Source organism: Miscanthus floridulus, chromosome 7 (assembly GCF_019320115.1).
Source record: "Miscanthus floridulus cultivar M001 chromosome 7, ASM1932011v1, whole genome shotgun sequence".
NCBI lineage: Eukaryota > Viridiplantae > Streptophyta > Magnoliopsida > Poales > Poaceae > Miscanthus > Miscanthus floridulus.
This window is the reverse complement of record NC_089586.1, coordinates 56,428,083-56,499,166: the sequence shown is the minus strand read 5'-3', so window position 1 is coordinate 56,499,166 and position 71,084 is coordinate 56,428,083. Positions and strand designations below refer to the sequence as shown.

At 44.3% G+C, this 71,084-nt stretch overlaps 1 long non-coding RNA gene and 1 pseudogene across 2 annotated transcripts; both read right to left on the bottom strand.

Moving 5' to 3' along the window:
* Positions 1–15,161: 15,161 nt before the first annotated feature.
* Positions 15,162–46,585, bottom strand: LOC136463278 (uncharacterized). 2 transcript variants are annotated; one of them, XR_010760965.1, is made up of 4 exons: positions 46,289–46,585; positions 44,837–44,924; positions 34,615–34,761; positions 24,596–24,681 (listed from the first exon to the last, which is right to left on the bottom strand). It is a non-coding gene; the product is annotated as an uncharacterized lncRNA (long non-coding RNA). The 2 variants fall into 2 exon arrangements; XR_010760964.1 differs by lacking the exons at positions 24,596–24,681; positions 34,615–34,761 and adding an exon at positions 15,162–15,305 and having other exon boundaries at positions 45,854–46,585.
* Positions 46,586–48,843: 2,258 nt separating this feature from the next.
* On the bottom strand, positions 48,844–54,039 carry LOC136463277 (uncharacterized; annotated as a pseudogene).
* Positions 54,040–71,084: the final 17,045 nt, after the last annotated feature.

Below are 71,084 nucleotides of genomic sequence, written 5' to 3'. Positions count from 1 at the left end.
ATCAAGGATCATGCCATTCACCCGTTCGACCTGGCTATTGGCTCTAGGATGGGCAACAGAGATGTATTTGACAGAGATGCACCGATCTTCGCAGAAGTCCCAAAAGTGATGGCCGGTAAATGTAGTTCTGAGGCCAGTGATGATTGTTCGAGAGACCGAATCTGTTGATGATGTCTTCGAATAGCTCGACTGTTTTCTTTGCAGTAGCCGAGACAAGCGGTTTATACTCGATCCACTTGGAGAACTTATTAATGGCGACGTATATGTACCGTAAGCCACCTAACGCTGGCTTAAAAGGACCAATCATGTCTAGTCCCTAGCATGCAAAGGGCTAGGAAGTTGGAATGGTTTGCAGCTCTTGTGTCGGCACGTGTATTTGCTTGGCAAAAAATTAGCATCCTTCACAATGTTGGATGAGGTCTTCTGCATCGGAGATGGCCATGGGCCAGAAAAAACTAGCTCAAAAAGCTTTGCCGACCAGTGTTCTTGAGGCCATATGGTTTCTGCAGGAACCAGAGTGAATTTCAAGAAGTAGCTTCACTCTGTCTTCTTGGGTGATGCATTTTTATAGAATCCCTTCCTTGGCACTTTTCCTCATCAAGTTGCCATCCACCAGCACATAATGTTTGCTTCGATGGATTAGGCATTCGGTTTCAGTCTTATCGGCGAGTACTTCAGTGCTGGAGAGGTACTTGATGAACTGTTCCCTCCAATCGGCAGCCGACAAAGGTACCATAAGTACTAGCTGCTCGGTGGGGGAAACTTCCTGAATTTCCTTTTCTTCCTTAATTGATGGCGCCAAAAGATCTTGAACGAAGACCCCTAGTGGAATCGTGACACGGGAGGAGCCTAACTTGGACAAGTGATCGGCGAACTGATTTTGATCGCATACCACATGGCGGTACTCAATACCACAGAACTTCCCTTCAAGCTTCCTGATTTCGGCACAATACGCATCCATCTTCTCGCTAGAGTAGGACTAGTCTTTGTTGAGCTGGTTGATGACCAGCGTAGAGTCCCCGTATACCATGAGGCATTTGACACCAAGCTCAATGGCTATATGGAGTCTGTGGAGACATGCTTCATATTCGGCGGCGTTGTTGGAGGCTAGAAAGTGTATTCGGAGAATGTATCAGAGTTTATCCTTGGTCGGCGTAATGAACAGGATGCCCACACTAGCAACGTTGATGTTAAGGGCACCGTCGAATTACATCACCCAGTGCTCGGGGTAGGTGGCAGCGATGGGCTCTTGGATCTTGGTCCATTCGGCGATGAAATCAGTGAGCGCCTGAGACTTGATGGTAGGCCTGCTTCTGAATTCAATGGAGTAAGTGCCGAGCTTGATAGGCCACATGATGATATGGTCGTTGGCCTCTTTGTTGCGGAGGATGTCCCCCAGAGGGAACTCAGTGACCATGGTGATCTTGTAATACTAGAAGTAGTGATGGAGCTTGCGCGACATGATCAGGACAGCGTATAGCAGCTTCTAGACCTGAGGATAACGAGTATTGGGCTCGTTAAGAACCTCGCTGATGAAATATACCGGACGTTGCACCTTATAGGCGTGCCCGGCCTCCTCGCGTTCGACCAAAATGGCTGTGCTGACGACACGAGAAGTAGCGGTGATGTAGATCAGGAGGGTTTCATCTGGCCATGGTGCCGTCATGATCGGAGGCTTTGTTAGGAACAACTTGAGTTGCTCGAAAGCTATGTCTGCCTCATCCGACTAGGAAAAGTGCTCGAAGGCCTTGAGGAGTTTGAAGAAAGGTAGCCCTTTTTCGCCGAGGCACGAAATGAAGCGGCTTAAGGCATCCATGCAGCCTATAAGCTTCTATATATCCTTGACGCATGTTGGTCGTTTCATGTTGGTGATGGCAGAGATCTTGTTAGGATTGGGCTCAATGCCTCGTGCATTGACAATGTAGCCTAGGAGTATACCGGATGGAACTCCAAAGATGCACTTTGAAGGGTTCAGCTTCCATCGGTACCTTTTTAGGTTGGCGAATGTTTCTTTGAGGTCGGCGATAAGATCATCGGTGGTCTTGGACTTTGCGACCACATCGTCAATGTAAGTTTCGATGTTGTGGCCAATCTGTTGATCGAGGCACATCTAGATAGCCCTTTGATAAGTCACCCCGGTGTTCTTGAGTCCGAAGGACATGGTGGTGTAGCAATACGCACCGAAGGGCATGATGAACAATGTCTTTATCTGGTCTTTTTCCTTAAGGGAGATCTGGTGATAGCCAGAGTAACAGTCAAGGAAGGAGAGCAGTTCGCAGCCGGCGGTGGAGTCTACAACCTTGTCTATCCGAGGCAAACCGAAGGGGTCTTTAGGGCAGTGTTTGTTAAGATCAGTGTAATCAACGCACAGTCTCCATTCTTTATTCTTTTTTCAATGAGAATAAGGTTTGCTAACCACTCAAGATGATACACTTCTTTTATAAATCTGGCAGCTAAGAGCTGTTTTATTTCTACCCTAATAGCCTCCTTCTTGTCTGGCGTGAATCGGTGGAGTTTCTGCTTGATCGGTTTGGCGGTTGGTGAGACATTCAAGGAGTGCTCGATCTTCTCCCATGGTACCCCCAGCATGTTTGCAGGTTTACAAGCAAACATGTCGGTGTTGACACATAGGAAGGAGACGAGCGTGCTTTCCTATTTGGGGTCAAGGTGAGCCCCAATCTTCATGGTCTTGGAGGGGTCGTTGAGGCCGAGGCTGACCTCCTTTATTTCCTTGGACTTGGCGGAGGCACAGGGAGGCTCTAGCTCTAGGATCTCCATGTCGTCAGTAGGCAACATCTTGACTTTGGTGACCATGCTGGCCATCTAGATGGAGAGGTCGGTGGCTTCGGTGAGGGCGAGACTCTCTGTCTTGTAGGCATAGGCGATGGAGAGGTTGGCCCATAGGGCCAGAACTCCTGTAGGCGAAGGCATTTTCAGCACCAGATACGCATAGTGTGGTACAACCATGAACTTGGCTAGAGCTGGCCGACCAAGTATGGCGTGGTAAGCGATGTTGAAATCGGTGACATAGAAGTTGATGTGCGCGATGCGGTAGTTGCTTGCTATGCCGAACTATACTAGTAGGGTGATCTCTCCAAGCGGTTTGGAGGCCCTTCTAGGTACCACACCCCAAAAGGAGGAGTCGAAGGGTGTGAGATCTGCTAATCTAAGGCCTAGCTCCTTTAGGGCTCTAGCAAAGAGGAGATTTAGAGCACTCCCACCATCGACGAGCACTTTTCTGAAAAGCACCTTCTAGACGGTTGCGTCGAGGACGAGGGGAAACACCCTATGTAGGGAATGTCTGCTCACTGGTCGGCCCTGCTGAAGGTGATGGGGACCTCAGACCATGGGTGATAGCTAGGGTTGGTGGCGACATCCTCTGTAGTGATGGTGAGCACCCAACGTGCGGCGAGCTTCCATTCTCTTCTGCTCTTAGTGGAGGTGAGGCCCCCAAAAGATGGTGGCAACCATCTTGTCGTGGTTCTAGAAAGCATTGTTATTGCCCCTAGGTGGTCGGCGACCTCTAGCTCCATCGTTGGTGTCGTCGTCCAGCTTTTTGTCCTAAAACTCCTTAGCCAAACTAAGGCAGCTCTTCATCTTATGCTTGGCGTTCTTATGGAGAGGGCATGGGCCATCGAGGATCTTTTTGTACTGCTCGTCATAGTTGCGCTTGGCGTGAGGTTCATTGACGGCAGCGATGATGTGGTCTGGCCAGCGGCGGTGATTTTGACTAGTCCTAGGTCCTTCTGGCCGATCACAGCCGCTGTCATGATGGTAACTACGGTCGTCATGGCAGCGGTCGTTGTGGCCACGGTCGTCGGGGCGGTCGTCGTAGCGATGTGTTGGGCGATGAGTACCCGCATCCTCATTAAAGCACACCTTGGCTTCCTCGGCGTTGGCATACTGGTTGGTGGTTGTGATCATCTCACCAATCCCAGTGGGTGGCTTGTGGTTGAACTTGGAGCGAAGCTCGCGGTGATGGAGTCCTTGGATGAAGGCGGTGATGACCTCGGCTTCCATGATGTTGGGAATAGAATTCCTCATCTCGGAAAAGTGTCAGATGTAGCTATGGAGGAGCTTGGATGGCTTTTGGTTGATGCGTTTGAGATCATGCTTGGTTCCTAGTCGCGTACACGTAGCCATATAATTGTCGGTGAAAGACTTTTTTTAGCTCTTCCAAGGATCCGATGGAGTCTGGGGCAAGGAGAGTGAACCAGTTCATGACGGTTGGCGTGAGCATGATAGGAACATAGTTCACCATGACACTGGTGTCTCCTCCAGTGGCACAAACAGCAGTAGCGTAAGACTGTAACCACTGTGTTGGATTCATCCTCCCCTCGTACGGCTCGACCCCAGTGATTTTGAAACCATGGGGCCACTGAAGTGTTTGGAGCACCCTTGTGAATGCCGAGGGCCCCTCGGGGTTGTCAGCGCCGTTGTCTGTAGCATTGCCGCTAGCGAGTGGCTCGAGAGCTGAGTCTGGGTTACTGTACTCTTGCTCATACTCCTATCGGTAGCGTACTTCACCTTCATGGTGACCGAAACAGCGTTCGTCGATACATCGTTGTGCATCTCAGAGATTATTGAGGTGCACCCGGACATCCTAGTCGACCTCCTGGTCGTGTTGGCGGTGATATTTGGTGTGGTTGCCCCAGCTCTACCCTAGAGGGGTTACCTGTCATCGCGGTACTGGTCGCTAAAGCGACTTTGGTAGCGATCGGTTCTTGTGGCGACTGATCGGTGAATCAAAGTGGTGGAGTATGAAGGTCTCTAATCCTGACAAATCTCATTGACCTAGCAGTGCACCGCTTTAAGCATGGCAGCAACCTTGGTGAGCTCGGGCGTCTATGGGAGGTGGGTGAGCTCATTGGCGGCCACTGCCAGATTAGCACTTGGAGTCTTGAAGATGTCGTGGCCGTCAACATGGAGAAACTCTTCGTCGAGGTTGCATTGGAGTGGTACTCCGTGTGAGTCAAGCTGCTGCTCGACCCTCGCAAGGACATTCTTGTTTGCTCGACATTGTGTGTGGTTGATGTTTCGGTTCTCACGAGCGGTGCGTTCCTCCTTGGTCTCGCCGTTTCGAGGGGGCTATCAACGCTGACGTTGAAGATCGCGCCACCCCAAAAAGGAGGGAGAGGAAGTTGCTCGGTGAAGGTTTCAGTGAGGGTCTCTATAGAGCCTTGGTACTTAGAGTCTAGATTCTCCTCCGGGATGGTCTAGAGGGACGCTCTAGAGCGTCGGCTGATGTGGAGCATGTTGACGGCCGGTGGAGGCTGGTGGGCGATCTGGTCGGCGAGAGGATGGATGTCTCCCACCTGGTCAGCGAATTTACCCCTTAGGGCGTCTTGGAAGGTGGCGGCGGCGTTAGCGAGCCCGAAGGGTAGAGCCGCAACTCTTGGAGTCTAGCCTCCGGTAGATCTAGATCGATGGGTGGTCCACATTGGACTAGAGTGTCCAGAGCCAATTTGGTGATGGAGAGGCAATCGACGAGCTTTAGACCAACCCGATCGATAGATGCGATCAGATCATCATTGTTAATCTGCCTCCTCTGGTAGCGAGGAAGCGAGTGGTGAGTCATCGATGAAGGCGACCTCAGAGGTGGTTCTGAGATTGGATCTGCTATCGTAGGTGCAGGGGTGATCGGCGTAGAATTGATCTATGTCGGCTCAAGGAGCTCCCTAACTCCATCGGCGTTGATGATCCATGAGATCGATCCAACCATGAAGATCTGACCCAGCTACAGGAGGGACAAAGAGCCTATGGAAAAAGCCATCTTGTTCGACAGGGAAACAGCACACAAAACCCTACCTAGCACGCCAACCGTCGATAGAATATCATCGGCAGTCCTCCGAGGGGTATCCCACGAAGGTAGATTGATCGGTAGAGGAGCATGAGACCAAGAACAAGAAGGCAATAGAGACACATGAGTTAGATAGGTTTAGGTCATTAGTATGACGTAATACCCTACTCCTGTGGTCTGTTGGTTTTTATTAGCTATCATATGATATTGCGTGAGTTTGGATGGGGTCCCTGCCTGCCTTATATAGTCCGGGGAGCAGGGTTACAAGTCGGTTAGATCTGAGAGATAACCAGAAAGTAATAACTAATTACAGGAATCTTGGAATCATACATATCCTAACAGATCTCATAGTATCTTCAGGATATCTTCCAGATGTCTTGCGAGAGGCTTCGAGCAGAGTCGTGCCCTGCAAGGCTTCGTCTTGTGGTCTAGGCCGCCCTTGGGGGCGCAGCCCATGTGGTCTGCCATGGGTATCTAGGGTCGTACCCCCATGCCTAGGGGTGCCAAAACACACGTTATGTGCTCCCACCAAGCGGGCTATGGAGTCCAAATATAGTCCAACAAGACCAGGCAAAACTTATCCAAGCAACCAAATATCCCATGAAAGACTGGCGCAAGCTAGTCCAATTTGTGCCATGGCTAAATCCTACATGGCTAGGAAATAGCCAGGCAACCAATCACTACCTTAGTCATGGTCAATTGGTCACACTAAAATATGGTCCTTAGTTGCGAATAGAGTTGAGCTAGTAAAATTCGGGCATGAAAGGATCCAAATGGCTAGAGGGGATGCATAGCCTTATTAAAATTTCTACAAAGCACTAGAACAAATTGGTTAGATAATAAGATGGCAAATTTGCAATTTTCTCTAGCTCTACAACACAACAAGGAAGCCAACTACACAATGCTAGTTGCTATGATCTCTAAGGTTGTTTAGCACACAAACAATCAATCTAGCAACTAACAACTAACAACAACTAAGCAAGAGCTAATGAACAAGAATAACAACTAGAACTATCTCAATGCTACACTAGGCTACACAATCAACTACCACTCACCAAGATATGAATGTAAGTACATGAGACTGATAGAGAGGCAAACCGAACTGGGCAAGAGACAATTAGAATACCAATTGACACAAGATTTGTCCCCATGGTTCGGTTGCTTGCCAGCAACCTAGCAACGTCCACGTTGTGGCGAGACACTCACTTGGTGGCTCACATGCTAATAGGCATCACACGCCTAGCCCACCACTTGGGTGCCCTAGGAACCAACACAAGAGAGGCTCCACAAGCCATGATTCCACTAGAGTTGCCTTCGCGAATCTCCCACGGGGAATAGGCACAAGAACCGCTCACAAAGCTTGATCAGAGCCGGCAACAATCACCAATAGCTGCTCAATGATCTACCGCTGCTCCAAGTCGTCTAGGTGGCAGCAACCACCAAAAGTAAGAAGAAAACCCACAAAAAATTGGATCACTAGTGCCACTACATGCCTCAACTCGCAAATGCACTTAGGATCACTCCCAACTCACTTTAGATGATCAACACACGAACTAGATGAGTGGGAGAAGCTTGGTTATGCTCACAAGGTGTATCAATATCTCAGGGAGCCAAGAGAGCTGGCCATGGGGTGAGCAACACATATTTATAGCCCCCAAAGCCAAGCACTAGTTGTTGCCCACTCATTGGGCTTGTTGTGGGGGCATCGGACGCAAACCAGGCTACATCAGACAAAACCCTTATCGTCCGATGCCATAGGAATGTGACATGTGTCACTAGCCTTTTGAAAAAGAGCCGTTGGCGCCCAATGTTCATCTCCTATGTTGTAGTGTCCAATGCACACCAAACAAAAGTGCCTTCATCGTACGATGTAGTCCAGAGAGCTCCTAGACCCATCGGACACATTTGATGCTCCACATTAGAGAAATTCCTCTGTCTAATGCAACGTTGACCACCTAGTCTCCAAGTGAACATTACGAATGTTTGATCCAATGTGCATTTTCTTCAACATCCGATGCAAGTCTGTAGCCAACCCGAGACTTGCCATTTTGCATTGGACACAAACGCATTTGTTCGATGCACTTGCCATCTCCATCTGATGTAGTTGTTGAGCCTTTTGTGTGCGTAGTGTTTGACATCGACATCAGACACTAAGTCCATTTTTCTGATGCCTACATCTCTTGCATCTAATGCAAATAGAGCTGCTTCATCACTTTCTTTCTTCATCCCTTATGCAAAAGTGCTAGCTCTAAAGTATGTCAAATACTTGTGTATGTGAGTTAGAATTTTTCAAACCAATTTTCAAAGGATGTTAACACTCGCTAGGTCCTAATGCACATGCATGGAGTCAATTCACCTAGTGGCACTTAGATAATTGCAATTACCATGAGCATTCCCCTATTAATAGTATGACTATCTATCCTAAACCTGATCATGCACTCTATTGTGTCTTACCGGCAAAACAAAATTCCCTAGCATGTACCTTTGCCTTGAGCCATTGCATTTTATTTTTCTCTTTTTTCTTTTCCAAATGTGGAGCATTTGATCATCACTTGTGGCCAACTCCATCACCTTGAGTGCCATCTTGCTCCACCATGGATGTGAACCAAGCTATATATCTCAACCAAAGCACTTAGAGTAGAAGGTTAGTCCACTTGGTTGTCTCAATTAGCCAAAACCAAACTAGGACTTTCAGGGCCCTATGCCAAACTCTTAAATAGGACCTACCTCTTTAGAAAAGCATAACTATAATAGAGTATATGAATACCTAAATGGAATGTGAACTCATATTCATGTCACGAACTCAGGATTGCCTCTTGTTTGAATAAGTAATTTAGCTAAATTGTCTTTTATTGACTTCACTTAACTAAACTCCTCAACTTGAGCGGTCATCATGGTATACTACCCATATAGCACACAACTATCCAACCTTCATCTAGGATCATTGTACGATAGGTTACACATTTTTAGTCACACTAAGTTCACATCACATTTGAAAGTACTTAAGTTTACAACAAGTTGTTCAATCGTTAGTCATAAACCATACATTAAGAGTCTAGTGGAATTATTGACATAACACAACATAGTTTTTGATACACATTCATGGGCGTGCTAGTTCGATGAACCAACACCACGTAGGGCAATTCTCTACCACTCCTGTCTGCTGAGGACTCAGGGGCATAGAAAAAGCGATATGCTAGGACTACCTCACCTAAAAAACTCAACAAGCAGACACATGAATGCATGATTGTACTCAATAACCCATATAGTAACAAGGATTACGCAATTAAGTTGTAGCAAGGAATGTAGTTGGTTTTGCATAAAGACATTTCATCCATGAAATTAATAAACGTGCCTGTTCAACTAAGAAAGCATAGCATGGTTGACATGTTCAAGCAATTAGCTAGGTGGAGCTTGATCTTCCATGAGTCCTTTTGTCGGTGTTTTGTCACCTGATGAGTGAATCTATACATGTGTCATGTTGCTCTAGGAAGACAATGATAGCATCCAAAGACACAAGGAATTATACTGGTTTATGCCAGAGCCCTACGTCCAGTCTTAGAGAAAGATCGAGTGCATGTTCCTCGATTGAATGCTCTAAAGTTCTTACAATGGGGGTATGCAAAAAGAGTGAAAGAGGTAGGATAGTGGAGAGGGACTATCCAAATGGAGTCTTGAGAGTCCATCCCCTTGGACGGGTGCCCTGGCTATGCTTATATAGAGTCTAGGGATAGGCCACGTACAAAGAGTTAGGTTCTCCCGACAGCGAGGTCGTGGGCCTGAGGGAGGGAGAAATCTAGTAAACTTGGTCTGCAAAGAAGGCTGTCTTGTCCTAGCACTGGTGCATGTCCTAGCGTTGCTATCATCATGGTCTTGTGCCCATGTCACAGCATGGAGCGGCTTGATGCTACAATGTCGGCCGTGACGAGACTATTAGCATGGTGTTGGTTTGCCAGCTGTCCTGTGTGGCATGGGCTTGCCATGGCCTTCATCTCTGACATTGGCTATGACCTCCCATAGTTTACCACAAGGCGCAAGGGTCTCAGGCTGTACAGTCCTGCCTTGGGCCTTTAAATAGAGGCCTTTCTTCCATTTGAACTACTCATAACCACGCCGTCGAACTATTCTTAGACTTTTTTGAAGGGCTAAGTCTGAGAGAAAGAGTGTTCCTAAGTAGATAGTGAAGTTTTGAGCATGCATCCTGCTAGGAGTCAGTTGCGTTGGTCAGAGGCTGGCATTGCTTCCTCTAGCAACTAGGGCTAGAAGGAGACTTGCGTGCAAAGGGACAGGAGACGGTATGGTTGCTGAGTTTGGTCATACGTGACCTTGGGCCACTATCCTATCACCGCTTCTTGCTCCAAACTTTAGCAGCTTAGGTGCTCGAAGTGGATGGTGGCTAGGGACATCTTCAGCTTCCTTCTGAGCTCTAAAGGCAGACCAGCGGTGTGTCATGATCTCGATACGAGATCACTCGATAGTCGCTGGGGGGTTGCCTAAGGAACAGGAAGAGGATAAAGTACCACTGCCTTGTCATGCTACTTGCGTCGAGTGGGTCATGGGTGTGACATGGCTGCACTTCTATAGCAGGTCGGTCTCCCTTTTTTGCTATTAGGATGGTGGTGGTTCCCATCAGTGCTGGGCAACTCCACGTTTTGTAGGGGTGCTACCTAGAAGTCTCCCGGTGCACGTGGAGGTCCTCACAGAGCTGTTGGGGCTTCCGTCTCTATCCCTTTGTGTTTTGACCATGGAGTCATGATGCCTATAGGAAGATTTATGATGTACTCCTCGACCTCACCTTCCCTGTTTGTGTGGCACTGACCCTCTGGCTTTTAGCGGTATCACCATTGAGGTGATACTAGATTTTTGCTCTTCTTAAGTGGCATGACCACTCTTGTACCTATTGATTTCAAAGAGCAAAGAATTTATTCCCTAAATATTTCGGCTACCATTATGGTCATGGCGAGCCCCTGAGCCTTTGGGTCTAGGTCATGCCACCAGCACAAGGTCACTAGGCTGGAAGGGTCGGCTCACCTTTAATGGTGCAAGGAGTCACTTTCTTGACTCCTCTTGTTCGGTCATGAGGTTTCCTGTGATCAGGCTCTGGCTCATGGGTTTAGGGTCCTTTTCGAATTGCGTGTGACCGAGCCATGATCATGTTTTGTTTGGGTTGCACATTGCTTTACGAGGATGATGCCGTTGCATAACCCTAGCTGTCTACTCTGTCGATCTCTCCTAGAGGGGTCGTTGACCTCTATCAGTTTATGAGACTCCAGAGCTAGCCTTAGGTCATGGACCTGGGACACATGGAGGAGTTGGTCGTGGCTTGGCCTTGACCTCTAGCGGGGTCATAGGGACCCATCTCCTTTCTTCCCTGGTGTCCTTCATGACCCCAAGGGGTCATGTTGTCTTGTTATAGGCAAGTTTGGTTTCACCCCACGCAGGGAGAGGCTATCCACTGTAACCACATGGTAGGAGCAGTGCACCTTGTTGAGGTTGATGGGTAATTCGAGTAGGACCCGATATCCTTCAACAATCGACATGAAGTTCAACTATGCCTCATCGAGAGATGTCCCATAAATCATTGGCCGTCAATCCCATTGATCCCCGATCACCTCCATAGTGGCCAGAAGGCAAGATGCCTACCCCTAGAGGGGGTCAACCCAAGCGACTTTGAAGCTAACGACTCAAACATAGGGATAGATGGTCGAGAGGTTCTGCACCACTGATAAGAACCACTAGGGCCCATCTCGCCCTACCCCTATCCCTTTGTGGCCTCGAGCCCATCTAAGGGCTGGCCTAAGAGGAGATTTCCTAAGTATGATGTGGGGTCATGGACGCGGTGGGTCGCTCTACGCATGGATCCAGGGCGCGGTTGCCCCCCCCCCCCGGTCGCATCATGCCTTAATGGCACCCACTCATGGGTAGTCGTGCACCACAGAACATGGGTGCGTGGATCAAAAAATATGAACAGTGGGAGAGCGTGTAGCTTACTTGGTTTCTACCATCGCATGTGTGGCCACCGCTCCACCTTCCCTTCAATTGCTCCACCTGCTTTGCAAGATTTCCCAAGCGATTAATAAATGAAAGTAAGCATGCGTGCACCTGAGGCATCCATAGTGGTTATAAATACGTGGGGGTGGTACGGTAGAGAAGGCATTAGCTCTAGATCGCTTGCTCTACCACTTTATCCTTCTTGTTCTTGTGCGCTTGTGGCCTCTTCTCTCACCTGAGTCAATGAATCGTGGCAAGCGCCCAGGAGAGGAGTCACCAGAGGCCAGTGGGCCACCACCACGTCTTTGAGCCTACTTGCATGGTCAGGGGTAAGTGGCTTAATTATTTTTGAGATTGAGGTTGGACCTGAGCTGATCGTTGGTGCTTCTAGGACCATATCCCACGCCATGGTGGCAACTAGAGGATCCACCAATGTCGCTCGTGTTGTGACCCTGCCAACATCAGGGTCAAGCTCATCTTCTTTGTTGTCGTCTTCCTTGGATGACTGATGAGAGTTCTGTGAGCTCATTCGAGCGGTGGATGAGTCCCGTCGGTTGTAGTCCAACGCCACCCATGAGGTGGGCTGGCTGGAACTCTACCTCAACACCATTAGGTTAGCCCTCTCTACCTCGAAGAGGGAGACCACCACGGCACAGGCGGTGACCGCCAATGCCTAGGCCCTCATCATGGGTAAGGGTTCCCTTTGTCTTGATGTCTTGACTGGTATCTGTAGCTTCTGACCTTTGCGTTGTATTGTTGCTAGCGTTGGAGGAGCAGCTGGCGGCCTCCCACCATGAGGCGAAGGTGGCTTGCCTTTGGGAAATCCTCGTGATGGAGGGCCATGAGTGCATGATGGTTGCTAGGATTTAGCATTGCCCTTGCCACCGCGTAGCTATGGCTCGGCTAGGATCTCTATCGGGTGGCGCCCAGGTTCCTAGGCTACGCTGGGCAGGAGAGCAGGCAGAGCTGGTTGGCGACTTCACCCCCACTGTGGCTGCCACCATGCTGGCCGTGAACGTGGAGGACATCCTTCATGGTAGTGGCCAGGGGCCTTGGGTTGTACCTAGTGTCCTTAAATGAAATAAAGAAACTTTGTTTTGTTGTGTCTGATTTCTATTTTTTCTTTTGATTAAATTATCATGACTGCAGGCCGTTCAGTTTGTTTTAGGATGTCACTGGTGTGTGACCTCACCTGGGGGATTGACCCATGAGGCTTAGCCTGCTTGTGATTCACTAACGTGACCAAAATGCGCCAGGACAAGTTTTGGTAGCATTGAGCTTATTCTTGACCTCTGGTGCGCGCTGGCGTAAGATGTGCCATAATGTAGTCCCGCCAGTGAGCCGTGTCGACTTGCTTGCGCCGGTCAAGGTGGGTCACTTGGGAAGCGAGCTCATTGCCAGAGCATTGTGCTTCACATGCGTTCTCTGGTGCGCCTTGACAGTCACACCGAGAGCCTTGGACATGGGGAAGGATTTCTTGAGTGGATATGCACAAAATTCAGCCAAGGAAATTTCTTAGGGCAGCCTCAAAATGAACATAGGGCGCTCATGCCGCTGATGTGGGCTTTAGTGTCCATGGTATTTGGCTCAGTGTTGGCGGTGCTTAACTCACTTTTCTAATTGCCAACTTTCATATAAAACTGCTAAAATAACACCAAGCTTAGACATAGGGCTTTGGAACTAATAATTTCCATAAGTTTTGGTTTTTAACCATCTGTAGGAGGACATATCGGGATTACACAAAAATGAGCCTAAAGTATACAAGAAATACAACATTATAGACGTTCGACGCGAGCCCAAGGGGGAGGCGGCCCATAACTATGCAAAACATGACATAGAAGAGAGGAGAATATGGACAAAGCCAAATCAAATCACCTCGTCTCTACAGAATACCTAAAAACCCCCACTCTAGAAGCCCAAAGGACGTCCTCATTGGCTAATTTGGCCCTAGCCAGGGGTTGGCCAACCCCTAAGGGTGGATGACCCCCTAGCTCCGTTTAGCCCGAACTTTGGTTGGTTGGTTCCCACCGCCTCACCAACGTTGGTTGCATGGGTATTCATGAAGGATTTGGTCCTAAGGATGGTGGTTTGCTCAAGATAGAAATGCATACAAGGAAGCACAACTCCACTCTATCTCCACCATCCATCTTATGATGGTTTGATCCAAGGGCTATGGTGGAGAGGCACGCAGATTGCTGACATGGTGCATTGAGTGGCCTCCATTCCTCCTCTCAACCTATAAATACTCCCTCACTCCCTCTCATTCAAGACACAACACAACACCTCAAGGCAAAGAGCTACACCATAAGAGCATCACTCCAAAGGGCTTAGGACCTAGCTAGCTAGTAGACTTGGATAGGGAGAGATGTGAGGGAGAGTTCGGGGAAGCACTAGACTTGTTGGTGTCTCCCCACCTTGTACCTCAATGAACACCTATGCTATACTTTGTCAGGTTCTCCCGCTAAGTGAGTGTCCATGATTCTTTTGATTATAAAGTCTTTTGATTAGTTAAGCTTTACTTTTACTTGTTTGCAGGTTCATTATCCATCCCCATGGCGGATACTCTAGTAGAGGGCCCTGATAAAGACGGATAACCCTACGCACGCTAGAGTAGTAATTGATAGCATAGATGTGGTGTCTAGGTTGGATGTTACCTTCGTTTGCCTTGTACTCCACGGTTGAGGGGTAGGCGGTAGGTGGTGACAGCCTTGTTCATCCCTTGTAGTCCCCCACATCCAGGTACGACATAGAACTATAGGCCGGCATCACCTGGTAGACCAAGTGCCACCCGGCGCCCGAACTAAGCAAGTGAAAGTAAAGTTTATCTTCTCATAGACCCATTAGCCATAGGAATCCATCTCTACCCTTTCCAACTTTAACCTTGTGTTGTCCTTGGACAAAATAGCTAGAAGAGGTACCTCCATTCCCTATGGAAAATATGATACCCTGAATACTTCCGAGTGAAATGATACAATGGTAATTCTGTGTGCTTGCGAATCATTTCTATTTGCATTAAGAAATACCAACACTCCGTGAGCCCCCGAATGCATGGTTCGGTGAACCCAAAAGCACGATATGTCATGTGGCAGAACCTCCTAAATTATAGGGCCCACATGCACCTATCACTGTCCAATGACCTCTGATGACTATGCATATGTTCTCGGTAACTTAAGAAGACTATCGGGTGTCCTCGGAGAACCCTAAATCATCCACGATTTTTCCAAGCAGGATCCATTAGAGAGTCATTGCAGTATTACAACAGTTTATTCATTAATATACATCAGAGTAAAATAGCAAAAGTCTTACAATAACTTAGTTTACAAAACAGTTGTTTCAAATCTTACAAACTAAGTATGATTATTATTACAAACCTTAGTAGTGGAGTGGCATTAGTAACATAAACATAACACACAAAGAAAGTACCCTGCCCAAAGGTCACACATTTACTTATCATCATCGATTTGAACAACAGTCATGTAGCACAGTCCAAAGCAAACCTGCTCATGAGACTCACCTGCAACAAGGGTTAACGAACCCTGAGTACAAAAGTACTCAACAAGACTTAACTGAAATAAAAACTGATAAGACTTAGGAATGCAGGCTCAGGGATTCAAGGTAAGGCTTTAGCAATAAACAAGGTTCTTTTGTGTAAAAGCTCTTTAAAAAGATTCTTTCTTTTAACATTTAATCCTTATCAAAATCATATATGAATCTGCCATGATCCGTATTGAGATCATGACCTTCATATCAAACTTTTTCTCAAAACTTCCTCAAGTTTCATTTATTAACTACGATGATAAACAGTGAGTTGAGTCTCCATAACCGAGGAGCAACAACGATTCAAACCGATTATATCCCAGCTGGGGATTCCCAACCACACGACATATGCAGGTCCCTGACCTACATATACCAACCCACCCTCAGATCCTCTAAAACAAAAACGGGTCCACGCCACCCGAGAATATAGTACTCCACCAATCCAGCCCATTGCCACGTGGGTACACGCTACTCCCGCCATCTCTCCACTCCTAGTGCGCGAGTAGCCATTCTCGTGATAGAATAGCTGGGTTAAGGCTTACCGGAGCATGTGGCCAGTACTACAAAGTCTCACCTCATGCAATTCAACAATGGACGGTTCTTAATTGATACAGGCGGAAAGAACCCGCTCACAAGACATCCATGTCTTGTGGCTCTCATACACCGTGTCCACCCGGTCTAGATTTATTACTCCACATGCTCATATCTCATGATAACATAAATAACCAGTTGTATCCAAGAAACCATTTATATCTCACAGGTGACCGGTAATCACCCGACTTTTATCGTTCTAAGCATGGCTAAGCATAATTAAGCATTCTCGGATTGAAACGGGTAACAAGGTTGATATGGAAAAACAAGGTTGGTAATGCACCAATTAGGTTTTCACTCAACTCCTAATCACTTAATGCAGTATTTAAAAGCAAAAGCGATACAAATTTATAAAACACAAGGTAGGTTTAAATGCATCCGGGGCTTTCCTTGATTGTCAGAAAAATCAGGTTCCGGAGATATTCCACAGATATCAAACCCGACCTCAACAGGTGGATTAACTTCCTCAACAACTTGGTTGACTACCACATTCTTACTTTCGTTCACTACACGTAGCAACAATGCCATGTTTAATATGATGCGCGATATAAAACATGATGCTTGACGATGGATGAAAAAGTTAGTAACTTGAATACAACTTTCCTTTGCGGTACAATTGCAAACCTACAACTAACTAAACCTTTTCATAAACTCAAACACTTACTTTAAGCACCAAGGATCATTATATGCTAATGACCCAAGGTCATCACCCAATCCAAAAATTCAAACAAAACCTAAGTCATTAGGGTTTACTATTTGTTTTTATTAATTAATGACTAATTAATAATTATGAAATAAATCAACTTTCTCCAAATGGGCTCAAACTTTTTGTGTAGACTCATCACATGATAACTAAGTAGCAAAACAATTTTCATAATTTTTGGATAATTATTTATGCCTAGAAAAATCATACAAACCCCTTTTTTAATAAATTTAAGCAATTTTTATCACATTCAAAATATACTGACAAATTACATTTAATATTTTTCCTAAATAGCTTACATCTCAGAGAGGTCACACAAAAATTTTCATAAGTTTTGGAGCTCTATTTAATTCTACACAAAATAAACAAATCATAGCACTATTTAAACAATTCTGCAAAATAGAAAAATCCCTTTTTCAATTACATAGTCACTGACATCAGGGTCTCACTCGTCAGTCCTCGCTGACCACGGCGGTGAGTCCTCTGACCGGCGATTTCTCACCGACGGTGAGGTCTCGGATGATGGCTAGGGTACCAACGTGATCACCACGGCAAGGAGCACCAATTAGTGGCATTGATTGCACCAGTCACTGCTCAAACCAAGCTCGACGCCGGCCATGGTGGACACGGCGGTGTGGCTGCGCTACACCGGTGAAGTGAGACTGGTAGCAGTTAAATAAAATGCATGAGAAGACTCAGCAGCTCACCCCAAACATGCTCGAGCTGATGGCTGAACCGGAGGAGCAACAGGAAGGCTTGTCGGCGATCACCGTAGACATGGCAGAGCAACCTATCGTCGACGGCGGCATTTCGGCGGCTGTAGTGGATGAAAAGGTCATCCAACAAGACACAGAGCATCATGGCAACATGGTGAAGCTAGAGCTATGCTTAGCAAGGGCAGAGACGTACCATAGAGTGCTAGCCACTATGAAGCGAACTCGACGGCGATGCTGCCGGCCGTGAGGAAGAAAGACGACGAGCTACGTAACTCAGCGAAGTCAGGCTGCTAGAACTGGTTGGCTAGGTTTGCAATGAGTAGGTGGAGTTGTGGCATGCTTTGCTGAGACTGGGAGAGGTCTATGGCGATGGCGCGAGCTCGTCGGAGCTGGGCGGTGACGACGGGAAAAATAGAGGAGAAGAAACGGAGAAGAACGGCGACGATGCAGACTTTATAGCGCGGCCAAGAAGCAAGGAGAAGCCACGCAGCAGCCTTCCCATGCTAACATGAAGCCGGAGATGGCCACGGGCGCGATTGGAAGCCGTCGGAAGATCACCAACAGTGAGGTGTCACCCGCTCGCACTGTTCACTATAATTACCAAATTGCCATTCGATCTATTTTCGAATTACTCTCAAATTTGTATGGTAACTCAAAAATCTCCAAAAATAAAAGTTGTTCCAAATTCAAAGTTCTACAACCTTGCTTTAACAACCATACTCAAATTATGTCTACATTTTAAAATGTAACTTTAAAATCAAAAGGGGACACTTTAAGAACTTATCGCTTTTTCAAATTACTTCAAATTTTATATAACAACTTTGAAAACTCCAAAAACCAACTTTGTACAAAATGACAAGCTCTACACTTTTCCTTTTAGGCTCAACCCCAAAATGTACTTAGATTTTGAATTAGGTTTTCTAGGGTAGAATTAAACGCTGGAAATTAGGGTTTTCGGAATCCAATTCAATACAAAAGTTATGAATTTGATTCATCCATACAAGTCAACACATATAACTATAAAAATAAACTTGTTTTAGTGAATGCATATCAAAGTTTTTACTAACACCAAAATGATGTGTAATGCATATGATGACATGGCATATTTTAGGGTTTAAAACACCAGAGGTGTTACACTCTTTCCCCATAAAAGAAATCTCGTCCCGAGATTTAAAGTCATAGGGCAAGTAATGGAAAAGGAAATGTGTCAATCAAAAACATTCAAAACCTGTCCATAAAATAGCTAAGGTCCCTTTACAAACATAATTTGTAATGACAGAGCACAACTAACATTATTCTATATTAACGCAAGAAATTCTTGAAACTGTTCTAGCAAGAAATCTTCAGATTCCCAAGTAGCTTCTTCCTCGGAATGTTGATTCCATTGTATCTTGTAGAAATTGATTGTCCTTCTTCATGTGACACGGTCTTTCTGATCCAGAACTCAGATAGGATATTCATAATAGGTTAAATCAGGTTCAAGTTCAACTCCTTCAACCTCAACATTCTGATCAGGCACTCGAAGACATTTCTTTAATTGGGAAACATGGAACACATCGTGTACAACTGAGAGATGTTCTGGTAACTTCAAGCGATATGCCACCTGTCCACACCTCTCCAAAATTTGAAATGGTCCAATATAACGAGGTGCTAACTTGCCTTTAACACCGAAATGGGTAACTCCCTTTATTGGTGATACCTTCAGATATACATAATCTCCCGTGTTAAACAATAATGGTCTACGTCGTTTATCTACATAACTCTTTTGTCGGGACTAGGCTATCTTCAAATTACTTTGTATCTGCCTAACCTTCTCTTCTGTTTCTTTCACAAGGTCAACTCTAAAGAACCATCTTTCCCCAAGTTCAGACCAATTTAGTGATGTTCTGCATCTACGACCATAGAGTGCTTCAAACGGAGCCATCTTAATGCTCTCTTGATAACTATTGTTGTATGAGAACTCAGCCAAAGGCAAACATTCATCCCACTTATTAGAATAGTTAAGGACACAACACCTTAACAAATCTTCAAGTACTTGATTTACTCTTTTAGTCTGATCATCAGTCTGTGGATGATAAGCGGTACTATACAGAAGTTTGGTACCCAACGAAGCATGCAATTGTTTCCAAAAGTTGGAGACAAACTGTGTACCTCTATCCGACACAATGGTCTTTGGTACACCATGTAAGCTCATGATTTGTGCTAAATACATCTTGGCATATTGGATAGTGGGATATATACTCTTGACTAGAAGAAAATGTGCTGACTTAGTCAGTCGATCTACAATAACCCATATTGAGTCAAAACCTTTTGATGTCTTGGGTAGACCTACGATAAAGTCCATACTAATATCCTCCCACTTCCAAGCTAGAATAGGCAATGGCTGTACTCTCCAGCGGACCTCAAATGTATAGCTTTTACTTTTTGACAAGTATCACACTTGGCTATATACCGAGCAATCTCTATCTTCATTTTGGTCCACCAGAATCTCTGTTTTAAGTCATGGTACATCTTATTACTTCCCAGATGAATAGATAACCTGGTTGTATGTGCCTCTTCAAGAATTGACTATCGCAAGTCAGGAACCTTTGGTACCACTAAATGATTCTTGAACCATAGCACACCTGCATCATCTATTCTGAAGCATGCTACTTTTCCCTTCCTGACACTTTCTTTGATATGGGCTATACCCTTGTTTTCTTTCTGAGCGGTAATAATTTGGTCTCGAATAGTTGATTCAACAGTTATATTGGTTGAACTACCTTGTTGAATTATCTCTATATTCAATCATGACATAAAGTTGGATCCATTGTCTTCACGGTCATGCAATTGCAATGACTCTTATGACTGAGTGCATCTGCAACCACATTTGCCTTACCAGGGTGGTAATGCACCTCCAAGTCATAATCTTTAATCAATTCTAACCATCTTCTTTGCTGCATTTCAATTCCGATTGAGTAAAGATATACTTTAAACTCTTGTGATCTGTATAAATATGGCAAGTATTACCAAGCAGGTAATGCCGCCAAATCTTCAAAGCATGGACAACTGCTGCTAACTCTAGATCATGAGTTGGATAATGTTCTTCATGTTGCTTAAGTTGTCTAGAAGCATAGGCAATGACTCGGCCTTCTTGCATCAATACACACCCAATACCAATACCCAAAGCATCACAATAAATGTCAAACGGCTTCTCGATATCTAGCTGTGCTAACACTGGTGCAGTGGTTACTAATCTCTTCAAAGTCTGGAAAGCTTCTTCACAGTCAGGTGACCAGACAAACTTGGCTTGGTTCTTCAACAATCTCGTGATGGATTTGGATATTCTAGAGAAATCTGGAATAAAATGACTATAATAACCCGCCATTCCCAGAAAACTTCGAACCTCATGAATAGTGGTTGATGGTTTCCAATCTAGTATATCCTTAACTTTGCTTGGATCTACTGTAGCTCCTTCAGCTGACAAGACATGTCCTAAAAACTGTACTTCCTTTAGCCAAAAGTCACACTTACTAAACTTGGCATATAACTGATGTTCTTTTAGGCGGGTCAGAACAACTCTGAGATGTTCCGCATGTTCTTTCTTGTTCTTGGAATATACTAAGATGTCATCAATAAACACCACTACAAACTTGTCTAGCTCAGGCATGAACACTGAATTCATCAGATACATGAAATGAGCTGGGGCATTCGTCAAACCAAAAGACATTACCAGGTATTCATATAATCCATATCTGGTGGTAAATGTCGTTTTGGGAATATCTTCAGGCTTAATTTTGATTTGATTGTAACCTGACCTCAAATCAATCTTGGAGAAAACCTTGGCTCTAGCCAGTTGATCAAAAAGTAAATCTATCCGAGGTAAGGGATATTTATTTTTAATTGTCACTTCATTCAATGGACGATAGTCAACACACAATCTCAGGGTCTCGTCTTTCTTTTTCACAAAAATTGCAGAACACCCCCAAGGTGATGAACTAGGTTGGATAAACCCTTTATCAATCAACTCTTGCAATTGAGTCTTCAACTCGGCTAATTCCTTGGGAGGCATCCTATAAGCTCTCCGAGAGATTGGAGCTGTTCCAGGCTTTAGATCTATTCCAAACTGAACATCCCTATCTAGTGGTAGTCCGGGTAAATCTTTAGGAAAAACATCTGGAAATTCACAAACTACAGGGATATCTCTAATCTCCTTGATGGAAGTTGCACAAACTTTTTCCACTGATCTCTTTAAGATTGGAAGTTGGATAAGAAGCTAAGAATTACTATCTGACAAACTCACCTTTATTGTCCTATTCAAAGTATCTACAACAGCTTTATGTTGATACATCCAATTCATTCCTAAGATCACATCTATATCCTGATCTTTTAGAATAATCATGGTGGTGGGAAAAATGTGCCCACCCAGGTTTATGGGTACCTGGTACACCATTTCCTTAGTACATAGACATCCCCCGGGTGACTGTATAAAGAAATTTTCCTTTGTTGCCCCAATTGGAATTTCATGCTTTATGACAAAGGTTCTATTGATGAATGTATGAGATGCACCAGAATCAAAAAGCATAACTGCAGGATGATCGGCGATAGGAAACATACCCAGCATCACGGGTTCTTCTTCTGGAATCTCCCCAGCTTGAATATAGAAAACCCGCCCTATCTTCTTTTCATTTTTGCCCTTCTGAGCATTTTGGTTATTGTTCTTGTCCTGAGCTTGACCCTATTGTTGATTTCTAGGAGCCTTCTGAAAATTTGGATTATACTGCTTAGGATATGGACATTCCCTCGAGAAGTGACATGACTTCCCACAATTGAAACATGGGTAATTGTGGCCTTGAGGTGTTGGAGCACGAACACCAAGAACATTTGACTGTTGTGAGTTTGGATAAGTCATGGCAGGATGGACATTTGGTTGTTGACCAGCTTGGAACTACGGTGGGCGATAAGGAGGACGATAGTGATTCACTGGATGATAGATTATCTTCTGTCTCTTTTGATTACCACTAAAAGACCCAGATGGCACACTCTTCTTCTTCTTTATTTCCTTATGCTGCCGATATTTCTCCTCTAAAGCAATAGCAATGTTAACCGCCTCATGATATGTGACATTGGTGTAGGTAGTCATCATGGTCTAAAGTTTGGTATTAAGGCCATGCATGAACCACTTCTTCTTCTTGGCATCAGTGTTAACATGCTCAGGTGCGTACTGTGAAAGGTGATTGAACTTGCCCACATACTGCATGACTGTTTGATCACCTTGCTTCAAAGCAAGAAACTCATCAAGCTTCATGGCCATAACTCCCTCCAGAATATAATGGGCACGAAAAGCAGTGCGGAACTCGGCCCAAGTTAACTGAATACCGGCTGGTTGCATAGCCACAAGGTTCGCCCACCAAGCACCTGCTGAACCTCTAAGCTATTGGGCAGCAAAAATAGGCTTCTGAAACTCAGTGCATGGAATGAGGTCAAACTTTTGCTCCATGGTACGAAGCCAATCACTAGCATCAAGTGGTTCATCAGCCTTGGTAAATACTGGTGGTCGAATATCCATGAAGTCGACATACATAGCTTCTTGCCTTTGATGATTACGACCATGGTTCCCTTGCATCATATTTTGATTGCTTTGAGCTAACTCACGAAGCAACCGAGCATTATCTACTGTTACATTGACCAGTGCCATGATAGCATTAGCCAAATTTGGTGGAACTAGTGGGGGATCAGGAATACCATTCTCTTCTTACGAGGAACCAGGAATAGTCAAACCCCGAGTACGACGCATCTATTCATGACAAACCAAATTTTTACTCACAAGCATTTATTGAACTATTAAAAGAGCTTACTACAAACACATTACATTGGGTTTACTTATTTATACACAAGTCTGCACTTAAGCAAGACTACCCCACTAGACTAGAACTCACTATTTTACAACTCTACTCTTCTCCTCGATCACCTCAAATCTCGTGATCGGTATCCATTCTAGAAACATTTCCGCCTTCATTATCACTTTCATTGACCATCACCACTTCTTCTGGATCTTCTTCTTCTTCCTCTTCTGGTTCATCATCATCTACTATGATGACACCTAGGTCCATTGCATCTGCCTGAGGCTCATGATTTGGATTTAGGAGATTATTCAGCCTATGGACTTCTTCATGTAGATTGGTATAATATTCTTCTAAGTCTTCTACATAGAACTCTAACTCATGAGCTTAGGCTCTAGCTACATCTTCTCTATGCCAAGCTTCATTTCTTCCTTCCACCATACGAACTAACATACGCTCGCAGTTCTTATGAGCAGTGGTGAGGCACCTCAATTGATCCTGTAACTTGCCCACCTAGATGGCATCCAAGGCCCTATCTCTAGTAGCCTATGCTAATTCTGCTGAAAGCCTCTGTATCTCAGCCTAGGGATCAGGCCTAAAGCTGCTACTGCTAGCACCGTCACTTCTAGGGGCAAGCTGGTGATGAGGAACTCCTTTGGGTCCAACGGACTTATGGGGCGTTATCTTGGTACGAGCCATACTGTAGAAAGCAAGATTTCAAAATAGTAAGACGATCTGATAAAAGTCTAAAGAGCAGCAAGGATGGATTACACTACTCAACCCAGACTAAGAGGGAAAGTAAGTAACAAGTGGATTAATTATGATGCATGAATCATCCGTACAAAACTTAAACATCAAAGCTCCTAAAGTATATACACAATAGTTCTTATTATATAGGGCATAATAAGATTACTACTCCACCACACAAAGCCTTTTTAATCAAATAAGGAATGGCGAGATAGAATTAAGATAAGTCAGAAGCAATTTGGACCAAATTAATAGGTTAAACTTATTTACCCCAAATCATTTTAAAATTTTTGTAAAACAATACTACAAAAACCTTTGTAATGGTCGCTCTGATACCATTCTGTGGCAGAACCTCCTAAATTATAAGGCTCACATGCATCTGTCACTGTCCAATGACCTCTAACGACTATGCATATGTTCCCGGTAACTTAAGAAGACTGTTGGGTGTCCTCAGAGAACCCTGAGTCATCCACCATTTTTCCAAGCAGGATCCATTACAGAGTCATTGCAGTATTACAATAGTTTATTCATTAATATACATCAGAGTAAAATAGCGGAAGTCTTATAATAACTTAGTTTACAAAACAGTTGTTTCAAATCTTACAAACTAAGTACGATTATTATTACAAACCATAGTAGTGGAGTGGCATTAGTAACATAAACATAACACACAAAGAAAGTACCCTGCCCAAAGGTCACACATTTACTTATCATCATCGATTTCAACAATAGTCATGCAGCACGGTCCAAAGTAGACCTGCTCATGAGACTCACCTGCAACAAGGGTTAACGAACCCTGAGTACAAAAGTACTCAACAAGACTTAACCAAAATAAAAACTGATAAGACTTAGGAATGCAGGCTCAGGGATTCAAGGTAAAGCTTTAGCAATAAATAAGGTTCTTTTGCGTAAAAGCTCTTGAAAAAGATTCTTTCTTTTAACATTTAATCCTTATCAAAATCATATATGAATCTGCCATGATCCGTATTGAGATCATGACCTTCATATCAAAGTTTTTCTCAAAACTTCCTCAAGTTTCATTTATTAACTACGATGATGAACAGTGAGTTGAGTCTCCATAACTGAGGAGCAACGACGATTCAAACCGATTATATCCCAGGTGGGGATTTCCAACCACATGACATATGCAGGTCCCTGACCTACATATACCAACCCACCCTCAGATCCTCTAAAACAAGAACGGGTCTCACTATTTAAATAATTCTGCAAAATAGAAAAATCCCTTTTTCAAATACACAGTCACTGACATCAGGGTCTCACTCGTCAGTCCTCGCTGACCATGGTGGCGAGTCCTCTGATTGGCAATTTCTCGCCGACGGTGAGGTCTCCGACGATGTCTAGGGTACCTATGTGATCACCATGACAAGGAGCACCAATTAGTGGCACTGATTGCACCAGTCACTGCTCAAACCGAGCTCGGTGCCGGCCATGGTGGACACGGCGGTGCGGCTGCGCTATGCCGGTGAAGTGAGGCCGGTAGCGGTTAAATAAAATGCGTGAGAAGACTCAGCAGCTCACCCCAAACATGCTCGAGCTGATGGCTGAACCAGAGGAGCAATAGGAAGGCTTGTCGGCGATCACCGTAGACATGGCGGAGCAAGCTGTCGTCGACGGCAGCGTTCCAGTGGCTATAGTGGATGAAAAGGTCATCCAACAAGACACAGAGCATCATGGCAACACGGTGAAGCTAGAGCTATGCTTAGCAAGGGCAGAGACGTACCATAGAGTGCTAGCCACTATGAAGTGAACTCGACGGCGATGCTGCCGACTGCGAGGAAGAAAGATGACGAGCTGTGTAACTCGGTAAAGTCAGGCTGCTAGAACTGGTTGGCTGGGTTCGCAATGAGTAGGCAGAGTTGTGGCATGCTTTGCTGAGACTGGGAGAGGTCTACGGCGATGGCGCGAGCTCATCGGAGCTAGGCGGTGACGATAGGAAAAACAGAGGAGAAGAAACGGAGAAGAACGGCGACGGCGTAGACTTTATAGCGCGGCCAAGAAGCAAGGAGAAGCCACGTAGCAGCCTTCCCATGCTAGCACAAGGCCGGAGATGGCCACGGGCACAATTGGAAGCCGTCGGAACATCACCGACGGTGAGGTGTCACCCGCTCGCACTGTTCACTATAATTACCAAATTGCCATTCGATCTATTTTTCAAATTACTCTCAAATTTGTATGGTAACTCAAAAATCTCCAAAAATAAAAGTTGTTCCAAATTCAAAGTTCTACAACCTTGCTTTAACAACCATACTCAAATTATGTCTACATTTTAAAATGTAACTTTAAAATCAAAAGGGGACACTTTAAGAACTTATCGCCTTTTCAAATTACTTCAAATTTTATATAACAACTTTAAAAACTCCAAAAACCAACTTTGTACAAAATGACAAGCTCTACAGTTTTCCATTTAGGCTCAACCCCAAAATGTACTTAGATTTTGAATTAGGTTTTCTAGGGTAGAATTAAACGCTGGAATTTAGGGTTTTCGGAATCCAATTCAATACAAAAGTTTTGAATTTGATTCATCCATACAAGTCAACACATATAACTATAAAAATAAACTTGTTTTAGTGAATGCATATCAAAGTTTTTACTAACACCAAAATGATGTGTAATGCATATGATGACATGGCATATTTTAGGGTTTAAAACACCAGAGGTGTTACATGTCATGAGCTCTCCGGCGCTCGTCGATTGCGTCGCCCTCGTGCTAGGTCATCATAGGTCTCGTCATGCGCCATGATCAAGGTCGCTAGGCATGACCCCTGTGTGCTTCCCTATTATGTTGGTAAGTCGCATTTGGCCCTGACTCCCAGAGGTTGTTCTTTAGGGTTTGACTCTGGCATAGCTTCAGTTGTTGCCGTGTGAGTGAGTCAAGGTTTCAAGATCTAACATGTAGCCATCGTGATGTCATGGTTTTCCTTTTCATAGTGGTGGGCCTAGTGGCGGTCGCCGTCTATGGTGATGACCCCATGGGGGCTAGTATCTTGTGCTTAAGGTAGGTGTAGTTGGGGACAGCCACGAAATTAGCGTAGCATGCCCAAGATGGCATGGTAAGCGCCTAGGAAATCCACTATCTCGAACATGAGTGTCTCTGTGTAGAAGTTAGCTTGACCTCTAAATGTCATGGGTAGGTCAACCTACCCAAGAGGAATGACTTGGAGCCTGGGTATGACTCCATGGAAAGGAGCACCGGACGACCGTATCACGGCTCATGACAGGCTCATGGTGTCATAGTTCTTGATGTAGAGGAGGTTGAGGCTGCTCCTGCCATCCATTAGGACACGAGATATGTAACACCCCAGGTGTTTGTCACTAGTTAAGCAATGGGTTTGAGCCCAAACATGACATGTTAAGTGGTGATGAAGGTGTCAAGATCAAATCTACAAGAGTGAGCTCCAACTTAAACTTGGACAACACACCCTTACTTACATGTGGACCCTTGTTAAGATTATGCAAGAGTAATGTTAAACATGCCTATTTCATGTACATTACATCAACATGCATCCATCCTAACCAGTGGAAAAGTTTCATGAAAGTTTGGAATCAAGATGTCACATGAAACGATAAGTTATAATCTTTCTTGGATTGCTTTATTAAGTGAATGGAATTATAGGTCATCAACCAAACCTTCCTAATTTGCCAAAATGACTCTAATTGAACTCTACAACAAAAGTCATGATGGGTTCATGTTGAGCAAACATCAAGAAAATGCCTCAATCGGTCAAAAACTCTAATTTAAGCTTTACCATGATGCTATTTTGACCTATGTTGACCAATTGCTTACATTGATTGCATGGAGTTGCACCTTAAATAAAAGTTGAAGTTTGAGTGGAGTAGAACAAACTTTGTTTTTGCACCAAGAGCCAGATCAGCTTGGAACTAAGTCAAACAGAGGCTTGAAGATTGAATCAGCTGCTGACTTAGGCTCCTGGTAAAATTTTCTAAGTCCATGAAGTGACAGCAGTAAGTTCACTTCTTTGCGACATTTTATTGTCCAAATTGATGTGGTAGCTCAATTGGATTCCTTAAGATGAGTTGAAGTACCTTTCATGGTGAAAACAATAGATCAAGTCTCATCAAATTTGGAGTTCATTTGGATCTTCAAAAATAGTTTTGAAAATAGCAAAAGTTTATGTTGTCACTTAACTAACATCGACATTGGCATTCCGTGTTCTCCAATTTAGTTAAGCAACTCAATTTGGTCCAAAGATAAAAGTTGGAGTATACATTATGGAGAAGAGCGTGCAAAAAGATGGCACCAGTTTGACCATCAATTTTGGAGTTTATTAATCGTTGTCAATGCATTGACAATGCCATCTTGTAGTGTAATTAATCGCTAATCTACTGCCCTAATGACCATGGTACCTAAATGAAAATTGTAGAGCAGTCCATGTAGATCAAACTTCATTTTGGACCCAATGTCTGATTTGGCCTAGATCTGGCCCAAATCATGTCCCACCTTCTCCAAGTCGCTGCCCGCCAGGTGTTCGATGAAACACCGCATGGCCACAGTGCATGGACGCCGCGTGCCCCACCTCCACTATTGCACCCTATACCTTGCTGCATCCTTGTCTAGCTCTGCTCCATGTCCCTGTGCCCTCTAGAAGTGGACGCCGAGCCTCCCTCGCTCTTCCTCCCTCACCCTCTGCACTACACGCGCGCGCCAGAGCGTGGTCGCCATTGACGCCACTGAGCGAAGCTCAAGCTTCCACTGCTGCTATAGGCGCTTCTCCCTCTCCTCCTCCACTATAGTGCCTAGCCATGCCATGCACGTGCTGCCATGACCCTAGCCGTGCTGGCCCTCTCTTTTCCCACAGCACCGTCGCCGTCTGCCGCTACGTCATGATTTCTATGGTCGGGCCACCATAGGCCATCGCTGGCTAGGCTGGCCCCTTCCTTGGCCGCCTGTGGGTTAGGCCACCGCCATGCCAGCCATGCCCTTGCCTTCGCCATCATGCATGCAGCCGCCAGCGAGCACCACCGCGCCGGGAGCTAGCCAACCTGTCGGTCCTCTGCTCTGTGCGACGACGAAGGAGAAGGGAAGGATCTCGTGCATAAATAGAAACTTTTGGAGGGTTCTAAATGTAGATCTCGTGACTCACTTGAATAGTGCTATGAGACTGTGGGTAATTTAGAAACAGTTCAGGGTCTCTAGTGCAAAGTTGTTTTTCCTTTATGCATTTAATTTGGCTAAAACTTTGGAAAATTGTAGTAAATTGTAGAAAAATACAAAAATAGCAAATGAGGACTTTTTGGAATCCTTGTGAAATTATATATGCAATGGATATATAATATGGCATGATTTAGTTTAAAGTTTGTGCTGTAAAAACAATTTATGTAGTTAGGTTTTTAATACTAGTTATGTCTTGTCTTTTTCATAACTGCAGTGGTTTTGCTCAAATAAATGTAAATTTTTTATGGTAGTCTACTAATGCTATGTGTATGCTGTGGTAAAAATTTCAGGAGTTTAAGTTTGATAGTTTAAGATATATAAAAATCACAAATGCCCTGTGTTGCTTTGCTCCTATTCTAAATAGGCCTGCATGTTTGTATTAATTGGCAAAGTTAAGTTATGAATCATGCATTGATGGCAATAAATGAGTTGTAGTACTTTTCTTAAGTTTTTCAAAAAGCTAAAAATCATAATTTTTTGTTACGTAGATTTTTAGTTATAGTTGCTTAAATTTTTGTGGCTGTTTCTTCCCAAACCCTGATAGGGTTGCCTTGTTGGTATTGTGGGGCTATTTTAATAGTAGAATTAGCTCCAGGTGTATATAACAAAGTTATTTAGAATTTGCTAATATTTCTAAAAACTCTAGAACCACAGTTATTAGACATGTAGAACTCTAGTTATAGCTGTTTAAATTTGCATATTAAATTCTATCCATGTTTTGGATAGAGATGCATTTGTTGGATTAATTGACCTTGTTAACTGTAGAATCATCTTAAGATAAGAATAAGAAAGTTGTAGGTAACTTCATAAGATTTTCAAAAATTTATGATTCATATTGGTTGGAGGTCTAGAACTCCACTAATGCTGCTTTGAAATTCCTATCAGTTTTCTATCTATAATTGTACCACTGTTGTTTGGGCTGCATGTGCAGTTTTGCTTGTGCAATTATTTTTGTGGTGTAAATGATGTTTTCTGTGGTTGTAGTGAATACCAAAGTTGTGTATAATTTCATAATCTTGTTTGTGTTCAAATTGTATGACCATAGGCCTGATAGTTTAGGAGTTATGAATTTAACAAATGATCTATCATGTTTGGTCTATGCTCTGTGCAGATTTGAAGGATTTTATTGTTTGACCTAGTTAAGTATGAAATCATATCTTAGTGATAATATAAGAGTTATATTGCTTTCCTTAATATTTCCAAATTATCCTATATGACCCCTTTTGGTGTTGTAGACCTCCAGTTATAAGCTTGTAAAGTTGCATGACAGAATCTGTCCAAGTCTGAATAGAGGTGCTCAATTGTACTTGATTGACCTTGTTAATTGTGGAATCACCTTATGATGATAATAAACATGTTTTAGATAATTTAATAAGATTTCTATAAAGTTAAGGTTCATGCTTGTTTGATGTCTGTAACTCCAGTTATGCATTTTTGAAATTACTACTACTTTTCTATCCTAGTTCTGTGTAGATCTGAAACATTGACATGTTTGACCTGGTTAGCTTTGAAATAAGCTTTTAGTGATAATAACAATGTTGTAGGCAATTTCATTAGCTTTCCATAAAGTCTAGGATCACCTTCTTTGTATTCTTATATCTCTAGTTATGGATAAAACAAGTGACTGTTGTGCGGCTGCCTAGATTTCTATACATGTGCTAGGTGATTACTTTAGCTTGCTCTTGTTTTGGCTAAACATGTTGGTTAGTTCTTGATCGATGCATGTGTGCAATATTTGAACTTAAGTTCACTTGTATGACATGCCTAATATGCTTGCTATCCCTCTATAATAGGTTGTGTGATGTTTAGTTAAATAACTCTAGGTGCTTATGTCTTGCATGATCTTATGTTTGCCTTGAATGCTATTATGTGATGCGTCTCATATTACCATTCTTCATATTCAGGCACTTGCATCTTGCAACTCATCTAGGTATGCTAGATGAACCATGTGAAGGACATGATGTTGGAGCCAAACCCAAAGACGGTGTATGGTGGACCTATCCCAAAGATGGAAGGACTGGACAAGTGCTAGGATAGGAGATACTCGCCTAGCGAGTGTCGTCTAACAAACACTATCCTAGTGTTGGATCCTAGGCAAGCCCCGGAGCATTCTAAGTCTTCTATGTTTTTACAAATATCACTTGAGTTCTTTTATGATTGATGCATTAGGTTATAAGAGTTGATCGAAACCACTTGATGCATAGAACTACCTTGTCCAAAAATATACCTTGAACCCTATGTAGGTCCAAGATTGAATGTATGCTTAGCGATGCTTAGACCGGTAGAAGTCGGGTGATTTCCTATCACCTGCGAGATATAGGTGGATACCAAAGCATGGTTGGCTATATTTGCTATCGTGAAAATAACCATGTGTTAATAATGAATGGAGACCAGGCAGGATGTCGATAGAGAAGCAACAAGGCATGGTGGTGTTGGGTGTGGATCTATCCCTATCTGTGTCGGTTAAGGACCAATTTGTTGTACGTCGTCATGTAATGTTGAACACATGCCTATCACTTAGTTGGCTGGATAACTCATTTTGACCACGAAGCTGAGTAGCTCAACTCAGGCCAGAAGCCGGGAAGTGAAAGTGCGCACTCTGGCGGTAGTAAGGATGTGCGGGGAGCCATTGGCGTAAGTCCAAAGGAGAGATTGACCTCCTAGCAGAGTGGATTCCCTGAGAGTGTAGCGCTGTTTGGACCCACGAATTTGTTCCTGAGCTGTACCAAAGGTGACCCGAGGCAACCACTGATCAGGTTGATTGGGTGTGTGTTAGGAATAATTCCCCAGCTGGGTTGGAATCGATTCGAATCGCCGTCTCTCCCGGATAGTGAGAACTTGACTAAGCAGCGGCAACATAGAGTAACTTAATGGAAACTTGATGGTTATGATGATGATATTCACATTACTACACCGGCTATGGTTACTATTGCCTATTGCTAAATGATATTCCACATGTTTGGCATAGGTTAGTTGCTAATCTAGATATGAATAGCTATAATCAATTTGGTTATCGAATTGTAAAAATGTATAGCTCAACTAGTGGCTTTTATGCAAAATTTTATCAAGCTAGCTCCACCTATAATGCCCTGCATACTCAGGTAAGTCTAGCTGAGTACATTCGAGTACTCAGGGTTTATCCCACCATGTTGCAGGTGAAGTTCTCGGCCTGCTGAAGATGGTGGCTAACCGCCGGTGGGCTCGGTGACTCTATATTTACTTCTCATCTATATGCTTTTATCAGAGGATGTCACTTATACTAGCAATGTATTTGGAACTTATATTAATGTAATCATTTGAAAGCTATGTTGTTTTCACAAATCAGTTTTGAAACCCAAACTTGTACTATTATTTGTGAATCCATTCGTAATATTATTTCTGCTGCAACTCTATGTATGTGATGTGTATTTGCTTAATCCCTCGATCTTGGTTATGATGTTGATTTACCGAGGTCCTTCGTGACACTCGGTGGACTACCAGATTTATATAAGTGAAAGTATGCGTGTGTCAACTTGTTAGCGGGGACATCCGTACTTGATCTTGTATAAATTGGGCGGTTCTATCACAAGATAGGCGGGTCTTGCCGATGATCGGGTCAACGACAAGGGGAAAGCGCCCCCCAGTTGTGGAATGTGGTCGGCGTGATCCTTTTTGTCAAAAGTCATCATGGTTTCTGACCATTTCAGGAAGGCCGGGGTGGCCTCACCCAGGATGGCCGCATTAACCTCTCTATCCATGATCTTTTATCGGCATCTAGACTCGCACGTTATTGGTTCACCAAAAATTAGGAGACACCCTTTTGGGGTCAGGAAACACATCCACCTTTTCCTCATTGCTGGCAGATCCGAACGGCGCGTCCGTGCCGGTGATCTTGTAGTTGCCCTTGAAGTAGCATTTGATGAGATCACAGTCTTCAAGAGTTTTGGGGTCAGGAAACACATCCACCTTTTCCTCATTGCTGGCAGATCCGAACGGCACGTCCATGCCGGTGATCTTGTAGTTGCCCTTGAAGTAGCATTTGATGAGATCACAGTCTTCAAGAGTGTGTTTGACTAGGTAGCCATGGTTGTGGCACCACAACTTGACTAATTTGTCGAAGCTGATGTGGTTGAGCTTGCCATCCTTCTGCTTGTGTACCCTGTCGACTGCCATGACAAACTCACTATCGCAACACCTCTAGCTGTCCTTCTTGCCTTTCCCCCACCGAGTGTGGTCCCTAGCCTTGTTTGTGGGCTCAGCCTAAGCCATGCCCTTATACTTGCAGAAGATTGCCCGGACGGCCACCTCGCTGGAGGCATGGCTTGTAGTGAGATCGAGTAGCTCCTAAGTTGTCCGTGATTTGCTACGTCTGAGCTTGTGGATGAGGGCTTCATTGGTCATGTTAGAGATGAACGCTCCAATCATGTCCGCATCTATGATGTTGGGAAGCTCGTTGCACTGCTTGGAAAAGCGGTGGATGTACTTGTGTAGAGTTTTTCAAGCTTTCTGTTTGTGGGCTTTGAGATCCTAGGAGTTTCCAGGGTGCACATATGTGCCATGGAAATTCCCTACGAAGATGCGCTTGAAGTCTGCCCACAAGTGGATGTTGTCTACGAGGAGGTGCTCGAGCCATGCTAGGGTGCTTTCCATGAGGTAGAGCGACAAGTATTGGATGATGAAGAGGTCATCATCCACCCCGTTCGCTCGACAGGCGAGGCGGAAGTCTTCTAGACATACGACAGGGTTGGCGTCCTTGGAGTATTTGGTGAAGTTCGGTGGCTTGCAGAACCAGGCTGGGAATGACGTCTATCAGATCTTTTTCATGAAAGCTTGTGGGCCACAAGCATCTGGGCTCGTACTACGCTGAGCATCTCAGATCCAGGGGTGTCATCCGTGGTTGTTAAGGTCACTGTCGTTGTAGTGTAGCTGGTCCCTGTTTTCCAAGTCTGGCTCAGGGCATCTAGCGCTTTGGGCTGGGTGGGCATTGGGGTTTCTGACATAGCGGCTACATGCTAGGGAAGGTTCCTGCCCACGCTCTGCTCTATCTTCTTTGGGCTAGAGCATGGTCAGTGCACGATGTCCCTCAGGGGCGCCGCGCGCAGAGATGTGTACGACACTGACCTGAGGGTGTTGTCTCTCCACGGAGCTTTGAGCCTGTTGTACTTCCATGGCTTCCAGCAAATCTCATAGCTCCTTATGAAGGCGCTTTCCCTCATTGGTCGAGGGCTCAAGAGCCGCTTGCATGATCATTGTGGGGGCCCATCGCATTAATTCGCCTAAATCGAGTGTCATCCACTTGACTGACTCAATTTAAGCAAACCAACATCGTTGACTCCCAGGAGCGCTCCTTGACATCTCCTCTTCAAGATCAGGTTGAGTATCATACCACAATAGCCTCCACAACTCAATATTACATCTCATCATCGGAGCACATAATAATTCAACGGAAACATATATTACAAGTCCTATTAAATATAATAAATTAACTATACAACATAAGACTAAATATAGTGTGAACCAAATGACTCTCTTACCAACATCGCTATGCTATGAATCAATTATATATCTAGTAACTAGTGGCCGCCTTGCCCATTGGCATCGCCACCATAGCTTGGACGGCACATGCCATTCACCCACTATGCCACCAACGATAGGGCGAGATTGCCACTATTATCCTATACCTGCAAAACAACTTAACGGTAGCACCGTGAGTATATTGCATACTCGCAGGGCTTAATTCCAACACATAATATTTGGTGGATGCATAGGGTGATTATAAGGCATTTGTATAAGTGCGCAAAGAAATGATGTTCATTAAAAGTATGACATGCTATTCTCAACATTAGAGGTAAAGGTGTTTATCATTATAACCGAAGTGCTCATAGTCCATCATTCATACTACCATGGGTATAGAAAGAAAGAACAATCATATAGTTCCATCCCGAGGGACTCTAGGCTTTCAAGACTCTATAGAGGTGTACAACTGTACCCACACAGAGAATCGGATGAACCACCATACCTGAGCGATAGGTAAGGGTTGCCTCATGTCCCCAACCTTTCCCTAATCTGGCCCAAATGTCACATGAAAGGTTCAACTAGATGCCTGGGTCAGGTTTCCACCATCTTCCCAGTTCCTTGGGTCAGGCTTCTACTCCATCTTCCTGGTGTCATCTCCCTTGCCAGTTTCATGGATAGACCAATCACAATTAGTTACTTGGCTTACCAGCCCATTTACGGTATGTGGTCTGTATGGGTGGTTACTCAGACTCACATATCCCAATACACGGTCCTTAATGCCCCATGAGCTATGTCGTTTGAAATCCCACACTGACAACAGCCTACCCCTTGCATGAGCAAGATATCCAAGTTATCATCAAGATTATCACATTAGGGATATCATCCCTTAGCAAGATTAGTAAGGTGAGTCAAGTTATACCCTCATTGGTTTTAGTAGTTAATTATCCAGGTGTAGCATCCTACACGCGTGAGTATGAGTTCCCTTCTCACGCTCAACTTCTACTGTTGCCCAAGCAACTAAGCAATAAGCATTAAGCGTTCCCATTCCCATTGTTTAGATTAAAGGCTTCTAACAGATTAAAGAGTAACTCTAAGTGTTATGTGAAAGAGATCATTATCGAACTCTACATGAAATGCATAACTCATAATGCAACTAGATAAGTATCCAAAGTAGGGTTCATAATAGTAGGGTGCCTGCCTATTGGAAGAGCAAGGATCCCATAGCTTGGAACATCGCTGGACGTCTCTCCGATATCACGTACCTATATATATGTCCATGTATGAGATACTTATATTAAACATGCAAGAGGGAGTGTTCAGGTACACATTGAAGGACTGTCGGTTTGTGTCATCGGATTGTCCGGCATGAATGTCGGACAGTCCAGTGGTTTTGGGACTGAAAGGACCTAGGATGCCGCCTAGAGGGGGGTGAATAGGCGTTTCTAAAAATTAACACCTTTAAATGCAGAAATAATTAGTAAAGGGAGTTTCCAAATTGGAAACTCCAAATAAGAGTAACACCACCCCTCACAAGTTTGCCACAGAGTATACAAGGTATAAATAATGTATCTAGAAGCTATAACCCTGCAACACAAAGTTAGAACTAAAAATAAATATTTTCAGCACAGAGCTCTAATACCGGACGTGTCCGGTATGCACGGTTTCTGCAGAACGGCCCCGAACTTGCTCCTTTCGATTTCTATCTTCAAACCTGGCTATAGGTACCTACTAGAGATATCAATATGCACAGAGAACCTGCACAAGAGCTAGAGCAACACAAATATCGAATGAAATGAAATTGAGACACGATATTTATTTTACCGAAGTTCGGACTCGTTCGAGTCCTACTCTCTGTTGAGGGGGCTGCGGGCGACCCAGCAAAGGTCAGCCCTAGAGGGTACCACGAAGGTCACTCTAGCCGGAGTCTTTTCCAACTCCTTTTCCTCCTTCCACTAAATGATTCTAAGGCGGCAGAATTGACCGTTACAAACTTTCCGAAGCAACCACAATCTCTCGGTTGCTCTCCGGCGACGCCTAGCCGTCTAGGACCAAAGAGTCCAAGAGTAACAAATGCGAATCATGAGATTGACAATATGCACAATTGCTCAAGTGGTGGCTTGCTCTCTTTTTCAAATTCTCTCTTAACCCACAAATTGATTTTGTAATTTGGATCACACACTCACTAAGAGAGGGTTTAGGAGAGTTGGCAAGGCTCAAAAACGTGTGTCTATCTCAAGAGAATCAGCAGCCTCCAAAGGTAGAGGCTTGGGGGTATTTATAGCCCCCTTGGAAAACTAGCCATTTTATAGCCATTGCAATACCGGACACGTCCGGTATGCATACCGGACATGTCCGGTATGACTTACATTGCGCCAACGGTAACTAAGTTACAGTGAAGTTGAGAGGTGTCGGAACTCCCGATGAATGCCGGAACTCTCGACCCTCAGCAATTTTGAAAACCATGTAACTGAGTTGAAGTTAGTGAGGTGTCGGAACTCCCGACGCAGGCCGAAACTCCCGACCCTCAAGACTTTTGAAAACTAGCCGTTGGCCTCTGGTCATCCATACCGGACACGTCCGGTATGACCAGGACAGTGAACCCTCCAAGTCAGTTGAAGTGCAAGACGTCGGAACTCTCGACCCATGTCGGGACTCCCGACCGTCGAAACTCCCGACCTACATCGGAACTCCCGACGAACCAACCCGAGAACAACAATTTTACAACTGCTGGATAAATACCGGACACGTCCGGTATGAATACCAGACATGTCCAGTACTGCTAGACCAGCAAGAAATCAGTTAGCTCTTTTGTCGCTCAAATACTCAAAACTCACATGGGTTGGCTTGAGCACTTATGAAACATTATCTATCAACATGATGCATCCCTCTTAATAGTACGGCATACCTATTAAACTCAAGATCAAAGGAAAAATGAATTTATACCACTTGAGTTGATTTCTTTTGAATTGATGCCGTCCCTTCCAATCTTCATCAAGTAAGGGTGCTAACATGTTGATGTTGATCTTTTCACTTGAGCATAGCCATCTTTGAGCATGTGACTTGATTCCATTCATCAAATTTGAATAATCCCAAATGTATCAAGTCACTTCCATCAAATACTTCATTATAGATTTTATCCTTCACATCAATATGACCATCTTAGCTTGATTAGTACCTCAACTAAATGCAAGTACTTTCTTCTTCACCCTAGCTAGGTTCTTCGGCCGCCAAGCCATCGCTTGCCCTTCACCCTTGCTTAGTACCTCGAAGCCTTTCCTTGCTATCTTCACCATCTCAAGCCATCAAGTCACATCTTGTGTTGAATCATCCATTCATATGTATTGTTATCTCTTTCATTTTAATTTAGCAATCTTCAAATATGAGACCATTCCATATGCAATCCCTCATGTCTCATTAACTAATAATCACGAGCTTGCTTTCACATAGTACATGGAAATCCCACAATAAATAAGCCTTCACATGAATTCCATTTGCATTGTTGTCTTGTGCTTGAACTAGATTGTTTATACAACAACACATCATTTTGGCTTTCATTAAGTACCTGTGAGATAACCTATTACCTGTCCACACTTAGCAAATGGGTTAGTCCTTTAATCACGTTGTCATTCAATCATCCAAAACCCACTAAAGGGCTAGATGTACTTTCAGGGACTTAGTGGGAAAAGGACATACTAGGAACATCAGACTCTCCAAACTAAGATCAGACTCTCCGGTATGAAGTCTGTGCTCTCAAGAAACTCCTCTGTTCATGATTTATAACTTATCGGACACTTCGGTGCCTGTGGCGGAGCCTTCGGTAAATTATAAGGGCTTAGCCTCTTTTGGTGGTAAAAAATGAGATATGCCCTTTGGTGCCAAAATTATGTCTAGATGATAGGGATATTCTATGGAGCACAATGAAACTTGCTTCACCATTTTTGGAGTTCAAACATATATTCTATGACCTTTACAAGTTGGGGTTATGCTATTATGGTACAACGAACAGTCCATGAATTCAGTAGACAGTCCACCTGGGATGAACACTCACGCCGATGGATAGTCCGCGAGAACGACGGACCATCTGGTAAAATGATGAACAACTCAGATGTAAAAACATTGGAGATGATTCTCGAGGCGTCCGGGCTCCAAATTGAGTGTGGTTTGTTCCTATGGCTTTCTAGTGATGTGGGGAAGCTTCTACAAGTGATGGATGTGACATGCATGGTGGTTGTGGAGCTCATCCAACAACAATGGTGAAAGGCATCATGGGAGGTCATGGAGCTTGGTGGGAAGGCTACTGGGGTTAGGGAAGATGACATTGGGCTTTTGGGATGTGCTTGCCATGTTAAGGAGGGTCTCCAACCATAACATCTTGCGCTAGAATAGCTTGGGGAATTAGATCGACCTTGGGGCTCCTCCATGGCTTGAGCTTGAAGAAGATGAAGCTTGGGGCTACCTCCTTCATCTCTGGTGAGGTTGATGGCATGGGGAAGCATCAACTCGCTGGTGATGACCTCTAGCAGCTGGTGGCTGCCATCCTCCTCTTCCTCTCCTTCTTCCTCCTCTTCCTCTCTGCTTCTCCCTTCCCTTCTCCTTCTCTTCTTTCTTTCCTTTCTCTGGTTCTTGTGCGTGAGTGTGAGAAGGAATGAGGGAGAGGGCTGGTGGAGAGAGTAGATATTTGTGAGTTGTGTGAATGACAGGTGGGGCTAGTGTGTGTGAGGTGTGGACAGTAAGACATTTGCATGTTACAGGTGTCGCTGCGATCTGACAGATAGTCCATCGTGAATGATGGACGCTCCATTAGCGCACGAGCATGTCTGTGTGTGACAACACAACACCTGCATGGGACATGTGTCAGCACATGTTGACGGACAGTCCACCATGGGTGACGGACAATCCGCCAGTGCTGGATTGTGCCTGATAGACTAACTGGCCGTGCAAGGGTTTCGACAGACACTCCACCATGACGGCAGACCCTCCATCAGCGCACGGGTTGGCTAAGGTTATCCTAAGTCTGTGAGATTTCCTAGCGGATGGTCCGGTGGTGATGTCGGACGATCCACCAAGTCGGACAATGCTCGGTCTTGGCTGGGCTAAGCACAAGTTGATTTCCAAATTTTTATGGTCTAGATGCTTATGACAAATTATAGCGGTTTTCGGGTCATGACAACTCTTTCCCCCTTAGAGGAATCTCCTCCTCAAGATTTGAAAGAGGCCAAGGTGATGGAAACATCAAGGTAATTTGGAGTATGATACATTGGTGAAAAATCCAAATGTTAGACAAGGTGACTTTGAGAGTAAAGTTTAGTTAGACAAGGGTGTATCTCAAAAGAGAGTGCATTAAGGACGGATTGGCATAGGAAATGGCAAGCAAATTTATATCATCCATGCAATAAGGATAGCATAAATTAGACATCAAGGTATGGTTAATCAGAGTTACTCATTGCAACAAGGAATAGGTTTGAAAGGAGCATCACTTTCAATAAGAATGTCCATTTTTGAGATGTTACAATGGCCGCGACAATTCCTTTGATACTCGGGGGCATCCATAAGCTATTCATGTGGTTGCAATCCACATGGAGCCTTGGTTCCCTTGCATCCTCAGAGGAGAAATGTTCATACCATTGTAAGGCACACCATTTATAAACATCTTATTGAGGAGAGCAATGCAACACGGTTTCAATAGGGATGTGACCAAAACATACAAGGAGATATGTTGGTCATCAAAGAATTTTTGGAATAGCTATGCAAGTTAGGATAGCTCACTAGTGTGGGTCTATGATGGATCATGATAACATATTCCTCGACGCCTGCGCGCACCTAGCAGCACCACCACGTGGCTAGCACACATAGGGAACTCTAGGTTCCATCGTAGCACCAAGGTCAATCATCATAATACCATAATAGAGCACACCAACAAGCGCAATTCCAACTAGCACAAGATGAACTTGTGTAGACCAAGAAATATACCAAGGATGTGGATATAAAGATAAGTAGGCATAAGACAATCATCCACATAGAGGGGCTAGTAAGGCAACTTGAAGGAAATGAGGCTCAAGCAATATCATAAAGAGCCTCATTGGATAGGTTGAGATAGCAAGGTGGGAAGATCAACATGCATGCTGGTTCTTTAGTTATCACCAAGAGGTGATCCTACAGTTATCATGGTAAAAAAGACATAACATTGCAGCACTGTCTAGAACATAGACAAAACCTAACAGGGTATTTGTAACATCTATAACTCTTAGACATGTTGTTATAAAATCATGAAAAATTTGGACAAGCTAGATAAGGAAGTTATCTACAATTCTCGGAGCGTTCGGGCTCCAAATCGAGTGCGGTTTATTCCTATGGCTTTCTAGTGATGTGGGGAAGCTTCTACAAGTGATGGATGTGACATGCATGGTGGCTGTGGAGCTCGTCCAACAACAATGGTGAAAGGCACCATGGGAGGTCATGGAGCTTGGTGGGAAGGCTGCTGGGGTAAGGGAAGATGACATTGGGCTTTGGGGATGTGCTTGCCATGTCAAGGAGGGTCTCTAACTACAGCAGCTTGCGCCAAAATAGCTTGGGGAATTAGATCGACCTTGGAGCTCCTCCATGGCTTGAGCTTGAAGAAGATGAAGCTTGGGGCTGCCTCCTTCATCTCCGACAAGGTTGATGGCATGGGGAAGCAGCAACTCGCTGGTGATTACCTCCAGCAGCTGGTGGGCGCCATCCTCCTCTTCCTCTCCTTCTTCTTCCTCCTCTTCCTCTCTGCTTCTCCCTTCCCTTCTCCTTCTCTTCTTTTCTTCCTTTCTCTGGTGCTTGTGCGTGAGTGTGAGAGGGAATGAGGGAGAGGGCTGGTGGAGAGAGTAGATATTTGTGAGTTGTGTGAATGACAGGTGGGGCCAATGTGTGTGAGGTGTTGATAGCAAGACATTTGCATGTTACAGGTGTCACTGTGATCTGACGGATAGTCCGCTATGAATGACAGACACTCCATTAGCTCACGAGTGCGTCTGTGTGTGACAACACAACACCTACATGGGACACATGTCAGCACATGTTGACGGACAGTCTACCATGGGTGACGGACAATCCACCAGTGTTGGACTATGCCTGACAGACTAACTGGCCGTGCAAGGGTTTTGATGGACACTCTGCCATGACTGCGGACACTCCATCAGGGTACGGGTTGGCCAAGGTTATCCTAAGTCTGTGAGATATCCTTGCAGACAGTCCGGTGGTGATGTCGGATGATCCGCCAAGTCGGGTAATGCTCAGTCTTGGTTGGGCTAAGCACAGGTTGATTTCCAATTTTTGATGTACTTGATGTTCTAGATGCTTATGACAAATTGTAGCGGTTTTCGGGTCGTGACAATCATGGCGTTTTGGCTGGCTTGGGGGAAGACAAACATCTCCCTCTTGCCTTGTTGGATCTGATCGTATACACGACATGCCTGTGCCCGCGCACCCTCGGCGTTGAGGTGCTGTAGACTAGGGCACCCGCCATCATGGCGTTCATTGGCCTGCTCAGCTTCACGGGCCTTAGCTCATTCTAGATGCTCTTGTGCGTACTCTGCCTGCTCCTCGAGGGTGTATGGAATTGGGTACGCATCGTCCTCTTTGCTTCCAGCTACAGCTGCCCTGTCCTCCGAGAGGTGCAACATGTTGCACTCTCACACAGGTGGTAGCTCCCTTTGGATCCAGACTCAAAGTCCGTATCGTCAGGGGTTGACGATAGGAGGTCATAGATAGACTCTGGGTCCTATTCCATCATTCCCATGAATTCGAAGAGGTTGGTCATCATTGAACGGCTATTGCGCTTGGCTAACTCTTGTTCAAAGATTGTGGCAGCATCCCTCATTCCTGAGGGCAGTGCAATGTAGGGGTCCTAGAATTCAGCCTCTGGTGGCATGGGCCCACCCCCTGAATGTTGGGTGAAGGTGTTGGCCAGCATGTAGGCTTTGTTCTAGCTTGGGGTTCATCTCGAGGTAGGTGTCGATCCTACATGCAGGTGCATTAGAGTCAATGTTCGCGGGGCCGATGTAGGCCCACCTATGGTTGAGCGGTGGAGTGTATGGCGGTGCTGCATCCCCTTCGCGAAGGTGTAGCTAACCTAGGTGGTTAGCTATGAAGTCTAGGTCCCCGAAGCGTAGAGCTTGGCCTAGGAGAAGACTAGAAGCGGTGTTGGCCCATTGGCGTCGATGAACTCAAGGCTTCAAAAGTGGATGCGGTCACCGGGGGCCGCGCCAAGAGCGAGTCCGACGTAGGTGTAGGGGGCCATCGCTTCCTTCTCAACAAGGTGAGTGCGCGACTGTCCCCTACTGGCATGTCAACTATGGGTGTTTTGTCACCCGACGAGTGAATTTATACGTGTGTCGCGCTGCTCTAGAAAGATGATGGTAGCATCTAAAGAAACAAAGAATTATACTGGTTCAGGTCGGAGCCCTATGTCCTATCTTAGAGACAGATCAAGTGCATGTTCCTCGGTTGAATGCTCTGGAGTCCTTACAATTGGGTATGCAAGAAGAGTGAAAGAGGTAGTAGAGTGGAGAGAGACTACCTGAATGGAGTCTCGAGAGTCCATCCCCTTGGAAGGGTGCCCTGGCTTCCCTTGTATAGAGTCCGGGGCTAGGCCATGTACAAAGAGTTAGGTTCTCCCGGCAGTGAGGTTGTGGGCCTGAGGGAGGAAGAAATCTAGTAAACTTGGTCTGTAAGGAAGGTCGTCTTGTCTTAGCGCTAGTGCAAGTCCCAGCATGGTAGTCATCATGGTCTTGTGCCCACGTCGTAGCATGGTGTGGCTTGATGTTATAGTGTCGACCATATGGTGTTGTTGGCACGGTGTCGGTTTGCCAGCTGTCCTATTCAGCGTGAGCTTGCTGTGGCCTTCATCATCATCTTTGTCCTTCTAGAGATGTTAGTCTAGGAGCAGGTGGCTGCCCCTAGGCCATCGGTGGTCTTGCCGATTGTTAGGCTGGTGACCTCGATCCCGAGCTTCGGGGTCATGGCCCTCGTTGGTTTGGTTGGCCTTAAAAGTCAAGGTTGTAGTTGTGAGCCCCATCCCATAGTGGGTGAGGTTGTACGCCCATCCTGTCAGGCCATATTTGGATGATAGGTTACCGTACCTCTCGTCACTGCCCGACGGTCCTGTCTTGTCTACAACGTGGCGTAGGGATGGCACCTGCTTCGAGACAACTGTCCCATCGACCCTGTTTGACTAAGCAGGTGTGCATGTCCTTGTCAGAAATAGGCGTACTTGGTGCTGCTGGAGCCCTCCCCATTCCTCCTAGGGGTCGGGACGGAGGAGAGGTCATGCGGCATCGTGCAATGTGTGGTGAAGGGAGAAGGGGGAGGTCATGGTCGATTCCCTGTCTTGGCGCTTGGCCTAGGCCTGCGCAGCTTAGTTAGGCTGCAGTTGCTTGGGCTTGTACTAGCTTGTTTGTCATGGGGCGCCCGAGTGGCTAAATAATCGGTGTCTTGAGATACCCGGGGTATCATAACCCTGACAACTTCCAATCATCACTAGTTCAAATATATAAGAATAGAACAAGCATAAGTTCAAACTTTGCAGAGGGTACATATTAACCCCACCAAAGACAACGGTCACAACCCATATGACCCATCAGTACATAAGGATTGACTCATTACCTCATGCCTCAACCTTTCACAAGTTTGACCAAACTGCCTACAAATGGTTAGAGCGTGGGCCGAGGTCCACCTTTCCTAGCTATCCCATGCTACACCTCACCCGAATCCATGGTAAATCCAATCACAACAAAGTACTAGGCTTACCATTCTCATTCATGGAAAGTGGTTTGTACAAGTTATGTTCAATCTCGCTACCACAGATGCATGGTCCTTAATTGGTCCAACGAACTACACCATCCAAGACCTCCCCATCTTGCCATGGTCCAACCCCTCGCTAGTCCTCGATTCAAATTCTCCTAAATCGATCAAGTTTTCGACTTTTGGCCAAATTCTCCAACTTATGTTGTTTAGTGTACAAAAAAATTCTTACAATGCGCAAGAAGTAAGAAACCCATCACTATCTCGACTTGTACCGTCTAAGCAGACTAAGCATGACTTACGTGGTAAACATAAACAACAAACATGATACAAGGTAGAGGAAAGAAGTACAAGGCATAAACTCAAGTAGGTTACATGGGTTTCTAGTCATATTGTAACATAAGTGCAATAATTAACATAGTCAATTTAATGCAATTAACAAAAGGGAGAATATGCTTAGGAACTTGCCTTGAGTCTTAGGGGTTGGTGCTGCACTCTCAGATTCGGGTGCTACGTCAACTTCTGGGGTCTCCTCTTTAATCGCTTCCTCTCATGCCTGATATGGCATATGCTTTGACATGAGTATGATTAAGTATGAATTGGTTACTCTATGTATATAACATATGTATTAAAGTGTAAACAAACTAGTGCTGTAGAGGTAATATCGGACCGTCCAAAAAGTTCAGGATGTTCCAAAAACCTAAATGTTGAGTTGATCAGACCATCCGATGTGTGATATCGGACTATTTGGTAACTCATGCAAGTTTATTCAATCGTCCAAAGTGGTACCACAGACCGTCCAAAAATCCTTGGACTTGGCTGAACTAAAAACACTAAGTGTTGTGATCATTGGATGTCCGTCACGTGAGGACGAATTGTCTAAATTTTTTGAAAGTTTCTGCATAAGTTTTTTGGACTCTTCGGACCATCCAATAGTGAGTATTGGACTGTTCGATGGATCACAGTGCATATGTTCTAAGTGATTTCGTGGGTGAAAGGTGTACCCAGTGGCGGATCCAAACGGGGGGCTGGGGGGGCTCCAGCCCCCCCTAATTTCTTAATTTCAATGCTAATTACTGTAGCAAAAACTTGATTTCACCGTTAAATCTTCGTGCAAATCAACATCTCTGTTGTTTTAGCCCCCCCTTATCCCGCATCCCACATCCGCCACTGGGTGTACCTAGTGTTCTTGCATGTTTATGGGACTTGGCAGAAGGGTTCCTAAGGTATTCTAGGTCACATCTAGCAAGGTAGATTGCTCTACATTGGCTTGGTTCACAAAAACACTAGTTTCGAGATCTCTAGGTGATGAACTAACTAGAGGTTGTCTTCTAGGGTCTCTAGGTGATGGAGCTCAGGATTTTTTTTTACCAAATCGGCAGGGGAGTCCCCTACCTATATTTTTTGCTTTTCAATTAAATAAAATAATGTATGTACAGAGAAAATTTACAAGGCAGCCAGGCCCAAAGATAAAGAGAAAATTACATTATATATAGCTATCTCTCCACATATTGAGTTGAGTCTATCTTGACGTCTTGGACTTTGTACACACATAGCCAAATTCTTCCTTGAATCTTGTCTTCCAAGCAGTGATACTTACTTGACCAAACTGCCTACAAATGGTTAGAGCATGAGCCGAGGTACCAACTTTCCTAGCTACCCCATGCTACACCTCACGCCGAATCCACGGTAAATCCAATCACAACAAAGTACTAGGCTTACCATTCTCATTCATGGAAAGTGGTTTGCACAAGTTATGTTCAATCTCGCTACCATAGATACACGGTCCTTAATCGGTCCAATGAACTACATCATCCAAGACCTCCCCATCTTGCCATGGTCCAACCCCTCGCTAGTCCTCGATTCAAATTCTCCTGAATCGATGGCCTTGGATCTTTGTACACACAGGATTTGACTTACCAAGAAGATGGAGAAGAAGCAGCACAAGCTCCTTAGTGGTGTGGGAGGCTTCTAGTTCGCCCTTTTTCTTTCCATGCTCCTTCTTGAAACCTCCTCCTTGGACCTTCCCTTGCTAGAGAGAGGAGGGCTCCTACCCCTTCAATCTCAAGCAAGAGGAGGTGTAGGTCATCCTTCAAGTGATGTTGAGCTCCTGGTCAATCCTTGCTACTCCTCTTCTCCTCCTCCACTTCCTTGGTTTGGTGAGAGCCTAGAGAGAGGGGAGAGCAAGAAATAGGGAGAAAGTGAGAATGAGAGTGGTTGGAGAGCTTCCTAGTGGCTTGGAATCGTGAGAGGCAGCCATCTAGGCTGATAGGTAGGGCCCCAAGTCTTTAGAGTTTGACAACTCACCAAACCGTGCATGGCTGTGATCTATCGGACTGTCCGACTTAAATCATCGAACTGTCCGATAAGAGTCGTGTTTGTGCAAACTTAATAGGTCTAAACGCAGCTCATGGACTATCAGATGGGACATCAGGTAAACAATAATAGAGCCCAAAAAGTAAGAATTTAACATGCAAGTTTGAAAACTTGAGATTAAAATGTAGATGATGCTTATGATAATCAAGTTGGCACGATTGGGTCATGACAATTCATTAGTGCATATGAGAAATAAAATGAACATAATGCCTGAACATAGATTGTCCTCACATCCTCACCTTGTGTCCAAGGACCGTAGTGTATCTGTCTGTTCCTACCATGGACCGCAAACTTGCTCTTGGATGTCACTCTGCTTCAGCATCTCGTGTAACACCTTGGTGAGGCCACGATGCACCACACATAGCGATGATAGCGAGACTGTTCGAGTGATCGAACAGATGAACATTCGGGGGTCGCCGAGTCAAAGAGTTACAATTGAAGCAAATATGAAGAGATCACTCATACCTGCAAACAGCGGACATTTAACGATTCAGCGGAGAAAGAAGATTTGAACTAAGGATTAAGTAGATTTGATGAGCTAAAAATCTAGAAATATAGGCCCTTGGAAATTGGGGTCCCTTTCCATCGCACGGACTGCTCTCCCATAGGCCTAGCCCTAGTTATTGAAATTTAGACCTATGAATAAGAGCGCACTAGCATGGAGAGTGAAACCTAGTTGTCAACCAAACAAAGAGCAAAGCATAAAGTCAGAACAAGGATGGAACACACAAGAATTGAAAAGATGGACACAAGGCAACTATATTTTTTCCCACCCCTGACCTACGTTGGAGTACCAAAGAGTCACTAAAACTCGGTTACGCTTTCTTGAGCCAAAAAAAACTAGTTTCCACTAGTGAACATTCATTATCCGCTTCAGATAAGCATGTTTCAATCTGAGTACAACTCTTGGAGCCTCCCCCAAAATAACTCCATCGAAGGTGGTGGCGAAAACCATAAGGTAGTGTTTGGTTGCTCGGATTTGATGGAATGGGATGGGACAGATCTCTTTTCTAGCCTGTTTGGCTCGGAGTCACGAAGGGATGGGGATGTCCTAGTTGGGAATATTCTGAGCATATGCCCGCGACTCCCGTCCCTCAAAATCGAGGGGACGGGGGCGACCAAAGTGGGATGAGCGTGCGCGGGCGACTCCTGCCGTCCAAGCTCTGTCGTCGGTGGAGAACTTTTCTAGCGGACGCGACCTCGGTGGAGAGCTTTTCCGACGAATGGGGGCAAGACGGGCGGGCGGCGCGACGGCCTCTGGTGGACGGGGACGGACGAGGGTGAGGCAGCGGCCGGGAGAGCGCGGAGCCGCGGACGTGACCTCAACGCGCGGAGCCGGAAATTCCGGCCAAGAGGAAGAAAAGGGAAAAAAAAAGAAAAAACCTAACAGTGGGACCCATCTGTCAGTGGGTGATCCCACTTTTGATGTCTCCAGACCAAACAGAAAATAGGTTCGTCCCATCCCTCCTCAACCAAACAGAAACTGGAGTTGTTTTGTTCCCGTCCCATACCAGAAACTAGAGACGGGACCGTCCCACCCCACCTTGATTGCCAACAAAACGTTACCTAAGAGTAACAAGCCTCCAAAATGCAGCACGCTCTCCACCAAATGCTCTTAGCCTTGATGTAGACACATCATATCCTTTACACGTCGACAATTAACTCCTTACTAACTTTAATAAAATATTAGAATTATATAATTTTATGGATCTTAAAGAAAAGTCACGGACCTCCATATTTCGTTGTAGCAATTTAATAAGATATATATTTCATCTAAATATTGATGTGCTTTATAACAGAAAATTTATAAAAAATTGTATTTTAGTTGATACATGCTTAATAGAACATTATCATTATTGTATTATTACTAATATAACTTATATTATGAATGCCAAATTATAGCTGTTAAACTTTATAGAAAGTACAAAACATAAATATATACCATTCCACCGTTATTTCTCATGAACATTTGATAGTTTTTTTTCCTCCTGTTGTAACACAAGGCTTGCTAGTCAAATATAAATTAAAGATAATACAGAGATATAGACTTTACTATTTTACCAGATAAAATAAACTTCATCAGAGGCACCACAATGATATGAAGTTTTTTATTATTCTGAAACCTGTAAACGCTGCCAAACAGCTGATAACCATCCGAGACAGAAAAAAGGAATCAAGATAACTGCACTAGCGATAAATACAGGTGTGAATGAGAAAACCTGTGATAACTACAGGTGTGAATGAGAAAACCTGAATTCATGTGCCAAAAACATCAGAGTCACAGCCCACATGGGGGCAACAAATTATACAAAACACCCTCTCAAAGGCTCCTCTCGACAAAATCCCAGATCCTCTCCTCCATGTAGATCCGGTCACCAAGCCGTCGTGGCATGTGCCTCTCGTCAGGGAAAAGGAGGATTTCATAGGGCTTGCCCTCTGCCATCAGCGAGTTGACGAGCCTTGCCGTGTGCCTGAAATGCACGTTCTCGTCAATCATCCCATGGATGAGGAGCAGCTTCCCTTTCAGGTTCTTCGTGTGGTGCATAATTGACCCATACTCGTAAGCATCCAGATGCTCCGCAGGCAGACCCAAGTACTTCTCTGTGTAAAAGGTGTCGTAACCATCCAAAGCTGTCACCCGGAGCACCAGACACTGCACAACAGAACATGTCTGGAAACCTTGTGAGGCACATTGCTGAGAGAAATCCTCGTAGCTCCAGCCATAGATACCAATATGGCCAGGTTTTGCAAGGCCCTTCTTTATTAACCACTCAGCGCCTGCTAATTGATCTTCAGCATCAACGCGACCAATGTTGTACTTCAGTTGTCCCTCAAAAATGCAGTCCTCGCCTTGCCGACCCTCGATTATCCATCCTGCGAGAAAAACAGAGTCAGTTATTAAATACTCAACCAAAATTGTTGTCATGAACTCAGCATACACCCAACTAAATGCCAAGAAGTCATATTATATTATATATATGTACCATAAAGATGAAAGATACAAGTGGGCTATACTTGCATTAACAGCTGCAAACATTTTTTACTTAAACAGCTTCACTGACAGTTGTGCACATACAGCTTGCAAAAGTACGAAAGGAGAACAAACTTAGATTACATTTGTTTCATACCCAACTGATAGTATATTTTCTTATTGTATAGGTACCTACTTTCAGTTAATGCAAACATTGGTTATTCCACATATGTGACTTAGAACTGCAAGGCAAAATAGCGTTTTTCGTGTGTGTGTGTTGGGGGGGAATCTTATCAATTCAGTAAAACATCATGTATCTAGTCAAGAAAAAAATCAAGGAAATTATACTAATTGAGGTTGTGGCATTTATCAACTCCTCAATAGCTGACAATGTGCTTTGGAATGTCACTTGGCTCAATTACAAACTCTTAACAACTCTCTAAAGTAATGTATTGCCTTGCAATTCTCATAGGTGAACTTATAAATTAACATAAAACAAATACATCGATCTCCAAAAGTAAAATTATGCCCAACTACCAAAAGAAACAAGAATATAATATTTTTACCTTCCAAACTAATATAACCCTTACTTCGTAGATATTGACTCTCTCATGTCAACTGTGCACAATCCATGAATCACTAACAAGCTGGACACTGGGGCCACCATAAACATAATCAGTGTTTTGTAGGGAGGTGGCCCCATATTTTCTCTCGTCAGGAAGGTAGAGAGCGCCATATAAATTGGTCCCATCCTTTGCTGTAATTTCAACTATCTCTGGAGACAGCTGCTGGAACTTTTTAAGTGGCGGAACTGTCAATGGCTGCTCAAACAGGGGCATAATTACACTTCCATCAAGCAAAGAGCACAGCAAGATCACAGGTGGAGATTTTATTGTGTCGTACACATCAATAAACTTCAGCAACTGATGATCGAGAATTACTGAATGCCGGCCAGTTCCACAAGTCAGCCTTTTAGGGGTTTGCAAGGAAAGGCTCCAATCTGGAAAGAGATTAGTGAGGTAGAGATTTGTCTCCAATGGTCCATCCAACGTGCCAGTGAAATATATAAGTCCATTACTCTCATTGACACCAGCAATGTGCTCAACCATCCAATCACCTTGTGTGAGAGGTCCTAAGCATGCTCCATCATTGCCATGAACATATAAGTGCCTGAATCCTGTTTTTTCACTGGCCCATATAAAGCCACCTGGATGTTTACTATTCACTCCTTTGTCTAGTGGAGTGAAGCAATCATGCAATGTGATCCATATATCATGCTGCTCTTCTAGTAAGACTTCTCTTTTACCTGTAGTAATATCAAACTTCAGTAATTTAAGTTTCGTATGAGATCTGTTGAGAACTTGAACAGCAAGAGCACTATTATGCATCCAGTTGACTCTAGCTAAATATTCTTCGTCGCTGTGGGAACCATTTGGATCTCCACAAAGGAGATCCATCCAAGTTACTTCCCCTCCATGGGAAGGAACAACACCAAGTCGCACTTTAACATTAGCTGCTCCTGCAAAAGGGTACGCATGGTCTTCTTGAGCATCTGGACCAACAGAACTTTTGCCCTGATGCATAATTCTATACAATGGAATCTCAGTTGAATCCACTTCAGTAAACGCAAGGTGCTTGCTGTCAGGAGACCACCAAAATCCCATCTTCCTTTCCATCTCTTCCTAACATGAGATAAATGCAAATATTAGCTACTAGCCAACACAATTTTGAAACAAATGCTGATGGATCATCATGGGCACCTGTGCAATATACTCGGCAAGCCCGTGGACCTGAAAAGATTAAAAAAAACAAAGATGTCAACTTCTAAAGCAGCAAGAACAATAACATATAACATTGAACTTTTATATACCACCGACAACTAAAATAAACAACACATCTGTTGTTTTAGCAGTTATAGGAATGGACTAGCATAAGAACATGCGTGTTGCATAGGATAGGTATGTTTAATAAAGAAAATACATTATTGTGGAAGGATGATATAGGCCTATTTAGCAGCTTATATCATATACAATAACTTATTCATTCATTACACACGTGGTTACAAGGAAGCTCCTAAAAACCTAGAATACCCTCGAAGGCTGTTGTGTCCTTGTAAAATCTTCAAAACTTATCTAAGGACTACAAGACAAAAGACACATGCGTGCGCACTAGGTTCAGCTTTCCTGTGAACGGAAAGCTAAAGCTATAAGAAAAAAGACCAGCTCTCTGGTTCCAGATTAAGCTTATCTCAATGGCTAACTAAGATTAAACAGGATCAAATAGACCTGTGATAGTCAGCACCAGTACCACAGTTTGCTGGATGGTTTAATTCCAAAATACCTAGAGATTGACACAATGCATTATGCATGTTACGATGAATATCAAAATAAAATTGCAGTTTGAAGCACAGTCACATTGGACATGCTAAGAAGGCACTCTGATGCTTCTAAGAAGTCAACACGATATGTTATTTTGCAAAATGCTGGCTAACACTAGATATTTAATAACATTGTTCTATTATGATATTGTAAGGAGTTACCTTCCTACTTTCTCTTGCACCGAAAGTTAATTGCCTAGTTTCTCCACTGGAAAACCCCAAGGTATGCAGCTCGTCATCCCTAACGTATGCAATCATGCTCCCACTTGGAGATAGATATGGGTCAATTATCGGAGATGTGGGAGAACTTTGTAGTTTCAGCACTGGTTCGGAGCCAGATAAATCCTGGAAGTAAACCTGTTGATGTAGAAAGTACAGTCAAATATTACTCTGATGAAACAGCATATCTACCTGATTTTCAGAAATAGCTAACACAGTTTCAGCATCATAATTTCCTGGAAACAAGCACATCAACACTAAACTAACCACAGATGAAAACAAACAACACATATTCCAAATTTGGCTTTCCTAAAACAAGAAAAGAAATAGTTAATAGCATCAGCAGACTTACCACATATAACTAAGGAAAGTATTGCATAAAAAACTGAATTAATAACAACATGGGTGCTCAGGAAAGATTAACCAAAGAAAGTGAATGCGGTTGTTATCATAAACTATAATGATAGTTTAATATTTACGTTGTGACAGTTTAGACATACCTTAACTCAAAATGTACTGAGCAATTTAAATTCCAATTGAATTTAAGTCTACAACATCATATAGAATTTTTCAAAGGGTTCAGATTTTGTGCTACAGTATGTCCTGTTAAACTTCGTTTTCTGAAAACATGGGAATATAAAATGGTACATGCTCCCATAGTCCCATGTGCTAAATCTGCTCAACGAAACCAACTGCAAGCTTCTGTAAAATCAACACAGAAAAAAAGAGAGCTTTGAACCTAAGTGTATTAACCCATCAAAGTGTGATTTGTGATGAAAGTTCAACTATCATCTTGAAAAGCATCTTGCCACATCATAATCCTCTCCATTGAACTAGTAAAGTATAATTAATTTTAACCTGCTCAATCCAATGGATATACAAAACCAATTTTCTATTGCAAACAACGAATACACAATCAAGTAGTCTAGTGCAAACATATTGCAATCGATCAAGCAGATTTGTTCCAGTAAATTGACACGAAGGAGAACTTTAATTTAGTTACCCCAGATGGGAGCGGCACGACAATGCCGGCGCGAGAGGAGGATTCACCGGAATGGCGAGCGCGCCACTCGTAGCGAGTGACCCCGAGGCCGCGCTCCCGTGCGCGCTCGCGCCGCAGGCGCTCCTCGGCGGAGAGGTTCCCCTCCTCGAGCCCGCCACCATCGGGGGGCCCGAAGAGTAGCTCCTGGCAGCGCTGCGCGGTGTCGAAGGTGAACACCTTCCGGTGGAGCGTGCCGTCGGGGCTGTACAGGTAGGCGACCCGGCGGTCGTCGGGGCTGAAGCTAAGCACCGAGGGCGTCCCGTAGCCCGGCAGCGGGTGCTGCACGATCTCCTCGACCGTCATGCCAAAGCAGTCGGCGCCCGCCGCCGCGGAGTCCACACCCCGGCCGCTGTCACCGGCCGCAACGGCGTCCCCGAGCGGCATCTTGGTCCTGGGCTCCAGGCGAGGCTTCTTGCGGTTGTGGTGATCCGAGCTCTCCGCCCCCGCCGCGTCAACCGATCGCATCGACCACAAGGCCGCCGCCGGGAGGCCCCTCCTCCTTCTCGGGGCCTATCCCTCGCCGTGGAACCAAGAAAGCCGGGATTTTTCCGGCTGGGAGAGGGAAGAGAAGCCGCCGCTCTGGGATGGATGGGATGACCGGATGAGAGTGGGTTTGTGCTTGGGGGTTTGGTTGTTGACTGTTCCAAGGAGGATTTGGAAGTTTGTTAAAGATTTATTTTGCTAGGTTTTTTTCTTATTTTTTTGCTAGGCTAGGGCTAGGCCGTTTTTCTGATTTCTTCTCTCCAGTTTTTGTTGCCGTTGGGCCGGCCTTGGCTGCTTGACTCGGTTCGTTTTCGTCTCCATCTCCGTCTCATCAGCTGTCAAAAAAAAAATGCAATTACAGGTTGTATGCCGGCAAAAGTAATCCATTAAATTTTTAATAAATACTATATACATTTATGACTCTAAATTAATTTTTTATGAAAATATATTTCATAATTAATCTAATAGTAATTATTTGATATTATAAATATTAATATTTTTTATCTATAATTAGTCAAACTTAAGATTTTAAAATATGATACTGTACTAGAATTATATTTTTTTTCTGGACGGAGGGAGTATCTATCTATCTATTTCTAAAAATTTATATGTTCAAATTTCCACCCTTGATACTCTCTGATTCGTCTATCCATCCATTCCCTCCAATCTTGACCAGTTTTAGTATGAATAGTACAGTACATGATCAATTAAAGATAAAAGTTATAATGGATTTACTTTTCCATCTGTAATCTGAACTCATGTCCCATATTCATGCATTTTTAGTCGCCATGCATAAACACATATAACATATTGAAACAGGTGACACAACCTACGTGTTTTGTTGCACGCACAAGCATATTTGCTAGTCTAAAAATATGTTTGTACATTGTATAGGACGTTCAACTTGTTGCGTAAACAACTTGTGGTTTGAAGATTATTTAGCAATCACATCATGCATTTCAATTTGCCTAGGAATCAAACTCCATATTGTGCCTAAAGTCTTGTTTCTCTAACTCGTATAGGTATAAGAGGTTTAGAGATTTATCCATGACCGTGTAATATGTTTAAGGCCCTGTTCGTTTCTTTTATAATCCTTTTTCAGCTTGTTTTTTTTCAGTCGGAATAGTGTTTCGGCTTGTTTTTTTAGCGAAACGAACAGGGCCAATTTGTTTTAGGATCAAATTCCGCACAATGTCTTAGCACTTAACTCGTATGGGCAAGAAAAATTTGAGAACCTGAAAACACTCCGTATTCCAATTTATTTTGAAATCAAACTTTGCATTATGTTTGGATATGATTCTCACACGATAGAGATTGAGCCCATCTAACCTCATTGGATGGTTCTAAGCGATGAAGTGTAAAGAAATCTTTCGCTCTCTTATATTAGTGAATAGATAGATACACATGTATATGGAGTTCAACAGATGAACCTTGGTCGTAATCATCATCTTTGATTGTAAAGAGTGATAGTATTTCTTTATTTCCTTATTACCATGTTATTAGGACATCATCAAAGAATTTAAAAGGTAATGAAGTTATGTGTTGATAATAATAATTTTAGGCAGTAATGAAATTTGATCTAGGACTAGTTAGGATACCGAATTACCTCATGACCAGAATTATATATGCTAGCAGATATTTCAAGATAGTTGTAACGTCTAAAGAGATTTCAATAAAAATTAGAGGTCTTGGATGTATGTGGTACCGAGTTTGTATTTTTTTAGTTGTTGTATGATGTACAAAAATCTAGAAATCTTTTTTTGTTAGATAAATAGGACCATTAGGACACATATGTGTGCTTAAGTTGTATCCAAAATCCATCAATGGGATGAACACTTCCTAAAATATGTCTAGGGATTTAGGGTGTATTTGGCTTAACCCCTAGCTAGACTTACGTAATAAAATTTGGACCTGTTTGGTTTCTTATAAGGCCTGCTAGCCAGGCTTGCACAAGCCCGTTTCGTACGGATAAATTGGCTTCCTAGAAACGCCCGCTCCGCTCGTTTTCGTGGAGCCAGGCGGCTAGCTCCCGCAGCCTCGTCCGCTCACCTCCTCTTTTTCGCGAGAGCCTCTTCCACCGCCACTCTCACCTCCTCTTGCACCTCCGGCAACCATGAGAGCGCCGGCGCACCGCAGCCACCGCGCCAGATATGTCGAGCACCATGCGAGCAGCGCCCGCCACCATGCGACCTCCACCTGCTCACCACCTCTTCCACCCACGAATCGGGCTGTACCACGTGAGCAGCGCCCGAATCACCTCCTCTCCCACCACGCGACCACGCTAGCTCCCGAATCGAGCTCTACCGCTGCCGCAGGGTGGCCCGCCTCCTCTTCCACCACCGGCACCCAAATCGAGCTCCATTGCAGCGGTAGGGTGGCTCGCCTCTTCTTCCACCGCCGACGCCCGAATCGTGCTTCCCCGTCGCCAAATCAACTCCTGCTCCAGTGCCTTCTGCTCGCCCATCGAGCTCTCCGCCTCCGCCACCTTCTCGGCCTCCCTGGCGCGCAACTCGGCTATCACGCTCTCAACGGCCTCCGCGCGCGCCGCCAGCTTCTTCTCGGCGGCCTTTAGCTCTAGCGGCCATAGATGTCAGCGAAGAGCTCCACGGGGTTCTTCGGGTTCGGCGACCGCTGGTGCCACTCCACCGCCGCCGCTATCGACGATGGTGGTGTCGGCCCCGCCGAGATGGCCACTCCGCCAGACGCCATTACGGTGCTTGCTGGGCTGGCGCAGGAAGCTTCTCGTAGGTCTGAGGCCTAGCCGACGAGAGGAAGAAGCTGCCCAGCAAGTGTTCGCCAGAATGTGTGAGTGGGGGTAAATTTACCATGACAAAGATGAGGTGATTCTATGCAAGCCAAGCCAAACAACTAAACAAGCCAATTCTAATGCAGGCTTACGCAATCCATACAACCAACACAAGTGCCTCTTGTATAACACAAGCCAGCCTAAGCTGCCCTGGTTTAGAAAACTAGCCAGGTTAGGATAGGCTAGGCAACCAAACATACCCTTGATGAATATGATTATTAGGGCTTTGGACTTCCTAACAACTACTTTTTTGGTATGCCTATGATGGCGGCATTGGTTAGATCTTCGTAACATCGTAGATGTTAAGAAGCAATTAAAATCTTGATCATGATCATTATCATCAAGCATTGAGGCATAAATGAATTTCATGTTTCAATTATAGCATTCAAATGTTGCATATGTTGTGTTTTATATGTTACATGAAATGATATCTAAAGTAGTAATTAAGGTTCTTTGTGAATTTATAGGGTAATAATTTGCTTCAACATTTAAAATTTTGTTAATATAAACTTTGTAATACAAAGTGTGCTCTATAATGTAGAATCCAAAGTTTGAAATATTTTCAAGTTAAATATGTGCAAATTAAGCTTCAAAATTGAATTCAATGTTATTTCCACAACAATTTTGGTTGTCCCTGGAATGCAGCTATTAAGTTCAATTTTTGGTGGATTATTGAATGAAATTTCATGAATAAAGTTTGTGCAACTTTGGTTGTATGCATTAGTATAATGTTTGAACTTTGAAAATGTGCCCTTGTTTGTGACGCTTGACCACTGTTTCACCTCTAATTAATTACCCAAAAATGCTTTGTCAAAACTGTTTTCCCCTAACCCTAACTGAACTCAATTTCAGTTTCAAAGTGACCATCTTCAAATCTTGAAATCTCTTTAACCTTTGAGTTTTTGGTGTTGCACCTTTAATCAAAGTTGTAGATCAGATATCAGTGAACAATGTTACTTAAGGTGGATCATGGCGTTGCTTAATAGAAATGGGAGAAAATGAGAGAGAAATGGGGGCTGTCAGTGATGAATAGTAGCACGAGAGCAGCTGCCATGCAGCAGCCTGCTCACCGCCGGCCGCCGCCCTCGCTTGCCATTTCGCGCGCCCCTGGCACGCAGCTGCTTCAGTGGCGCGATTCAAGTAGCTGCTGCCGCGCGTGGACGACTCGCCCTTGCCGATAAGAGCCCGAGCCGCCACCATCTCTTCCTTTCTCTCCTCTCTGCCACCGCCCGCACAGCTTTGCTCATGGTGAAGCTCGCCGCAGCCACTCCATCCCTGCCCAATTCCTCTGGCACGCAACTTTGCCTCGCCCTTGCGCTCCTCGATGACCCACCCGCGTATCCTATTGCTGCCAAAGTTGTCTCCAGCGCCGGTTGCCGCCGTAGCCGTCCGCCATGAGCTCCTCCACCGTGGTCAGCCCTCTTTGGAGCACCTCATGCCCTCTCGTTTGGTGTTCTAGCTCCCTTGTGGTGCCTTAATGCTCATCAGCTCATTGCTTTTGCCACGAACGCGCCGAAACACCGCTTCGCCGCCCGGTCCGCGCCGCCGTTCTCGCCGTCGACGTCGGCGAATTTTTTAACACTTTTTGTAAACTAATTTTAAATCTAACACTGTTTTATTTTTTTTCAAAACTAACACTTTTGGCCGCATCTATTCCCATGGCGCGGCGAAACACCTGTGCCGTGCCATGCATGGTGGCGCGGCGAGAGGGATGATGCGGCGACGACCGGGGCGACGACCGGTGACGTGGCAGGGTCTGCTGCGCCACCGATCTTGGCGCGGCAGTGATGCACCCTGATTGGTGGCGCGACAGAGCCGGCTAAAGGCCCGTGGCCTAGTCTCGCCTGCTTGCCGCGCCTGGCCATCTGGCCGTCATGCCTGCCCGCCGCCCTACCTGTCCGCCACTCCCAAGTGCTGTCGACGCCCGGCCCTTTGTTGCCGCCTCCCTCCCTCCCTCCCTTCCCTTCCATTCTCTGGCCGCCTCCCTCCCTCATCGGCCTCGTTCAAGGTAATGACACACTTTTTCTTTTTGTTTGAATGGTGGATTGAAATATTATGAATTGGAGTTAAGGTTAGGTGAAAAATTATGTTTGAGAACTATGGGCTATGGTTTGGAGGAAGATATTAGTTTGATTTTGTCGATGTTAAGGTTAATTATTTAGTTAGAAGTATGTTTACCATGTATATTTTTGTTGCTATAAGTGTTGGTTATATTATTTAAGTTGCAATGCAAATGATTATATTTTACATTAATTTACGTTGTTTTGATTGATGTTTAATTTGAACCGTTTTATTAGATGGAAGACATGTTTCGGGAGCAGTTGTGGCGAAAATGGGATCGTCCTAGAGAATTATACCCCGACGAGTCTAGCAAAGATGCCCCCGTCCCTCCTGACTTCCCTGTCCCTAACTGTCGCTGTGGTCGTCCGGCCGACATGTTTCAATCGAGACATCCGGACATAGCGGCTCGTTGCTTCTACACACGTAGTCATTTTAATGTAAGTAATTATTTCCGTATGTTGTTTTCTTCATTTATATTACTAGGTTATTAATATTTTGTTGGAATTTTGTTGTGTAGGCCCATGAGAGGTGCTTTTTCTTTTAGTGGATCAACGGTGCAGACAAGTTTGATCCCAGATATCTCCTTTTCGACGATTGGTGGAGAGGGCGATATCCACGAGAGCACTTCGAGTAGTGAGTTCCACCTCCCACTAACCCCCTCCAATGATGGCTAAGGAGAAGCACTTAGCTGCAGTTAGATGACTCAAGGAACCTCCTCTATGCGATTACGGAGATCGAACTGTGATAAACCCTAAGAATACGTTGGAGTTTGTGTGTCCAAACAAGCATGAAGTAAGTGCAAAGTGTATGTGTTGAAATGTTGAGCTATATGTGCTCATATACTAATGTCACCTTATTTAGGTGTTTTCAATGGTGAAGTGTTGTTTTAAGGAGTGGTTGTATGGTCCTAAGAACCAATGGTCGGAAGAACCGCCAAAGGTCAAGGAACAGAAGAAAGAAATGGTAATTTACAAAGCATCTTCTGTCATGTGCGAATGTGGTGTTAAATCCAACTATGGCCTAGTCCCTTTAGAGCTTGGAATAGGCCATTATTGCGGCCATATGGCTGACTATGATGAGGTTGGTTATTTTTGTGGTAAACATGAAATCGTATTTTGTTTCTTTTGCTAAGACATATATGATATAATTTTTTGTTTGAACAGAGCACTAGGAAATGCAGGTGGGAATGTTATGATGGTCAAGCTAAGTTATTGAATGAACTGAAGGGGAGGCAAGTAATTGCACGGAAGAGGGGGTATGGACCTGACTACATCTACCTATTCGTTAAACATCACAAAGACAAGATGCGTGAGTTTGCTAGTCAGCGCGATATTCATAATCCGATCGATGTTGGGCTTGACAAATGGGGATTGGAGAGATGGAGGGTGTTAGAGGAGGAGAGAGCAAGCAAGGAGGCAAGGGAGGAGACAAGAGTACAGATGCAGGTCTTGAATGAGCATGTTGTTGCATTATGTGCCAGCGAGTGCTTGAAAGCCATTTTTTCGTTGCCTGATTTTAAATGTAATATAATCGCATTGCTAACTGATTGTATTTTATATATGAAGAGATTGGATGCAGCGAGGACCATGACAAAGAGGTGGCTCGTGAAATGTATGAGAAAAAGAAGTTAGATGAGCACAGAACGCGAGCTGGTCGTACCGTTCAATCAACAATTGTGTTGTCTGATGAGGGGGACGAGGCTGAGGACGACACTGTCAGACTGAGCGAGCTCATCGCTCTAGCAGAGGCGGGCTTCCAGGCGAAGGAGGATGACGACGCGTTCTTCACTCAGGCCATAGAGGCTGTAGATGAAGTAGAGGCCGCTTACTACAAGCGACACACAAGTTAGAGCAATGAAGGTGAGCCTAGCCACATGAACGAGGAGGAAGAGAACGTGTTCTTGTCTCAGGCCACAGATGAAGCGGAGGCCGCTTACTATAGGCGAAAGGCAGATCAGGGCAATGCAGATGACCCTAGCCACAGCAATAGGGTTGTGGTAGAGGATTGGTACTCGGACGATGAGTTGCTTACTCAGTATGTTTCTGACTAAGGGTTTTTGATTGCGCCGTCTGTTAGTTCCATGCTTTATTAATGATCAATGTAGGTATGTACTAGAACTTTCATTGTGTTGTCTTGTTTTCCTTTTGAACTATTGATTTATTATACCCATGTATCATGTACTCGGATTACCCATGCTTTAAGTGATCCTATCCGTTTGTCACCCTCCGACCCATCCGTTTGTCGCTCTCCGATGCATCCAAGTTTTTTTACTAATAGCGAATGCGTTGAGAATTTCTAAAATGAAGAAAATCGAGTGAAATTATTTTGAATATTGTTGGTTGGCATATATATCTTGCATGTTTCCCATGTATTTTAAAATAGTAGCGTGTAATTTATATTATTAGCATCAGATCAATGTAAAATAATAAGGCCCACGGCGCGACACGTTTGGCAGATCGATGTTCTCGTTTGGCACGCAACCCTAAGCCCAGGTTCTGCCACGCCATAGCCCAGGGAGCGGCACTGACGTGCCAAGGCCCATGGCACGACAGGACCTGGACCCAGACAGAAGCCGACCAGCCTCAATTCCAATTGAACGGGAGCTGCTATCGAATATGAAGCAAATAATTACAGTCCATGCGCAAGTTGACAAGTTGCGACATAATATTTTCATTGGTTCATGAGTCTGCAAGTTTTGGATGACAATATTCGTTCGACATAAGTTTGACATAACCAACTAAGTCCTAGGAGTATAAGGATCCCTCGGACGTCTCTGTCTCTTTGGATTTATAGGCAACACAGTGGGAGTGTAGCCAACGTCGGTGTGGGGCCTTCAAAGGAGGCAAGGGCATCTCTACGCCAGTGTCAGTCAAGAAGTGTGCTCGGTGCGGGTCGTCGTACTCCACCTTGAAAGCATCTAGGCCCCTAGTTGGGTTTCGATGATTAATGACAATACGTGATTACTGTGACTAACGTGTGTTTTGCAGAAACAATTGAGTTAGGTCACAGTAATGGAGATCGAATGGGCAATCATGGTTGTCATGCCCCTACGATGGAAATCATTTCAGTTTTCAAATGATGGACGATAAGGTTAAGGATGGACTAGTTCTAAGTGTCGATTGGAGTTGGAGAGACACTTAGAGTAGTTTAGGACTTTGTTTTTCCTTTGGCCGTACTATTAAGGGGGGAATGAACGGGTAGCTTGACCTAGGTGAGTCTAGTGAGTTAGGTGTGGTGCACACTTGTTAAAACTAGCACTAGGTAGCTCCACAACAGCTCTATGATCCAATGGAGCAAACTTCATTCACATATGTTTGAGAGTTGAATGTGAATGGAGGGTCAAATACTGACCGGACGCTGGCTCCAGTGTGACCGAACGCTGGCTCAGAGTTCGGTCAATTAGTTTGACCAAGGTGCAAGCATCTGGAAGTGACCGGACGCTGCTAGGTCATTGTACCGGATGCTGAGGGCCAGCGTCCGGTCGACTCCAGTAAGGTTCCAGAGAGGAGAAAATCACGACCGACGCATCCGGTCAGTGCTGACCGGACGTTGGCCAGCGTCCGGTCACCTGTAAACACTGATAGTTCGGGGTATACTGACCGGAGTGTCCGGTCACCCTGCAGAGGCACATAACGGTTCATTTTTAGCCGGTGTTATAAATACAACCTCCACTCGTGTGTGTGGGTACTTTTGCTCATTCCAACATCTGAGAAACACCTTAGAGAGTGCCAAGAAGAGCAAGGTTCTAGTGAGGTGATTGAGATTTGAGAATCCCAAAGAGAGCCCTCATTAGTGAAGATCAAGAGTAGCAAAGTGTGCATCCACCTTCTCATTAGGCTTGTCGTGGTCAAGTGAGAGTTCATTCTTGTTACTCTTGGTGATCACCATCACCTAGACGGCTTGGTGGTGATTGGGAGTTCGGTAATCACCCGGCGGAGCTTGTGGGTGACCCAACTCAAGTTGTGAGCGGGTGTGGGTGATTCACCGTGACGGAGTGTCGAAGAATCAACCCGTAGAGAGCACTTGATCCTTGCACGAATCAAGGGGGAGCTACATCCCTTACGCTAGGTGCTCCAATGAGGACTAGTGGGGAGTGACGACTCTCCAATACCTCAGCAAAACATCAGTCGTGTTCTTTCCTCTCTATTTACTTTGAGCATTTACTTTGAGCAATTCAATTCATGTCTTTACATTCTTAGAATTGTCATGCTAGAGTAGGATTAGGAACTTAGGTTGCAAGTTTTTTTGTGTGGTAGAACAATTAGGAACACTTTCTAGGCATAGGGGTTAATTGGGCTAACCATAGGATTTAATTATTGCAAAGAAATTTAGAATTAGCCCAATTCACCCCCCCTCTTGGGCATCTTGATCCTTTCAATTGGTATTAGAGCCTCATGCTCACGTATTTAGGCCTAACCGCCTAGAGCAAGATGTCTCACGGGGATGGACCTCCTCCTATCTTTGATGGAGATAACTTTCCTTATTGGAAAATTCGCATGGAGGTGTATCTAGAGGCTCTAGATGTTGGTATACTTAGAGCCGCCTCACAAGGCTTCCCAAAACCTCGAGATGCTACTAACCTTCAAGGCGATGAGGTGAATTACGAGAAGTGGAATGCAAAGGCTCGAAACACCATCTTTAGAGGCCTTTGCAAAGATGTGTTTAATCAGGTGAGGAACCACAAAGACGCCCATGCACTATGGTCAGATGTTTGTGCGCTCCATGAGGGAACTAAGAGTGAGCATGAGGAACGCTATCATCTTGTCATGAAAAAGCTCGACTCTTTTGAAATGCTTCCTAAAGAATGTGCTAATGAAATATATTCACGTTTAAATGTTCTTGTAGAGGAAGTCAATGGGCTTGGACTTACTCAAATGTCAACCATCTGATGTTGTAAGAAAGATCTTGAGTGTCCTCCCCATTGACAAATATGGGCATATTGTGACCGTGCTACACCAAGGTGATCTTTCCACCGCTACACCGACACAAATCTTGGCGAAGATCAATGCTCATGAGATGTATATGCACATCACACCTCAAGATGGCTCATCCTCTACAAAGAAGAAAGAAAAAGATTTAGCATTCAAGGCTAGCCAAGAGAAGGGCAAAGCAAGACTTGAGTATGAGAGCTCAAGTGAAGATGAAGTTGATGATGAAAGTCTTGCTCTCATGGTGAAGAAGACCACCAAGATGCTAAAGAAGCTCAACAAGAGTGGCATCAAGTTTGATGGCAAGAAGAAGTTCTTCACAAGCTCTAGAAGGAAGCCAATCTCCGAGATGGATTGCTACAATTGTGGATAACTTGGTCATCTAGCTCATCAATGCACAAAGCCCAAGAAAGACAAGTTCAAGAACAAGAACAAGGGCAAGAAAGATGACTCAAGCAATGAAGATGAAGATGAGAAGAAAAAGAACAAGCCATACAAGAAGAGAGATGGCAAGAAGAAGGACTTTCACAAGAAGAAGAAGAGTGGAAAGGCTTACATCGTCGGTGATTGGCTCATGGACATTGATTCATCTAGTGGATCATCCAATGATGAAAGTGACAACGAGAAGGTGGCTGCCATTGCTATTGACTCATCATCTTCACCGCCACCACCGCCATCATCCTCTACACACCTATGCCTTATGGCCAAAGGTGAATGAAAGGTATCACATGATGATGATAGTAGTGGTGATGATCATGCTCATAATGATGATAGTGATAGTGATAGCGATGATGATGAATATGAGTCACCTACTTATGATGATCTTGCTAAATTGCTAAAGAAATACACTAAGATCATTATAAAGACTAGAGCTAAAAATGAAAAGTTTGAGATTAAGAATGATTCTCTTTTAGCTAAATGTGAGATAGCCGAAAAGGCTAGTGTTGAGCTTAAAGAAGCAAATGATGCTATGTCATCCAAATTCAAGGAGCTCAAATCTTCTAAGAAAGAGATCAAAGATAAACATGATAAACTTGAGTGGGTGCACAAAGAGCTCATCACTAGCCATAACAAGTTAAAGGATGAATATACCACTCTTAAGGTTAATCATGATACCCTTGTTATTGCTCAAGAATTCTTATCCAATGAGCCACATGATGCTACTAACGATGTTGTTAAGATTGATATAGCTACATCATGTGATGACTTGATTATTGAGAGCATTGAGCAAAGTTCTAGTAGCAAGGGCAAGCAAGTGGTTGAAGCCGATGACTATGATGAGTTTGTCAAGCTCAAGAATGACAATGCAAAGCTTAAGAAAGATCTTGAAGAACTCAAAGCCACCAAGCCTATTGTGCTAGAAACTATTGTTCATGATGATGGTTTTATCCTTGAGAATGAGAAGCTCAAAGATGAGAACAAGAAGCTCAAGGAAGAAAAGAACAATGATGCTCTCAAGGAAGAAAATAAGAAGCACAAGTTGGAGAAAGCACATCTTAAGATTGGATTGAGCAAGTTCACTAGAGGCAAGTATCTTCAAAGTGAGCTTCTAATGAATACCATCATGAAGATGGATAGAAGTGGCATTAGGTACATGGCAAACAAAGAGAAGAAGGCTCAAGCTCAACAAAAACAATCAAAGCCAAAGCCAAAGCCAAAGAGATGCTTTGAGTGTGGACAAGAAAGCCACTTTGCTCATGAGTGCCAAACTCCACCACCACATCCCTTGCCCAAGCATGCTAGACCATTTGCCTTCAATGCTCACTACATGCTTAGAAAGGATTCTAGTGGAAAAATGAAAGTGATGTTCTTAGATCCTCCAAACAAGAATAGGTCTAAGAAAATTTGGGTTGCTAAGTCACTTGTTGAGAAGGTGAAGGGCCCTCAACAAGTTTGGGTTCCTAAAGCTTGATCTCTTGTGTGTAGGTGAACTACAAGACCGGTGGAAGTCATTGGGTTATTGATAGTGGTTGCACACAACATATGACCGGTGATCCTCGTATGTTTACCTCACTTGATGAAAAAGTAGATGGGCAAGAAAGAATCACATTTGGAGATAACTCAAAGGGCAAGGTCAAAGGATTGGGCAAAGTGGCAATATCAAATGATCATTCCATCTCCAATGTGCTATATGTTGCTTCATTGAGTTTTAACTTGCTATCCATTGGACAATTATATGATCTTGGCTTCCAATGCTTGTTTACCAAGGAGGTTGTTGTATCCAAGAAGGATGATGATCATGTGATATTCAAAGGATTTAGATACAACAACCTATATCTAGTGGACTTCACCTCCGAAGATGCATACTTGAAGACATGCCTATTCACCAAAACAACACTTGGGTGGCTATGACATAGAAGACTTGCTCATGTTGGGATGAGCTCACCCAAGAAGCTTATGAAGAATGATTTGGTGAGAGGGTTGGAGGATGTGAAGTTTGAGAAGGACAAGCTTTGTAGTGCATGTCAAGCCAGCAAGCAAGTTGCAAATACCCATCCAACAAAAGCTTTCATGTCAACTACAAGAGTGCTAGAACTCCTTCACATGGATTTATTTGGACCAACAACATACAAGAGTTTGGGAGGAAATCTTTATTGTCTTGTGATTGTTGATGATTATTCAAGGTATACATAGGTATTCTTCCTTCATGACAAATCCGAAGTTGCATCTTGCTTCAAGAAGTTTGCGAAGAGAGCACAAAATGAATTTGAAGTGAAGCTCAAGAAGATAAGAAGTGACATTGGGAAAGAGTTTGACAACACAAACATAGAAGCTTATTGTGATGAAGTTGGAATCAAACATGAAGTCTTCGCAACATATACTTCTCAACAAAATAGTGTAGTTGAGAGAAAGAACCGGACATTGATCACTCTTGCAAGAACAATGCTTGATGAGTACAACACCCCCAAAGCTCTATAGGCGGAAGCAATCAACACCGCATGCTATGCATCCTACCGCCTATTTCTTCAAAAGTTCCTTGGCAAGACACCTTATGAGTTGCTCAATGGGAAAAAGCTGGACGTCTCCTTCTTTAGGATGTTTGGTTGTAATTGCTATATCTATAAGAAGCAGCAACACCTAGGGAAGTTTCAAAGATATTGTGATATTAGTTTTCTTGTTGGTTACTCATCGAAGTCCAAAGCATATAGAGTATTTAATCATGCCACCGGCTTGGTTGAAGAAACATATGATGTGGAATTTGATGAATCTAACGACTCCCAAGGAACATATGAGAATCTTGATGATGTAGGTGATGAACCATTGAGGGAGGCTATGAAGAACATTCCGATTGGAGACATCAAACCTAAAGATGATGAAGATGATGTATAAGTGATTGATCCACCTTCTTCATCAAGTGTGCCACAAGATGATGAAAAAAATGGGAGAGTAGAAAATGAAGATACTCATGTCTCCCATGAACAAATGGTGGTACAAGCACAAAATGTTGATGCTCCACAACCTCCTCCTCAAGTGGTCAATAAAAGAAATACACCCCTACTTCAAGATCATCCACAAGATCTCATCATAGGGAGTCCATCAAAGGGTGTAATGACTCGATCTTAAAAACTTGCTTCATTTATTGCTCATCACTATTTTGTCTCTTGCTTTAAGCCTACTAAGGTAGAGGAAGCTCTTCAACATCCGGATTGGATCAATGCCATGCATGAAGAGTTGAACAACTTCACCCGCAATGAAGTTTGGACTCTTGAAGAGCGGTCAAAAGGTGCAAGAGTCATTGGAACAAAGTGGATGTTCTGAAACAAGCAAGATGATCAAGGTGTCGTTGTGAGGAACAAGGCAAGACTAATTGCAAAGGGGTTCTCTCAAGTTGAAGGTTTGGATTTTGCAGAGACCTTTGCCCCGGTTGCAAGATTAGAAGCATCCGTATCCTCCTTGCATATGCATCACATCATGAAATAAAACTTTATCAAATGGATGTGAAAAGTGCATTTTTAAATGGCTTTATTAATGAACTAGTCTATGTTGATCAACCTCCCGGGTTTGAAGACCCTAGATATCCTAATCATGTTTATAGGTTGTCCAAGGCACTATATGGGCTTAAGCAAGCCCCAAGAGCTTGGATGAGCACCTTTGGGACTTTCTCATTGAGAAGGGCTTCATCATTGGGAAGGTCGACACCACACTATTCACTAAGAAGCTTGATGGGCATATCTTCATTTGTCAAGTGTATGTTGATGATATCATCTTTGAATCATCAAATGAAGATTCATGTAAAGAATTTGGTGAATTGATGTTGAAGGAGTTCGAGATGTCAATGATTAGAGAGCTTATATTCTTTCTTGGTTTTCAAGTCAAGCAAATGAGAGAAGGGATTTTCATCTCTCAAGAGAAATACACTAATGATCTTCTTAGAGATTCAAGATGGATGAATATAAGCCAATCAAGACACCAATGCCAACCAATGGACATCTCGACCTAAATGAGGGAGGTAACCCGGTTGATCAAACTCTCTACAGCTCTATGATTGGTAGCTTGTTATATTTGACCGCATCTAGGCCCGACATCATGTTTAGTGTGTGTATATGTGCTAGGTTTCAAGCTAATCCTAAGAAAACTCATTTAATTGTCGTAAAAAGAATCCTTAGGTATCTTAAGCATACACCAAGCATTGGCCTTTGGTATCCCAAAGGAGCTATATTTGAATTAGTTGGCTATTCTAATTCGGATTATGCCGGTTGCAAAGTTGATAGAAAGAGCACATCCAGAGGGTGCTATTTGCTTGGTAGATCACTTGTGTCTTGGTCCTTCAAGAAGCAAAATAGTGTGGCTTTGTCCATCGCCGAAGCGGAATATATTGTCGCGGGTGCTTGTTGTGCACAAATACTTTACATGAAACAAACTTTGCTAGACTATGGTGTAGTTCTTGATAAAGTACCTCTTTTGTGTGATAATGAAAGTGCGGTAAAACTTACAAATAATCCGGTTCAACACTCTCGCACCAAGCACATAGATATCCGCCATCACTTTCTTAGAGATCATGTTGCTCAAAATGATATATCACTAGAAGGTGTAAGAACCGATGATCAATTGACAGATATCTTCACTAAACCGCTAGATGAGGCAACATTTTGTAGATTGCGGAATGAGCTCAATGTGCTTGATTTTAGTAACTTCACTAAAAATTGAGCTTATGTTGTCCTTTGCATTGCATTATAAAATACAACAGGTTTAATGCTTTATAATGCATATAGGGCTTGTCTAACATGGTTAAGATAACCGCCGTAAAGCGTGTGAAGAAGCTTAACCTTGGATCAAACTTGACAAGCAACTAGATTTACATTCAAGTATTGTATATGCATGAATGTTGTTTTCTCGTTTATCTTAAATCGCCCTCTTATTGCCTATTCTCTTAAAAAGATTTATAGCCTAAGGCAAAATATTTTGAAAAATTTGAGGGTTTGAGAGAGGTCACTCACATCAGTCCCAATTGGTGTTTATTTGGATCTTATTCGAGTTGGGACTTGATTGGGAACAGGCAGCGCGAAGGACTTTAAAGATTTGCTAAAGAAGGAGTGACCGGACGCTGCATCGGACTCTGACGTCCAGCGTCTGGTCAGTTCATAGGAGGTGAACTGCTGTCGCGCAGGAGTGACCGGACACTAAAACTGTGTTTTCCTAGTGTCCGATCAGAAGGAGCTTCAGCATCCGATCGATCATGAAGACGTCAAGACTAGGTGACCGAACTCTGGCTGGGCCCGATCGGTGTCCACCGGACGCGTCTGGTCTCGATTCCAAAGGAATTGGACCTCTCTGGAATCGACCGGACGCTGGGTGGCAGTGTTCGGTCGCTGCCACCAGAGCATCCGGTCAGTAGATTTCGTGCGGCTTATGGACTCTTTTCCCGTTTCCTTTTCTGATCCATCAGGGGGCCATCCTATTTAGTCTCGGTGGGTCGTACCTTGACCTAACCCATCTTAGCCACACCGTCATCGCCGTCCCATGCCTTAGCCGCCACAAGCACCACCGCGACCTCCAGAGCTCGAGCGTCGCCGCACGCCTCGCGCACTAGCCGCACCGCCCTGCTCCTGCACCAGCACCGCCGTGCCGCGCCATCCCGAGCACGCGCGCCACCGAGCAGCTTCGCCCGCACCCACGCCGAAGTTCTCCCTCGCTGTGGCCTGTGCTGCCGTGCTCCAGAGCCGCTGCTCAGCCGCCCTAGTGCCGGCAGCATCAACAGCACTACCACTAGTGCCTCCACAACAGCAGAGCCATCCACGCCCAGCGCTAGTAAGACCCTACTATCGTGCCCTAGCATCCATATCGCAACTTTGTCGTGACCTTGCTATTCATCACAGCACTAATTTCAATTACATTTAGGGCCGTCGATTCACTGCTCACCGCAAACCCTAACCCTAGATTCGGTGGTTCCCCACGTGTCGCTTATTTTTTCATCGGATCGCCGGTTCGTTAGGTAGCAAGCCAGTCGTTTCAATTTCATATCTAAATTGCTTGCTTCCTAGGGTTTCGCATCTATTAGGTATATTGTATTTATTTGTATATCCTATCTATTCCATCGTGCAGCGAGTCGATGCCGTTGAGATCGTGTGGCAGTTGTCAGTTAACCCGGGGCCAAGCTCGCGAGTACGGAACAAGGCCAAGCCTTGAAAGTGTCAGAGGTAGTTGTTTCTTTGTCAGGGCAGTTGATTCATCTTAGATCTTTTAGATGGCTCGTACAAAGAATGTCGGTGGTGGTCCTGGTGACGAGGATCCAAGGCCCTCACCTCACTAGCCTATAGATCCTAAAGGCAAGGCGACCAAGAAGCTAGCAGTCAGGAAGCGTAAGTATCTAGATACAGATACAGCGAGGGCCGCCGCAGTTGCAGAGGCCGCAGAGCGTGCCGAGAGAGGAGGCGCTCGTAGTGGAGTCCGGATTGTCGATCCGCTTTCACCAGAGGCGATGGCTTCACTTCAGCGTGTTGAGCGTCTTCATGGTGGTCCAGCTAGGACCCTCATGATTGGAGGACGGCGTGTTGTCATTGATGAAAGCTCTAGTTTGGTTTTGGTTAATTGATGAAACCCTAAGTGCTAACCTAGTTTATCAAGATGATTATGAGATAGGTAGCACCACTCCAAGTATTGAAGCAATGGCGAAGATCATGACAATGGTGATAGCATGGTGATGATCAAATGCTTGAACTTGGAAAAGAAGAAAGGGAAAAACAAAAGGCTCAAGGCAAAGGTATAAAATGTAGGAGCCATTTTGTTTTAGTGATCAAGACACTTAGTGAGTGTGATCACATTTAGGATAGATAGCCGTACTATTAAGAGGAGTGAAACTCGTATCGGAATGCGGTTATCAAAGTGCCACTAGATGCTCTAACTCATTGCATATGCATTTAGGATCTAGTGGAGTGCTAACACCCTTGATAATATTTGTGAAAATATACTAACATTTGTGCGCAAGGTGTTTGCAGGGTTGAGATGGGTTTGG